The 71,400-nt window shown below is 47.3% G+C and overlaps 1 protein-coding gene across 2 annotated transcripts; it reads left to right on the top strand.

Annotated features, from left to right (window-relative positions):
- Window positions 1-12,997: 12,997 nt before the first annotated feature.
- STK35 (serine/threonine kinase 35) lies at window positions 12,998-36,428 on the top strand. 2 transcript variants are annotated; one of them, XR_014157966.1, is made up of 4 exons: window positions 12,998-13,472; window positions 19,378-20,127; window positions 30,650-31,917; window positions 31,979-36,428. XR_014157966.1 is itself a non-coding variant. In XM_081867991.1 (3 exons), exons 1-2 carry the CDS (start codon window positions 13,013-13,015, stop codon window positions 20,088-20,090), a joined length of 1,173 nt encoding a protein of 390 aa, XP_081724117.1. In that variant the 5' UTR covers window positions 12,998-13,012; the 3' UTR covers window positions 20,091-20,127; window positions 30,650-36,428. The 2 variants fall into 2 exon arrangements, 1 of the variants encoding a protein (XP_081724117.1); XM_081867991.1 differs by having other exon boundaries at window positions 30,650-36,428.
- The last annotated feature ends 34,972 nt before the right edge of the window (window positions 36,429-71,400 follow it).

Genomic DNA, 71,400 nt, shown 5'->3' on the forward strand with positions numbered 1-71,400 from the left:
CGGCGGCGGCGGCGGCGGGGCTGTGAGGAGGGGCTGCCTGGTGCGCCCTCCGCGGCCCTGACGCACGGGGACCGCGGCGAGCACTGAGAGCTGCTGCCTGCCAGACGCCTTCAGTCCGGACGTGCGCACAGCTTGTCGGTCCCGCGAGACATGGGGCTCTGCTACAGCCTGCGCCCGAGGCTCTTCGGCGACTCCAGAGGCGGCGAGCGCCCCCCCCCCAGATGTTGCACCCGGTGCGGCCGGCCCCCCCTGCACCCCCCACGCTACGCCACTGTTGTATAGTAAAGACTTTCTTCGGTGGTGATCACAAAATGTCTCAGTATATATCTTCTCAAAAATTAGTCATGCTAATGCCAAATCTGGTGGTTTCTGCAAACTGGCAAGCTATGCTGCAGTCTTCTCTCCCTGATGGTTCCCAGGTGTCAGCAACGTTGATTCTCCAAAATTGCCCCTTGATTTGCCTCTTATCACTCAGAGATTGGGGTGGCATGAAACCCTATATTCCAGAGTGAGTGGTACCAAGTGTCCGGTGTAATATTTGAATATGTTTTCAATTTGTGTTGCAATTACTATTCCTGCTGTCGAGATCATATACAAGACCAGTTCTTTTGACAAAACGTTCATATCATCAAAAAGATTTAGTAACATTGATTTTGGACAACAAGCAATAGTTTCTTTACTAATATTTACATTTTGGTCCAAATTTACATTTAAAAAATCTTGCACCAAATCACATTCCCACCACAAATGATGGTATGTTCAGTGGTACCTCGGGTTAAGAACTAAATTCGTTCTGGAGGTCTGTTCTTAACCTGAAACTGTTCTTAATCTGAAGTACCACTTTAGCTTATGGGGCCTCCTGCTGCCGCCATGCAATTTCTGTTCTCATCCTGAAGCAAAGTTCTTAACCTGAGGTACTATTTCTGGGTTAGAGGAGTCTGTAACCTGAAGCGTCTGTAACCTGAAGCGTCTGTAACCTGAGATACCACTGTACTAAGTTTATTACAACCCCTCCAGCAATTAGGTGATAAAAAAATAAAACATTTTTGACATTTTTGAAGGAGTGCAATGCCATCTGTATAGTGAGAACAGATTTTAAGCGTCACAATTCCAAAATTTTATTCTCATCCTTGGGAAAAATTTGTGTCCAGTTCCCATATCTTTTTTTTTATTAAGAGTTTTTTTTTTATTACAATAAAGAGAAAAAACAGCATAGCAAAAAACAAACAAAAAAGAAAAACAAACATAAAATTTAGCATCATATAATAACCAACTTTTCTTCATTTTTGGACTTCCTCACGTCTCTCGCTCCTACTTTCCAAATTTATAAAACTTTAACCAGCAATTTATCACCTTGTTTCCATTCTTATTGTACACTTTTCCAATATTTTGTCCCTAACTTTGAATATTTTTGTCTAGGTCTTAAATCTCTAATCTTACCATAATATTTATTCAAAATTTATTTCTCTCATAAAATTCACTCATTCTCACAATCTTTTCACCAAATTTTATGGTGCCCTGTTATTTTCAAATCCCTCATCCTTCTTAGCACTCATATAATTTACAGTGTTTTTGTAGGTAGTCCTTGAATTTCTTCCAGTCCTCTTCCACTGCTTCCTCTCCCAGGTCTCGGATTCTGCCAGTCATTTCTGCTAGCTCCATGTAGTCCATCAGTTGCATCTGCCATTCTTCCAGCGTGGGCAAATCTTGAGTTTTCCAATATTTAGCGACAAGTATCCTTGCTGCTGTTGTCGCATACATAAAAAATGTTCGATCATTCTTTGACACCCTCTGGCCAACAATGCCCAAAAGGAAGGCCTCTGGTTTCTTAGGGAAGGTATACTTAAATACCTTTTTCAGCTCGTTATATATCATTTCCCAGAAGGCCTTAACCCTGGGGCAAGTCCACCAGAGGTGAAAGAACGTTCCTTCAGTTTCCTTACATTTCCAACACTTATTATCTGACAGGTGATATATTTTTGCAAGTTTGACTGGGGTCATGTACCACCTATATATCATTTTCATAATGTTTTCTTTCAAGGCATTACATGCCGTAAACTTCATACTGGTGGTCCACCAGTTCCCATATCTTTTTAAGGGGTTCCATAGATCTGTAAGTTACACTTAGCAATACAAAGTACAATTTAGAAACTAATCCTTTGCCCCCTCTTTGTGCTTAAACAAAATAATTCAGATTGTGTTAAGGATCTCAGAGCTTGTGCTTTTACATGTTCCTCTTTGAATATGATTAAAATAATTCCAGTTCATGTTATGGTTTGACAAAGTTTATTTTATTTGATTAATAGGTTGATTTGGGGTACAGAAATATCATAATGTATAGAAGCCTTTAGAATCTCTGTGTTCAAATAAGCACCGCTTCTTGGTCATTTCCCAGAAGAACGTTTTTTATACAACCAAGCAGAACTATTTTAGGTTCCAAGGGCATATGATATCCTAACATATCAGAGATATCGGTCTGAATGGATTTCCAAAATATTGCCTTCATTAAACCAAACTAATCAAGTCAGTGCTGCAGAGAGGCTCCGGTTAAATCAACAGGCAACCTAGACAATTGTGTTCTGCGCCAGGGGTGTGTCGGGGCACTGCCAGCCCAATAGACTTCTGCACAACAAGATTAAGTGGCAAGGTGGAAGAGCAAATTGGCTTGACGGGTTTATTCAGCAGTATTGAGTGAGTAAAGCAAATTGACTCCTTAGCACATTTCGGAACACCTCCGGGGGAGGTTGAGTTATATATTAAAACAGAAGAAACCTCCAACAAGGCAGGGGCAATTGAGATTCAGTAACAAATGGAACGACAAATAGTATTGTGGCACCTTAATGACTCAGGCCTCATCTGCGCTATGCGTTTAAAGCATTGCCATACCATTTTAAAGGGTTACGGTTTCCCTCAAACAATCACAGGTACCGGTAAGGGTGCTGAGAGTGATTTAACAATCAATCCCTCTTCCCAGAGAACTTTGGGAACTGTAGCTCTGTGAGGGGAACGGGTGCTTTCTCGTGCGGCGGCCCAACATTGTGAGACGGCCGCAGCTCCACACCTGGGTCAGGCCTGACCCAGGGGCAGAAGCATCAGAGAAAAATGAACTGCCAAACCGCACCTCTGACAAAAGAGATATTTCTGCTTGGGTCTCTCCAAACTGATTTTCCAGCTCTGAAAATGTGTAAACTGTGGGGTGGAAATATAGATATAGATCACCTGTGTGGAGTAAATAATAGCAGAACTGGCTGGATCCCTATATCCAATAAGTGGGGCTAAGCACACTCTCCAGGAGAGAGCCCCTAGCAGAGTTTAAAATCACCGAAACATCCAGCACAGTGAAGTGTGGGAATAGCAGACCTTTTACATATCCTGTTCTAGTCCACTTACCGCACTTCCCCTCTCGCAATGAAAAGACCACAGTTTGGTAAGCTTTACTTACAAGCTCCAAAAGTCAGATTCATGCTTTATTCCATGCAGCAGCAAGCAAACACAAGCAGAAATCTGGGGATACAATATGTAGTGAAATGTCCTATCTCAGTGATAGAGAGAATGAACGAAGGAGGAAACATAACTTCCTTCCAGGTGAGGGGCATGACCTACCTGAGTCTAGGAATACATTTCTATGAACTTAACCCCTTTATGTACAGTGGTACCTCGCAAGATGAACGCCTCGGAAGACGAAAAACTCGCAAAACGAAAGGGTTTTTCGTTTTTTTAGATGCTTCGCAAGATGGATTTCCCTATGGGCTTGCTTCGCAAGACGAAAACATCTTGCAAGTTTGTTTCCTTTGTCTTGCGAGTTTGTTTCCTTTTTCTTAAAATCGTGCATTCACTTCGAGGAGCAACTCATAGCACGCAGTGTGGTAGCCTTTTTTGAGGTTTTTGAAGACTTTGGTGCTTTTTGAAGCTTTTCCAAAGTCCGTGCTTCGCAAGACGAAAAAATCGCAAGACGAAAAAACTCGCGGAACGAATTAATTTCGTCTTGCGAGGCACCACTGTATTACCAAGCCTCAAGCTTTCTAGAGTATAATTTCCCACAAAAGCAACTCCAAACACTGACGATTCTTTAATTAAAATGGTAACTATCAGGCGCAAACACAAAGTACTCAGTTGCCATCCGGAAACTTACTTGGGTGTGCAATGGAGCACTAGAGGCAAAAGGAATGCCATTTAGCCAGCACCCCAAATTTGTGTGTGCATCAGTAATATTATCCATCCCCACAGACAGAGATCACTTATATAAATGAATAAATCCTTACACACCAAAACGGCAAGTTCTAGTTGTGCCTTGCAGGAGAAGCCCTTTAGATACCGCTGTGCTTTAAAGATAAATGGGAACCCTTTACAAAGTATTTGAAGACACAGGAAAGTGAACTGGACTCCTAGGCATATTTTGAATAAACATTCACAAACTTTTCATTGATAATAATCAGCTAAATAGTTTGAGGATCTATACAACTTTGTAACATGCAGAAAACAGCAGTCTCAAAGAAACCAAAGACTGGAACTGAGGGAAGTTGGGGAGTGGGGGTGGGTGGGTTCTGTGTGGAAGGGTGGGGGGAGGGAGGAAAAATGGGGGGGAATTATATGTTTTTGGATAATATGTCTTGTTTTAATTTTGAATAAAAAAATATATACCGCTGTGTATCTCCTGCAGATATGGCTTCCCGCTGCAGACTTCCATGGATCTTACTTAGTGTGCAAGTTCCGGTGTTATTCAGAAAGGTGTGAGCAGATGGTCGCATTACATTTCCAGTTCTAGATTCATGTTTCTATTCATCCGCATGTGACCATAATAATAATATAATAATTTATCATTTATACCCCGCCCATTTGGCTGAGTTTCCCCAGCCACTCTGGGCAGCTCCCAATCAAGTGTTAAAAACAGTACAGCGTTAAATATTAAAAACTTCCCTGAACAGGGCTGCCTTCAGATGTCTTTTAAAGATAGGATAGCTGCTTATTTACTTCACATCTGAAGGGAGGACGCCACTACCAAGAAGGCCCTCTGTCTGGTTCCCTGTAACCTCACTTCTCGCAATGAGGGAACCGCCAGAAGGCCCTTGGCGCTGGATCTCAGTGTCCGAGCTGAACGATGGGGGTGGAGATGCTCCTTCAGGTATACAGGACTGAGGCCGTTTAGGGCTTTAAATGTCAGCACCAACACTTTGAACTGTGCTTGGAAACATACTGGGAGCCAATGCAGATCTCTCAGGACTGGTGTTATGTGATCCCGGCGGCCACTCCCAGTCACCAGTCTAGCTGCCGCATTCTGGATTAATTGCAGTTTCCGGGTCACCTTCAAAGGTAGCCCCACGTAGAGCGCATTGCAGTACTCCAAGTGGGAGATAACTAGAGCATGCACCACTCTGGCAAGACAGTCCGCGGGCAGGTAGGGTCTCAGCCTGCGTACCTGGTGGAGGTGGTAGACAGCCGCCCTGGACACAGAATTAACCTGCGCCTCCATGGACAGCTGTGAGACCATGCTAGCCGGTTGTTGCTTTTTGCCCCAACGGATCTGCTTCCTGACAAATACGAAGATGACTGTGGTGGGCCAACAAGGCTCACCATTTTTGGTGGTGTGTGTGTGTGTGTGAGAGAGAGAGAGAGAGAGAGAGAGAGAGACCCCCCGAGACCATCTGGCCCTTTAAGAGGGCAACAGCTCCCACATGAGTCCACATGCAGGTACTGCCTTGAGGTCCCACCTGTGAGCAGCAAGGTGGGGCATTCTCAACCTTCTGCCTGATAGGAAGGAAGAAGCCAAGCTGCGCTGCCTCAGGCAGAAGGAAGGGCAGGGACACAGAGAAGATATAAAAAGCCTGGAGGCCTTGCAGAGAAGTGGAAGCCCAGTGGAGAAAAAGGTGAGAATAGTGAGGCTCCACCATGGGGAGTTTTGGCCCTCACTCCCTTACCAGAAGCCACCTTTAGGCTGCCCCCCACCCACTTAAGTCCCATCACATGGGGCCAGAGGGGGAATGCAAGCATCCCAGGTTCACCATAACTTCTCCTCCATGAATTTCTGGACCTGTTGAGGCCAAAAGCACTGAAGCAAGACACCCCATTCTCTCTTTGGCAACAGCCTTCTCCAGAACCCTGAAGCCACTCTGGGAGGAGTGCACTCTCTCTGGGGATTTACTCTTGAGGAGGCCAGAGTGGGCAAAATGGAGAACTGGAAGGCCTGGAGAAGGGGTTGACACTGATGCAGTCAACCCTGGAGAGAAGGCCTGCTGGTAGACTTACCTGTGACAGTAACCCAAGACATGGGAGGGAAGAAGGTGAGTGAAACGAAGCGATGCACTTGAAATGAAACCTGAATTGCAGGGTGCTACAGGGGAGCTGGTGCTGCCTTTGACCCTTTGGTCAGGCATGGTCCATGAGATGAACACACCTTCTTTGATGTGTCCATTCCCCTAAGATAGCGGCCTGAGCTTCTATTGTGTTGAATGCGTCTTTTTAGTTATTGCATTTGAATCTCCTACAAGGAGTGCCTCTTTATCCTTCCAGCAACACTGTTATGAGGCTAGAGGCTGTGACTTGCAAGAAGCAATCCGGTGAGCTTCATGGCTGATGGACAAGGGAAACCTTGGGTCGAATCTCCAAGTCCAACACTTTAACTTTGAAAAGTCAGAGAGGGCTTAAATTGCAACATCTTGAAATGGGCCCAGAAGGAAATTGGTCATGGCTAGACTTGCAGAAAAATATGGTGCATTCTGTTCCTGTTCCCTAACCTGACCTCTGCCAAGAGGTGGGTGTTAATCTGAGCCCTACAAGGCCTGGGCAACCATCAGTTTCAGCAAACCGTAGAGCAGCCACGATGGATTAAAATGGATGTGACCAAGATCGAAAAGCTCTGTGTTAAGTTTGTGCAGGTTGCTTGGGACAACTTGCTGACCGTAGGCATCTTGAAAAGCATCATGGCCTCAGGATAATAATACATTGAAGAACATTAAGAAAATGACAGTGGTGTCTCAGCAAATGTGGAATGCTAATGTCAGGGAACTGCCATCGGAGAGACAGGTGGTGGACAGGCTCCAGGAGAATAGGAGAGAATCTGCAGCAGAAGAGGGAACCAGCAGGGGGAGTGCAGGAGTCACAGCGGAGGGGAGGCTCTGGGATGCTTCCAGTGAGAGTAGTGGAGAGGTAACGGGACCCCCGTTGGGAACTCCCACCCTTCGCCGGAAACTGTCACACAGAGAGTCACGAAGGCGCATGTCCGTCAAACAGCTTTTATGTTGGCGTAAATTCCGTAGACGCCCACTGTCAGATTCTACCAGCGACTGACGGAGTCATGCTTTGGGGGCTCCGTTAGTGCATCGGTTTGGATGACCAGCCAAACCCCAGAGGGATCAAGCTTTTACGCACAAGCAGCTCATTATCCCATCACAGCTAACGTTATGGAAAATGGAATGTGTCAAAGTGAGCGCTTCCCTCGGACCGATTATGGTGGCAGGTGAATTTGAAAGGCATGATACGTAGATGAGCTTGATCACTCTAATCTGGAGCAGTTGCCTTGTGCAGAGTCGGGTCCATTTCTGTCTAAGCCAGGAGCAAGGCTACTTTTTCAGCCAAAAAGCCACATTCGCTCCTGCCCAACCTTCCAGAGACCATATGCAGAGCTATGGACGTGGGCAGAGCTATGAACTTGGTTCTTAAAGGGACCCCTGACCATTAGGTCCAGTCGTGGTCGACTCTGGGGTTGTGACGCTCATCTCACTTTATTGGCCGAGGGAGCCGGCATAAAGCTTCCAAGTCATGTGGCCAGCATGACTCTGGCGAACCAGAGCAGCGCACAGAAACGCATTTACCTTCCCACCAGAGTGGTACCTATTTATCTACTTGCACTTTGACGTGCTTTCGAACTGCTAGGTTGGCAGGAGCAGGGACTAAGCAACGGGAGCTCACCCCATCGCGGGGATTCGAACCGCCGACCTACTGATCGGCAAGCCCTAGGCTCTGTGGTTTAACCCACAGCGCCACCCGCGTCCCACAACTTGTTTCTTGCCATTGTACAGTAAGCTACGTTCCATCTAAGCAAGTGTCAGGGGGTTCTACATGTCACACATACATCCTTCCCTCATCTGGCCAAGCAGAGTCCAAGGACCTGTTCCAACCAGGCAAAAGCCTTTGAGCAAAGCAGGGCTAGTAATGCGTGTGGCATAAGGAGTGGCTTGGGGAATCCCAAGCGCAAAGAGAGAGGCCTCCAGGGCTACATTCAGCCTCCAGGACCTGAGGGTTCCCCCGCTACTGGTCTAAGCCCGTGTCAGGCTATCCTGCTTGAAGGTCACCTCTGCTACCTGAGACTAGGCTTTTAGCAGTGCTTTGTTGTGTTGAATTGATGAGACTCCGGCAGGTTCACGCCAACTTGATATGTGGCTTCCTTATACCAAGACTCACCATCTGGTATTGTCTAGCTGCCTTGGCGGATTGCAGCTCAAATCCAGAGGCATTTCCTGTTTTTTTATTGATAGCATTAATATTCTCTGTTTTTGTAGATTGCTTAGCGGGTTGGTGAGTTGTTGTTTTCACAAACAAGCTGTGTGCCAATTTTGTTAAATAAAAAGAAAGCTATGTCAGTTTGACATTGACTGGGAGATCCTGGGGACTGAACTGTGGGTCCCGCTCTATATGCAAAGCCCATGCACTGCCTCACTGCCACATATTAGCCCTCCCTTTATGATGAGGATTAAGGGTCTGCCAAGCAGCTGCCGTTCCTCAGGTGACACCTCACCAAGTTGTGAGGACAAACTCAGCAAACTGCAAGAGAGTTGAGAGTTCCAGCACTTCTGTTGTGTTCTGCTTCTGGTTTTTATTTGGAAATGCAATCTTAAAAAATACATTAAAAAGGCATTTGCACTTAGGAGCACCTGCCGATAAGCCACTTTGCAAGGTTGTCATTCCAAAACAGAAGTAACATCCCAAGGAAATCATGGTTAGGGTCAGATTGGCTAAAGTTCATGTAACCAATACATTCCAGAAGACTAGCATGTGCTTGGTTTTAAAAGCATCAGAAAAGCTTCTGTGTTAGATGTGTCATCATAGTAACGTAGACAGCTGCTTTATCACTGATCCTTCTAGCTTGGTACTGTCTACACTGAATGACAGCAGTATTTCAGACAAGGGTCTCTTCCAGGGCTACCTGGATTTATACAGCTCTGTTCCATTTGGGCTGTGTAATGGGATAAGGGGTTGCTTGTGCGTAAGCGCCGAACTGCTCCAAGCTGAGTAGTTGGGTTAAAACTTTCCCTGACCGGACAGCCCTTACTTCGTGGCTGTCTTAATCACTGGCAGAATCCGTCAGTGGGCGTTTCCTGAATTTCTTCCAACATAAAAGCTCCTTGACACTGAGTCTCCGCCTAGATTCCCTGCGCGAAAGCTTTCTGCGCAGAGTGGGCGTCCCAAGGGGAGGTCCTGAGCTCTCTCCACTGGTCTCGCTGGAAGCGTCCCTGAGCCTTCCCTCCGACGCCCCCTCCTCCTCTCCTTCCTCAGCGGGAGCTCTCCCTCTCTCCCTGCTGGTTCCCTCTCCAGCGTCTGGGAGCCTTGCCACCACCCTAGGCTCCGATGGCAGTTCCCTGACAGGCTGTTGTTGTATTTTTGTCATTTTATGATTGAAGTGGTTTCATCTGTTCCCCCCCCCCTTTAATATTTTATTAATTTTCAAAAGAAAGAACATAGGCATGAACGTAAACATTATCAAAGTACTAGATTCAGGTAGGTAGCCGTGTTGGTCTGACGCAGTCGAAATACATATAATTTTTTTTTTAAAAATGTCCAGTAGCACCTTAGAGACCAACTAAGTTTGTTCTTTGTACAGTGGTACCTCTGGTTGCGAATGGGATCCATTCCAGAGCCCCGTTCACAACCTGAAAGGAATGCAGCACGCGCACGTTGCAATTCGCCGCTTCTGTGCATGATGTCATTTTGCGCACATGCGCGAGCGGCGAAACCCGAAAGTAACCCTTTCCGGTACTTCCGGGTCACCAAGGGACATAACCTGAAAAGATGTAACCTGAAGCTAATGTAACAAGAGGTATGACTGTATAAGCTTTCATGTGCATGCACAATTCTGAATAAGTGTGCATGCACACGAAAGCTTACACCAAGAACAAACTTAAGGTAAAGGGACCCCTGACCATTAGGTCCAGTCGTGGCCGACTCTGGGGTTGCAGCGCTCATTATTGGCCGAGGGAGCCGGCAAACAACTTCCGGGTTATGTGGCCAGCATGACTAAGCCGCTTCTGGCGTACCAGAGCAGCACACGGAAACGCCATTCACCTTCCTGCCACACTTCATGCTTTCGAACTGCTGGGTTGGCAGGAGCAGGGACCGAGCAACGGGAGCTCACCCCACCGCGGGGATTTGAACCGCCGACCTTCTGATCGGCAAGCCCTAGGCTCTGTGGCTTAACCCACAGCGCCACCCGCGTCCCTAAGAGCAAACTTAGTTGGTCTCTAAGGTGCTACTGAACATTTATTATTATTTTTTAAATATTATCAAAGTAGTTGGGTTTCCCCCAGAACAGATGATTAGTGCATCAAGTGTTCCCATAAACCTACATGTGCTGTTGGTGGGTGCCAGCGATCAGGGTGTTCATGTTTTATGGCAGCGAAGAAATCCTGCGAATCAGTAACAGCAGGAGGTTGAAATCTGGGATCTTTTGCGTGCAATGTTACGCTCCACCATTGAGCTATGGCCTTCCTAAACTTAAGGGAAGTCTGCATTCAGATTAAATAATTCCTCACCACCACCACCCTCTTCCAATTTGAAAAACCCACCAAGGGAAAGAGAAAAAACAAAATAAAAAAATTCCTTCCAGTAGCACCTTAAAGACCAACTAAGTTAGTTCTTGGTATGAGCTTTCGTGTGCATGCACACTTCTTCAGATACACTGAAACAGAAGTCACCAGACCCTTATATATAGTGAGAAGGTGGGGAGGGGTATTACTCAGAAGGGTGGTGGGATGGGTGATTGGCAGATAGCTGTGATGAGCCTGTTGACGACTCTTAACGACTGCAATAGGTCTTACAGGAAAAAGCAAGGGGTGAGAAGGTGAAAAATGGCTTTGTCATGTATAATGAGATAAGAATCCAATGTCTTTGTTCAGACCAGGTCTCTCCATGGTTTTAAGTTTGGTAATAAGTTGCAATTCAGCAGCTTCTCTTTCCAGTCTATTTCTGAAATTCCTTTGTAATAGAACAGGTACTTTGAGATCTTGTATAGAATGTCCTGGGAGATTGAAGTGTTCTCCTACTGGTTTCTCTGTCTTGTGATTCCTGATGTCAGATTTATGTCCGTTTATCCTTTGGCGTAAGGTTTGGCCTGTTTGTCCAATATAGAGAGCTGAAGGACACTGTTGGCATTTGATGGCATACACAATGTTAGACGATGAGCAATTAAATAGTCCTGAGATGGTATGTGTGATGTTGTTGGGGCCAGTAATGGTATTGTCCGGGTGTATGTGGCAGCAAAGTTGGCATCTGGGTTTATTGCAGGCTCTGGTGCCAGTGTCCGTGTTAAGTCTGGTTGTAGTATTATTGTGGGTTAGGAGTTGTTTAAGATTGGGAGGCTGTCTGTAGGCAATGAAAGGTCTTCCTCCCAGAGCTTGAGAAAGAGAACTGTCATTGTCCAGGAGAGGTTGTAGATCTCTGATGATGCGTTGTACTGTTTTAACTTGGGAGCTGTATGTGATGACTAGAGGTGTTCTGTTATTTTCTTTTTTGGGTCTGTCTTGCAGCAAGTTCTCTCTGGGTATCAGTCTGGCTCTGTTGATCTGTTGTCTAACTTCATCTGCTGGGTCTTCCCTCCCAGATTCATACCCCCATTCCCAGGCAGTAGCGCACGCACCGCTTTTGGTGCCTCTTCGTGAGGATAAGCAGATGTTGGTTGCCTGCCTGGCTGCATGTCCCTCTCTCTCCTCACCGGGGATGGCCAGTTGCTATTACATAAGGGGGCTTATGCAATGATCCCCTCCCCCTCCCCCTATTCCCCGCCGTCCACCTCTTTCGCTCCTCTCCTAGCGACAGCATCAGCTAAGCTCCCAGCTTCTCTGCATCCATTCAGAGGTTCAGAGCATCTCCCTCGCCTCGCTTTCTTCCTTCTCAGCTTGGGAACCGACACCTCCAACCGCGCAAGCTGGGGAGGGGGCGCTCAGAGGAGGGAGAGGGTCGTCTCCTCGTTCCAGGTAAGTCGAGATTTCTTTGCAGTCCAGCAGTTCACCCCCTCCCCCCCCCCAAAAAAAATCCAGGGTTGCAAAAGTTGTCAAGGAAGGGAGTAGGGAAAGCAATACAATGGAGCATTTGAATGGGCTGATCTCCCGTTCCCCATCCCAAGCTGCAGAATGGACTCGTCCGCCTCCCTGAAGCTATGAATGAAATGTTGACAGTCCAAGAAGGGAGGAGCTATTCCGAAGGGGGGAGGGGGGGTCAACGACGGGTGCTCTCGGCTCACCTCGCGCTACGGCGAGGGAAAGGGTTTATTACGCGCGTTATTATTTAACGTTCCTCGCGTGAAAACCATCCGCGCTGGGGAGAACGGCGGCTCTCGTTCGGATTTTGAGAAGGGGTTGCTCTGTGCCCCTCCCCCTTTGGATGAGGAAGATGGTACGGCCCGCTTCTCCCCCCCCCCGCCCCGACTTCCACCTGGCTGCCGCGAGCGGCGATTGGCTGCGCGCTTTTTAAAGGGGCAGGCAGGGCGCGCTTTCTCCCCTCCGACCTTTCGCTTTCCTCCTCACTGACCAGCCGCCCTCCTGTGTGTTTCTCTCTCTCTCTTTCTCGCCCCCCCCCCTTCGCCTCGCACCCGACGCCGCCCTCCCCTCCCCCTCCTCTCCCTTCCGCAGTTCCTGAGGCGGCCCGGAGGAAGCGCGTCCGAGGCGGCGGCGGCGGCGAGCCCGAGGACCGTCCGAGCCCCGTCCCGGAGCAGCCGGGCGGGCGGGATGAAGAAGGGGCTCCCCCGGCCGCGGCCACCACGACGACGGCGGCGGCCCCACCAGCTAGGCCCCGCCGCGGCGCTGCCATGGAAACGGGCGGCGACGGCGGCCGCCGAGGGACACAAAGGCTGCCGGAGCGGCGCTTGAGGCGCGAGCGGGCCGCGCCGCTGCTGAAGGAGGGAGCCGCCGCCGCTGCCGCCGCCGCCGCCATGGAGGTGGGAGGCGGCCCGAGCCAGGCGGCGGCTTCCCCTCCGCGCTACCGCCTGGTGGCCGAGATCGGGCGCGGCGCCTACGGCGTGGTGTACGAGGCCGTGTCGGGCCGCAGCGGAGCCCGCCTGGCCGTCAAGCGCATCCGCTGCGACGCGCCCGAGAACGTGGAGCTGGCGCTGGCCGAGTTCTGGGCCCTGACCAGCCTCCGCCGCCGGCACCCCAACGTGGTGCGCTTCGAGGAGTGCGTCCTGCAGAGAGACGGCCTCGGGCAGCGCATGAGCCACGGCAACAAGCAGAGCGCCCTCTACCTCCGCCTCGTCGAGACCTCCCTCAAAGGTAGGCCGCGCTGGGGGGGGGAGGGGGCGTCATATACCACCCGGGGGGGGAGGGGAGCCACCCATGGAGGGTCCCCCCCCCCAAAGAAAAACCTCAGCCCTCGCCCTGCATACCTCGGGAGTAAATGCCCCACCTCGGGAGTAAGGGGCCCACCCCGAAAGAGTCCCCCCCCCGCGCCTTTGCTGGCGCTCCTCGGGAGTCGGAGGGAGGGGGGGGTGCTGGGCGAGGATCCTGTGCAAAGGTAAGGAGGCTGCTGCTACTCTGTACAGGCCCAGCACACGCGCGTGCACGCTACAGCAGGTCCGCGCGTGCCCTTCCCTCCACTTTCAGTTTGTTTTGCTTGTTCGATCTGCACGCTGCTCTGGGGAAATGATCCCCGGAGTAGTTTGCAAGTCGCTTGTGCCTTAAAATGGGGTGCTTGATGCACGGGGCCTAATGCTGCCCATGTGTCGGGTGTCTGGGAATGCCTACTTCCTGCTTGTGAGTTTTCTTCGGGGGGGGGGTGAGGGCAGAGGACAGGTGTCCCTTCTGCCTTGAAAGGCCTGATCCCAATAGCCAGCCTATGTTAAGTGGTATCTGGTGAAAGGAGGGGTACTGGAGCTTTGGTTCAGGGCAAGACTCCATGGGGGGGGTAGTTTTTTCTCCCCAGGTTGGTCTGCTAAACTTCCTCTCGCTAAACTGAGGTGTGTATGTGAGGGGAATCCTTCCTAGGGTGCCTTATGTGGAATAATCTTGTGTGGCTACATTCAAGGGATGGGTCCTGCAAACTGCCTTTTGTATTCGTGGCAGAAGCAAAAAGGTGCGTAAATAGCGGTTGCGTGGCACATGAAACTTTTGTACAGTGGTATCTCTGGATGCGAACGGGATCCGTTCCGGAGCCCTGTTCGCATCCTGAAGCGAACGCAACTCGCATGCGCGGATCGCGATTTGCCGCTTCCGCACATGCACGTGATGTCATTTTGAGCGTCTGCGTGAGTGGCGAAACCCGGAAGCAACGCGCTCCATTCCTTCCAGGTCGCCACGGAGCGCAACCCGAAAAGGCTTTACCTGAAGCGACTTCAACCTGAGGTATGGCTGTATATGCATGCACTTCAAGGTACTGGACCTTGTGGAGGTGTTGAGGAAGGGACAGAGAAAAATCCCTATGCAATGTTCCCTATACAGTCATACCTCAGGTTACAGCCACTCCAGGTTGCGTTTTTTGGGGTTACGGATCGCCGAAACCTGGAAGTACAGGACCAGGTTACTTCCAGGTTTTGGCGGTTGCACATGCGCATAAGCACTAAATCACGCTATGCGCAGAAGCGCCGAATCGCAACCCGTGCGTGCGCAGATGCGGGTTGCAAACGCTGCAGGTTGCGAACGTGCATCCTGCACGGATCATGTTCGCAACCCGAGCGTCCGCTGTAGATGCCTGGTGTGTGCATACACCAAAGTATTGGGGTCCATGAATGGATCTTTATATGTAATAGGCACACAATTTTAAAACGAGTATGAGAAGGGGGTGCTTACACATCCTACAATATACTGGACCCCAGGGCCAGACCATCTGTGAGATGACTGCCTCGGGTGGCAGGATCCACCGGGGTACCAGGTCTCAATGTAATACACACACACACACACACACACACACATACACTTCCTGGTGTAGATCTTGCTTCACCCCTTTTATTGGACCAGCCCTGCTGGACTCCTTTGGTTGTGGAAGTATAGCGCAAAGAGTCATGGGGAAAGATGGGCACATCCTCAGTGGGACACAGACAGTGTGGCTAAGTTCTACCTCCAGTAGTGCGCTGGCTGCTGTGAGAACAGTATGCTAGACTAAATTGACCACTGGCTTTCCTTATGTTCTTACCACTGAGCTGTGCCTATTCCCTGAGTACAGTGGTACCTCAGGTTACATACACTTCAGGTTACAGACTCCGCTAACCCAGAAATAGTGCTTCAGGTTAAGAACTTTGCTTCAGGATGAGAACAGAAATCGTGCTCCTGCGGCGCAGCAGCAGCAGGAGGCCCCATTGGCTAAAGTGGTGCTTCAGGTTAAGAACAGTTTCAGGTTAAGTACGGACCTCCGAAACGAATTAAATACTTAACCTGAGGTACCACTGTATAGGAAATTTGCATGTGGTCCTCCTAGGTCCCTTCTCCAAATCTAAGCTGACTGAATCATGTACAGAGACCTTCCTCAGAGAGAGCACTGAGTATGTAGGCCCTGCAAAGATGAGTGAATGCTTACAAAATACCAGCCCCTGAAGTGCTTTTTTATAAAAATCCTCAGAAAGTTTGCTTAACAGTTGTGTGTGTGTGTGTGTGTGTCTTTGATGGTTCTTTGTAGTTGTTGTCTTTTCTGTTCCCCCTTTTTGCCTTCCTGACTTCATAAGTTGAAGCCGCATCTCATGGTGGCTTCAGTCAGTGCAATAAAGAGCTCCTAAAGATCTCAACATGATCTCTGGAACAAGCAATTAGCTTGCAGCCCATCTGTAAATATTTTCCAACTTTGTTCAGGCCAGTCTAGTGTGTGAAAGAGTCATTTTAATGCATATATCTAACCTCTACACATGCGCACCTATCTCCTTGTCCCTCATCTCTCCTCTGATAGTAGTTCATTTCCTTTGGGATGAGCAGAGACCTCCTGGAAATAGCTTTATTTCTTTCCTCATACCCAACTCCCACCACAACCACCACCTCGGTCTGTATTCCTGTCCCTAGTGGTCCACCTCCACACTAGTCAACCTCGTATGCCGTCAGGAGTCACTGTCGCCATGCCCTTTGGAATAGCAGGCACCACAATTACGCCAAAGGCTCAGGTGGTGAGGATGATCCTCTTGGGGGGGTGAGGTGCCTAATAAAGAGGGAAAGAGAGCAAACAGCAACTGAGCTTTCTGTGGGACAATTCTTTAGCAGAAGGTTGCCACAGATTTTCTTTTATTATTTCTCTGCATTTAGCGTAAGCCCTCTTTTAATAAAGGGCATTCCTTAGACCCAAGTAAATCTACCGCGTGTGGAGAGGGGTGGGGGTGGGGGATGGGGAGAAGAGAGAGCATGTGTGTAGGCAATGTGCAGCCTTGGACCCAGCAGCATCACCCAGTCTGAGCTTGTGCTGGACTGTGTGCTCTTTGCAAGGCATACTGTCAGTGTACAGAGCTGGCTTATTATAGCTAAGCCAAGCCCCTTCACGTGTCGGCTGGCGTGCCACAGAGCCTGCTCAGCTGCGTGCCATGCGGGAGCTCACAAAATGCCCAGTTGGGCACCACAGAAAAACGTGCAGCATCCATTTGCTGTGCGTTGGCAACCTTTTGAGTTTCTTGCTTTATTGCCTCGAACTCACGGCTAGTCACTCACTGTTGCCTCGTCAACACAACATGGGGGGGGGGTCACTCAACATTGGAAAGAGAAGGTGATCACTAACTTTCCAGTGTGTCTAATTAATATGGGAGAGGGGTGCTTTTCCTATAGCCCTTTAGCTAGTTTTGATGAATTGACTTTCTGCTAATGTGCATTAGGCATCTTAGCATTAATGATGATGATGATGATGATGATAATTTTTATTTATACCCCGCCCTCCCCAGCCAAGTCTGGGCTCAGGGCGGCTAACACCAGGTATAAAAACAATTGATCAAAATACAGCTTAAAAACAAGATTAAAGTATTAAAATGCAGGCTCATTTCAGTAGAAACTCAAATCAAAAACTTTTTGGGGATGAAAACTTCAAATGAGGAATTTCACAGTCCAATCCTACACACATTGACTTGAAAGTAATTCTAATTGTTTTCAGCTAGGCTTTCTTTCAGGTAAGTGTGCATAGGGGTTACAGTTTCTGTGTGTGGCTGTTTATACCGTGTGGCTGTTAATTGCAAAGGACGCTCTAAACGGATGCGTATTCCTCATGGCCCATTACTGGCTATGAAATTGCTTACCGTGTTTAATACTTGAGACGGAACAACTGAAACATTAAATTGTTTCGTCTTGGTTATGTTACAAACTTTTTCATGTTTTTCTTTAGACGGAAAAAAACTTAGGTTTGAGGCATTAATGGAACAGGCGGAGCACCTGCGTGGCTTGTAATTTAGTGAATGGAGTGACGCCCATAAGAGCTTCTGATTTTTATTTTCTGAGTGCAGCAACGGTCTCTTCAGTTTCCATTTTCTCACTGCCTTCCCTCTCATCCTCTTGTTCACCTCCAGCTTATAACAGGAAAGAATACTCTCTTTTTCCGCCCGCTCCCCCTGTATACAATCAAATCCTTCTAGAGGCCTGTAGCCCACACCCTTTTTCATGTATTTTTTTTTCTTTCTAAAGTTTTTCCTACTTGCTGTTGACAGGGCAGGATAGCCAAGTGGTGATATAGCCTTCAATTACCATAGCAGTAGTCATGGGAACAGACTTGTTTATGCAAATAGCCTGTGCTCCTCACTATTATGGAGGCTGTTATCAAAGACCTGGGAGCAACTTATCTCTGGTTCTGTTTGGTCATACTTGGCGTCTTCTCTTTGGAAGGTCTGTTTTGCTATCTTGCCCACTTCCCAAGGCCCTTGGCTTGCTGCAAGGTGTTGCAACCAGAAGCGCGAGAGCCCAAAAGACATTTCAGTAGGAAAAGGAAAAGCAATTCAAAGCTTACATGCAGGAGTGTTATTATTTCATATATTTTTATATCGCTTAGTACTGTCTTAAGTGGTTTCCCAACATATAAACATATATGTAATAGTCATACCTCATGTTACGTCCGCTCCAGGTTGCGTGTTTTCGTCTTGCATCCCACGGCAACCCAGAAGTACTGGAATGGGTTACTTCCAGGTTTTGCCACATGCGCAGAAGCGCTAAATCGCGCCTGCGCAGACACAGCGCTTCAAGTTGTGGGCTTTTCATGTTATGGACGGGCCTCTGGAACAGATCCTGTCCGTAACACAAGGTACCACTGTAATGGAACTAAGAGGCTGTAATACCAGATGAAAGAATAGCATCTCAGAATAACAAAAACATAGTGGCATACTTAGACTTTTAATATGTTTCCAGGGAAATGAGTCAGTAGCCTGGCAACAAAGTACCTGTACAGTGGATGGAGGATTGAAAAAAGGTATGGTCCACAAACATTTGGACCCTTCCCCTCCAACCATAACCACAGAAACAGGATCACCATCCCTCTCTCCCTCTGGCTAAGGTACATCCACCCTCGCAGTGTGCAGCACTCACCCCACAAAAACATACACACACCACAGGAAAATGCACACAGGGCATAGCCTTTGTAATATGGTATCAAATGCTTTTCGTTTCAAAAGCGAAACCAGATTAGCTTGATTGAGCAATAACTTGTCTCCTGGATTTAATAAATTCCATCTGCTGATGGGCTGCGTGCTGGTGAGGACTAACTGCCTTCCCATTCAAGCAGCCAGTTCAGTCAGATGGCTCCAAGTCATTGTTTGCAATGAAACACACCCCGGCAGCCATTTTTGTGATGCTTTTGTGACTAGAGGCCTTGGAAGAGGGTGCCTAGGAGATAGCTGCCAGTCAGCATGGGAGAAAGTGTATTAAAATATTGCCCGCGGGATCTCAGAATATTGCTGGAGGTCTGTTCCTGTGAGATCTGAAATGTTGCACAGAAGTCAAAAGTGTGTTGATCTTTAATAGAGAGATTTCTGAAAGCATTTCTGTTCATCCGTGTTCATCAAAGAGCCAGGCCATGTCCTGACCGGTTGACATGGCCTCCAGTGATGGATTCACTACGGCACATCCAGTTTTCACAAAACAAATCGGTGCAGTTTTGCGTATAATAGACCTCTGGGACAGTGCTAGGAAGATGTGCTGTCCAATTGCACACTCCCTTCCCAGGTTCCGATTTATCTTTGTAGTCTCCCCGTCTTGCTCATGCAGTAACCCTTCTCCTTCTCCTTTCTCTTCCCCCGGCAAGGTGAGAGGATCCTGGGCTATGCTGAAGAACCTTGTTATCTCTGGTTCGTCATGGAGTACTGCGAAGGGGGAGACCTGAACCAGTACATCCTTTCCCGCAGGCCTGACCCGGCCACCAACAAGAGTTTCATGTTGCAGCTGACGAGCGCCATTGCCTTCCTTCACAAGAACCACATTGTGCACAGAGACCTGAAGCCGGACAACATCCTCATCACGGAGCAGTCGGGCGCTCCTGTCCTCAAGGTGGCAGACTTTGGGCTCAGCAAGGTGTGCGCCGGCTTGACTGCTCGAGGCAAGGACGGGGGGAACGATAACAAAAATGTGAATGTGAACAAATACTGGCTGTCTTCGGCTTGCGGCTCAGACTTCTACATGGCTCCTGAGGTCTGGGAGGGGCACTACACTGCCAAGGCGGACATCTTTGCCCTGGGCATCATCATCTGGGCAATGATCGAGAGGATAACGTTCATCGATGCTGAGACCAAGAAGGAGCTGCTGGGGACCTACATCAAGCAGGGGACTGAGATTGTGCCCGTCGGGGAGGCGCTGCTAGAAAACCCAAAGATGGAGTTGCACATCCCCCAGAAACGCAGGACTTCCATGTCCGAGGGGATCAAGCAGCTCTTGAAAGACATGTTGGCTGCTAACCCGCAGGACCGACCCGATGCCTTTGAGCTTGAATCCAGGATGGACCAGGTTACTTGTGCTGCTTAAACTCAGGTCAAAGTGTTGGTGTGCTTTGAAAACTGGGGTAAGTGCTCTGCAGTTTCTCTCTTCTCTGCACAACTTAGTAGGGCAATGAAGCCATTTTCTGTCTGTTAAGCTGCTTGGGGCTATATAGACATTCAGTTGCCTAAGAATTTCTTCCTTTGATAGCATTTCCACCTGGTTTAGCTTGGTTTTTCCCTTTAACGACCATTGAAAAAATTGTTCTGAGAACTCCGGATATAGGGCGGTATATAAATTCAATACATAACAAATGATGATAAAACATAACCTACAGCTCTGCTCTCTGTTCAACTGTTCAAATGGTGCAATGTCTGCTGTTTGTGCATGTCTGCTCCCTTCCTTTCCACCTGAATAAGATGAGGTTCTGCGCAGTGAATGAGATTAAGGAGCAAGATGCTGAACCACTAAAAATCAGATCCTTGTTGTTACAAGGATACCATGAACCCTGTATACAAAGGCAAGTATTTGTATGAATTTGCATACAGGTAAAAAGCATTGTTTTTGAAATAACAGCAGACATCACCTTGAAAGAAGCATTCATCCTGTGTTCAAGAAAAGAGAGAAAGCCTCTTCCAAGATGTTGCTTGCCACCTGCAGTTTTTATAGTCATGTCAAAACCTTTTTTTAAATGCTCAATTAATCAGGAGTGTGTTTAATAGATAAACACATTTAACCAGTGCTCTAATTGGTTAAACATTGCAGCCCTAAAGGCAGCATACTTGATTGCTTGTATGAGAGCAGTGAGCTGCTGTTTATAAGAAAGGTTGGTGCACTCCCTTCCTCGCAGATACCTTTCACCCTAAAATTGTGAATGCAGTGTCACTCCTGGGTCAATAACTTCAGTGGGTCCTTCCTCCTCCTTTGAGGCAGTGGGCCTGCTCTCCGCTTTTTTCATATTGGTGATGTGAAGCAGCAGAGGAACCCCTTTGTGTTCTGAAACAAGTACAGTGGTGCCCCGCAAGACGAATGCCTCGCAAGACAGAAAACTTGCTAGACGAAAGGGATTTCCGTTTTTCGAGGCGCTTCGCAAGACGAATTTCCTATGGGCTTGCTTTGCAAGACGAAAATGTCTTGCGAGTTCCTGCGGTTTTTTCCCATTCCCTCCCCCCTTTTTCTAAGCCGCTTATCTGCTTATCCGATAAGCCGCTAAAAGCCGCTAATAGCGCTAATCCGCTAAGCCGTCAATGGGCTTGCTTCGCAAGACGAGAAAACCGCTAGACGAAGAGACTCACGGAACGGATTCTTTTCGTCTTGCAAGGCACCACTGTATGTGTTGGACCCTCAAGACACTGGTTGCCTTCGGTAGCCAGCAAAGATTTGTGCTTGCAACAAGCAGCAGAGGAAAGGTCAGAGTCTGGTTTGACATCACCCAGTGCTTTAGGCTCAGGGAAAGTGGGGTAAGGGAAGTTGCTCCTTCCGACTTCAGCTCTGAGCTGAGGCAATGAAGGATGGAGGGGAAGGGTCACCCCTGTTTTGCAGAGTCACAACAACACACCAAGAGCTGTGAGAAAGCCTCAGTGCTTTCCAAGCATCTCTGCAGACTATTAGGCAGAGGACCCCATTCTTCTGCAGACTCGGGGCAAGTATGCTGCAATTGCCAGGTTAAAAGATGCCCTTTCCACCTGCCAATGGCAATCTGGTGACTGCAGCTGTGAGCCCTTGCTTGTTGGGGTAGTGGTCCTGTGATGCTCTGGGTCCTTAAGTAATGGCTTGGGGAATTTTGCCAAACTTTGTTTTTTATCTCCGCTTCGGAATGATGGCTAAGTTTCAGAACTGACATGTTCAGAGGCAGTGTATCCCTCTGAATAGTGTGTGCTGGGGGCAGCTACAGAAGGCATCTAAGTTAGCTGCTGCGGGAAATTTGATTCTGGACTAGATGGACCTTTGGTCTGATCCTGTAGGTCTCTTGTGACATGCAGCTGTTCCCAACAGGGGCGAGTGTTAATGGCCATTATTAGCTCTGTGATTTACACCTTCTATCCCATGTTCAGGTTCACTGCAGAAAAGGGGCAGTAGCTTCTGAATATGAACATTCGGGCATGAAATAAAAACAGCAGAAAGCTTGTCTAGTTCAGGCATTCATTCATTAGCCAAACTTTTGAATTACCCAATTGGGCATTTTTAAGAGCAGAACTATGTGCTCCCCAACACCTGAGAAGTAATATAATAATAATTTATTATTTATATCCTGCCCATCTGGCTGAATTTCCCCAGCCTGTCTGGGCAGCTTCCAACGGAATATTAAAATACAATAGTCTATTAAACATTAAAAGCTTCCCTAAAAGTCTTCCATTCTCCTTAGTTTCTTCACCCAGAACCAATGTTCCCACCCTTCCCTCAGTACAAATTACCCATGATGCAACTGCTTCTGGAGAGTCCCTCATTAGCTTCCTTATAGAGGCTTCCTTCTCTTTTGGCTTCACCAGTAAGGAATGCAGTTGTCCTTGTTTCGCTTCACCTTCGCAGGGCTGAGCGAGGGCCGTCCTGCTCTTTTTGCACAGTGCACGCACAGTACTTATAGCTGCGTCCCTCTCACGTACTTGCAGCAGGAAGGCGGAAGCCTCCTCCAGAGTAGGTGCCCAGCAACCAGTCAGCAGGGCTCGGTGACCATGCTTTTGAGTCTCCGAATCCTGCCACGTGCTCCTGGATTGAAAACACAGCAGAAACAGGAATCTTGTTTCCCTTCCAAGCACTGCTTGCAAAACACTTTCACATTTCAGGAATGGGAGGACCCTTGAACCATTTGCAAAGCCATATACAAACAATCTGTTACCAAGGATGTGCAGAGTACTTGGCTGAAATAATGGAAAATGGTTGTTAATTTCAGTAGGCGATCAGAATGCTGCAACAGTAGTTGAATGCTGCAGCAAGTGAAGTGATAAATTTGTCTTGGCAGGCCATTTCTTCTCCATTTTATTACAGTAGATTGGCAGAAGCCAGTATTTAACTGGACTGCAAAATGCAAGTCAATATGATCTTTAGAGCAAGTATAGCATGAAAAGATGACTACTTAGTAAGTAGCAGTGAGACTTTAGATAACCTGAAGGACAGAGAAAGGTGAGGCATGGTGGGAGCTTTCTCTGCCCAGGGCAGGCTTCCACAGCTCGCGGTTCATCACCCTAAATTCAGCCCACCAGCCGTAAAGGGTCCAAACAACCTTCTGTTTGGCGATCCCCAAAACAAGGGATTTTTAGGGACCTAACAGACCACCATAAGTGACTCACAGGCTGCGTTTGGCTTGCTGCATCGCAAGTTGTGCAGGCCTCCCTCACTCAAGCCCAAACCATTGAATTGGCTTCCTAAGAATGAATCTGTCTTCAGGTGTATCCTCTCTCTGCGCTGAAAGCGACCTCATTCATTCCTACCCAGGAAGATTATGTGAAAGGTGCTCTTGGCAGGCTTTGCCTCCCAATTTCCTTCAGCTGTCGGGACTGTCTTGCCCTCCAGCGTACATTCCAGAAGTTACATAAAAAGTGGTGTGCTGTTCTTTCCGCTCACCAGTCCGGAATGAGCTTAGATAAGAATGTTGTGTGGGGTGTTGCCTAGTGGTGCCTGTTTAGCTTCTTAAAAATTCTTGTTGAACGGTTACTGTTCTAAAATAAAACTTGTGCACAACTTTTCCATGGGTTGGCCAGGTTTGGTGTCAGGGCTGTGGCCTATAATTTGGCCCAGTTCTGTCTGTGCTGAACTGTCAGCAATGTTTAGGCAACACGATGACCATAGACATACGTAATAGACAATCTTTATAGAATTCCTTCAAACAATAACAAGTTCAAAATGAAATCTTAGTCTCAAAGTCTCTGGAAATCTTTAAATGAAGCGAGGTACCAGACTTTGTACGATGAAAGACAAGCTGTGGAGCTTAGTGTACTCAGCAAATATAATGTCCAACACTGAACAGATTCCAGATATTGACTGCTGTTTCGTAAATCTTCGTCAGCGTGGTGGGAGAATATAAAATTGTTTCATAAACCCATCTTATTTCGAATGGCTTCATATTGCTGTTTATTTTGAATGACAATTCCACCCCCTTTGTTCACAGGTGAAATTGATGAAATAAAAAAATGGACAGATTCGTATTAGCTGGAGTAAATAATGATTTACTTTATTTCACCAACTGGTATTATGAGATTTGGAAAAATTAGAAAAGAAGAGTCCCAAAATTAAGGACAATTTGTCCAAGTCACAACGTGATTGTTTGAAAGCTCTTTCACACGATCCTAACATCATTACAAAACCTGCGGACAAAGTGGGTGGAATTGTCATTCAAAGTAAACAGCGATATGTAGCCCGGCATGCTTCTGCACACCTTCCTTTATCCAGTCCTATATTTGATGCAGACTTTAAATTCCAGGAAGAAAGTACTCTCCAGATGGTGGATGTAGCCAAAATGCGTCCTGTGCCCCAATCTTTTGCCACATCTCCTTAGGAGACATTGCATACATCTGAGATTATGCCCAATGGGGAAGGAGGGCCCTCAGTACCACTGTGAGACCATGCTTGATGTGGGAACTATATCTTTTAAGAGTTCCTAACATCCTCTTCTTAAGCAACCTTCTCCAAGTTTTCTAAGAAATGAACATAAAAGAATTTCACTCCTTCAACCTCCATGGATAAGCACATGTTAAAATTTGTCTCAAGTTTGGATCCATAAGCTAGTCTCTGATGCAATTGCAGCCATATCTGAAACTGGTAAAATAATAGGGGCATAAGTGAATCCAAAGGACAGGGATCAAGGAACTTGCAGGCCAGTTAATGTCTGTTCTGCCTAAATTGGTAGAAAGCATTCTTAAGGATAAAAATATTTCATATAGAAGAATAGGTTTTGGCAAGGAATAGCTAACAGGACTATATGGGCTTTTCCATAGCCCAATGATAGAGTGCACTGTTTGCATGCAAAAGGTCCCAGATGAAATCTGCAACATTTCCAGATAAGACACCTCTCTGCTACCCGGCAGATCCACTGCCAATCAGTGTAGACACCGTTGATTCCCAAACTGTGGTCCTGCCCCCTGGGGAGGGGCAGCATTACTTAGCAGGATAATGGAGGTGTAAATGACTATCAGGCTTTGAAAAGCAGGAATCACTGGTTATCAGTTTTGTTCAATTAACCAACCTAAATAGTTTTAATTGGATTTTGAGCAAATGTGCAATTAATTGTTACTGTTTTCAATTTTAATGTACTAGTATCTTCTTTGGTGGGTTGTACAAACTGCTATTCTTAATCTTTTTACAGGGTAGAGGGCATGGGTTGAGTTTATGGAAGGAGGGGGTTGGCCCCCAAATGTTTGGGAACCACAGAGCTACATAAACCCATGATCTTGATTCAGTATAAGGCAGTTTCCTCTGCTTGCAAAGAGAAAGATCTGTCTCACTAACCTTTTTGCAGTTTTTTGGAAAACGGGCAAAAGGAAGTACTTCTCCACAGCATGATATTAAACTATATCACAAGATAAAACCAAAGGGTTAGGTGGCTTCTAAGGGCAATTGTGCTGATTCCTGCAGGATAAGGCTGTCAATAGCTGCCAGCCATGATGGTTGTATACCACCTCCAAAATGTTGAGTACCAGGCATTGGGAACAGTAGGAAAAACTATTGCCCCCATGTCCTATTTTGTGGGCATCTAAAGACATAAGGTTGGCATAAGGTCTGGAACCTGGGCTGGGTAGGTATTTGATCTGATGTGGATGACTTCTTCTTTTTTCTGGCTCATGGGGGTTTGAGAGGGGTGAGGGTACTGGCATCCAAGATCCTTTCTGCTTTCCCTCCTCTCCTCTCCACACCCCCCCTTTTGGGCAGCCTGTGTTTTTGCCATCTGCAGTCACTCGTGCTCTGCTAACATGATGCTGCTGCTGCTGAGTTGCGTAACCAGGCTGTGCCCTCGGGGGAAATCCCTCCTGCACATCGCTTCAGAATGGTAAAATGCAAACGTAATAAGCACTGCGAGGGCACAGACCTGCCCTGTGGCTGTTTATTCTAAGGCCCAGCTGCCTCTTCCACCCACCCTGGGCCAGAGCTGGTAGCGTCTCCATCCAAAGCGCAGCTGCAGTGAAGAAGAGGCTGCCCTGTTATGTAAGGGGCAGGGACGTGCCACTCTGCATATCCCCTTGCTTGCTTCTGAGCAAAGTGCCAGCCATGTGCTCTTAGAAATGGGTGTCGTGTTCTTTGATGGGCACTGATTTCCCGCTGCTTTCATTGGTGCTGTTGGCTTCTCATCCTGACTTGAATACCTTGGAGAACAGAAGCGCAGGCAGCTGACTAATAGCAAGTCAGACCATTGGTGCATCTAGCTCAGTTTTTGTCTACACTGACTGTCAGGATTTCAGGCAGCAGTTTCTCCCAATCCTTCCTGGAGAGGCAGGAGATCGAACCAGCAACCTTCTGCTTGCAAGGCCGATGCTCTCCCACTGAGCTATGGCAGCTGAGGCCAGATTTCTGCAGACGCAGGAGTTTGCTTGTTGCAGTGCTCTTAACATAATCATTTAGCCTGGGCCACAAGCCTATGGAGCTGCCTTATACCAGACTATTCAGTCCATTAGCCCATTCATTCTTCCTCATGTGTGAGAGGTTTGACGGCGGGTACATGTCCAATACCTGCCCTACTTCCTGAAATGTTTTTCATGGAAGATGCCTGGATTTGAACCTGGAACTTTAATTGCGTATTGGTCTTGTCCTTAATTATGGAGTCATAGGCCACTCTTCTCGCATGATTCATTTGCGTTCAAGGGTTGATGTGAGCTGGAAGTCACCAACCTTTGGCTCAGTCAGGGCATGCTTGTCTCTCATGCTTGTCCTGGGATAAGTAAATAATGTAAACACTCCCCACCCCCGCACCGGTATTATCCCTGCAGCACAATTCCTCAGAGATTCACAGTGAACTGGAACAGGCAGTGAGGAGGAGTGGTTGGAACACACCCTACAATTCCTTGTTAATGTAAGACGGGGAGGCTGTCCTAACTATGACAGAAACGGAGGCTTGCTTGTTCACATGAGCTCTTGCTAAATCGCAAGTGAATGATTTCAGAACTGAAGGCAAGAACTGTTGTGCCCAACCAGCAGAAGATGGGGATCTCTGGACTAAAACGCCTCTCTGTACAGTCATAGCTCGGGTTGAAGTCGCTTCAGCTTAAGCCTTTTCGGGTTGCGCTCTGCAGCGACCCGGAAGTAACAGAGCACGTTACTTCCGGGTTTCGCCACTCGCACATGCGCAGATGCTCAAAATGACGTCATGCGCAGAAGCGGTGAATCGCGACACGTGCAGACGCGCAGTCGTGGGTTGCGTTGGCTTCAGGATGTGAATGGGGCTCCGGAACGGATCCCGTTCGCATCCTGAGGTACCACTGTATCTGCAGTAGGGTTCTTTCCCCCAGCTCAAGCTGAAGTGGGAAACACAAAGATCTCAAAGCTTTGCATTCGCCAGAGCTACTGCTCTGTAATGCTGGTGGTGTTTGAATTCACCTAGACTGCTGCCCTCTGTTTGCTCTGCAAAAAGTGTTTTTGGACACACAGGAGTGTCTGCCTGTCACCTGTACCCACTTTGTATATTAGGCAGGACTGATCCTTGGTGTGGCCTGCCTTCTCACAGGGTCAGGGCTAGTGACTAAGCCTTTTCCTTCCACTGGCAAGATCAGAACCATTAATCTTGCAAAGGCTTACATAAGACTTATTGCCATGATCTAACTTGATGGTTGTCATGTTCAGTCCTGCGAATTGCAAGAGTTCGGGTAGACCATTCAGGGGCTGTGAGTGCACGCACAAACATATTGATGGAATTTAGGTAATGGAGTGTTTTTCTCCCCACCCCACTGATTTATAAGCATAGTCTGTGTGTTTGTGGAATACAGCAAACATACCAGTTTGGATTATTTCAGTATTTGGAGTTCCGTAAAATTCGGAATTTCTGGCAAGGATCTGAGGTGACGAAAGAGATGAATAGGATTAGGAAGAGTCAAAACTTTAGTTTTCGTAAGGGGGCCTATGATGTTTGCAGGAGTGAGATATATTTGCAGTGACACCAAGTGCACAGCCATGTACGTAGAAACCTTCAAACGATACGTCAGAATCAGAGCTTTCGAAATGACAGCGCATTCCACAGGGTCTGATAGGTCAGGCAGCATCTTAAGCCGAAATTTACCCGCCTTTCTGCTTCAGCTGATTTTGTCAAATAGGTTGCCCTGTCTGTTTAAACGTTGCTCTAATTGCAGCAGCCTCACCTGAACCCTCCTCTCTTAAGGGGCCAATTTTAACTGTATCTAAGCACCGTTTATGAAGCACCTTTGCCAAATCCAACAAGAAAATTAGAGCCTGGGAAAATGCATTGCCAATTATCGCATACCCTTTAACCATTATTTTCTGCTTGAAGCTTCCTCCAACTAATTGGGCTTTCCACTGGAGGGTTTGTCACAAGAAACTTGGTTCCTGAGTTTGGATGCTGAAGCGAAAACTAGCCTAAACCTTACTCCCAGGTGCATTTTGTCAGTGAGGTATGAGGCAGGTTGCCTGAGTTATGAGCCCAATAATTGGCTTAATGCCTCTTTACGCTCCCAGCCAGGCTAACTTGAGGTCTGTACAGCGGTGGCAAAGCTTGTCTTGTTCTGCTAATTCAGTACAGAAAGCAACACCTGGAAGCTCTGTGCCTTTTAGAACTATTAAGCTGCAGGGCTGTGAAACAGAAAATCTGACCATGCTCATCAGTTAATTCTCACCATTGGGAGCTAAGGGCTAAGTGACTTAGATGTGATGTCATTCATGTTATATTTAGCATTTATAAAGGGCTTTGTGTACAGAAGACTGAAAATACATTCTAGCAACCCCTACAATAGCCCTGTAAAGGGACTGATGAAATCATGATGTTACTTTAAGAGTGAGCTAGGATGAGATTTGCATTGGAAAAAACTCTCCTTCACTTTTACAACACACCAGCTCTGGCTGGGGATATTTTGCTGGGCATAGACTTGTGCTGTCTAGATGGAAATAGGTGCTTTAACCCTTCCTGCCCCCGCTGCAGTCCTGATCCTGGTGAACTTTGGGACATGTCTGCTTACTTTCAAAAACCTACAAATCGCATGAATGTTGCGTGGTCCAGTTTGACATTATGACTCCTCTGCTGGTCCCAGCCTCTTTCAGAGCCTCTATTTAGAAGTGACTGTGTAATAAGATTCTTACCCAAAAGATGGTGACACAAAATGGGGAAGAAAATGCAGTTCACAGGGAAGAAGAGATCAAGGCCGAGGTAGTGCAGCTGCCCGTAAGCCCAGGCCACAAGATGCTTGAGCAGATGAAACCAGAACTGAAACACTGTGTGTGCACTGGAAGAGGCCAAAATTAGCAGTTAGTTGGGGGACTGTAGCGCTTGAACTGAGCATGTAAAGCATCGTGCAATAGCCAAGTGACAGCTTGCGTCTCCTGCCATTTAAGGTGGAGGTGAACTGGAACGGTGCAGACGGTTTCATTGTGTGGAGGACAGGAGATATAGCAACTATATAGAGATTCTTGATTTAGCCTTTGGATGAAGCGAGTGCTCTGAACTTCTTCAGTGCATTGCAGCAGTCAGCCAGCTTCCCCTCCACTGTCTGCAGTGTAGAGGAGTTGGTGTTTGGCCAGGAAATCTACAAATGCTTGCTTTCGGCACTCAGGGGAGAGAGATGCTGCCGCCTCCACCATTACAACTTCGATGAAACACTATAATTAAGCACAGACCTCGGAGAGCCGCAGCGGAGAAGTTACAGGATAAACTGCAGAGCAAAACACTCAGCCAGCTTTGCAAATGAGTCTGGTGACACTGGTAGAATGCTGATACACTCGGCCAGAAGCTTGTCCCTCTAATCTCCAAGGTCCTGGGGGGATCTCTTTGCTGTTTCACTGGGACCATTGCCCAGCCCAGGTGCAGCAGTCCACACTAGGGAGGTCCAATCTTAATCTGGTTCATTGTTTAAATTTGGTTTTAGTGTTTTGTGCACTCCCTTTGGGGCCCTTGTTTTAGGGCTAAAAGGTGGTTTGCGTATATTTTAATTTGAAAAGATCTTCTTAAGGGGCAGGTGGAATCTCTGAACAAAAGTCAAGGACATCCCTGCCTTGTTAGAGGTCAAAGTGCCTCATTGGTTTCTTCTGAACATCCACAGTTGCTGCTGGCATCTAACTGGGAGACTGTATTCCTTGAAAAAGAAGATAAGACCCCCAAAAATTGTTTAAACAAGCCTACCCAGATGTTTAGGAAGTTGATGCGTGTTTAAATCTGTTTTTAATCTATTGTTATTTTAACTTTTGGATAGGCTTAAATTATTGTTGCTAACTTTTCTCATTGGTAATTTCCATGTTTTATCTTTTTTGTAAACTGCTTTGAGGATATGTTTTTACAGTGAGGCAGTGTGTACATATTATGAAATGAATCATAAAATTGATGGACTTGGTATGCCCATTCTTCTCTGCCAAGGCTGGTTGTTTGTGGCCAAAGGAATGCAAAGGGTTTGGAGGGCCAGCAAATGTAACCAGGATTTGTTCCACCAGAGTTGTCATAATTCATGTTCTTTTCTCTTTCTTACCAGGGACCTACAATCTCCACGACTTACATGCATAGAGGAAAACTGAGGAGGCTCCAGGCTGATCTCTGGCGACGTTAAGCTTCGAGATTCTTCTTAAAAGTCACATGAGACACCTAAGAGGAGCAGGAGCTGTTGTAACCCATTTCATTATTGAGACTCTTAAAAGTTTATCAAATTTATGTTCCCCCCTTCCTCTCCCCTTGTTCCCTTTCCCCTTCCCCTCCCTTCTGCTCACTCAGCTTTGCTGACCAACTAAATCTGTGCACATACTTCTGGAGAATTCCTTTTTTACCTAAACAAAATACGGGGTTGTGATATGCAAAACATTTTTTTCCCTACTGCTGCTAAACACCAGAACTCTGGGTCCAAGATCTGTTTTTCTTAGTGTTTGTTTTTAGCTGGAAGAGATTCAGAAGACATGTTGGGAGACCTAGAGCTGAACACAAGTTGTCAACTCTAGAGGTTGCTGCTGATTTGGGGAACAAAAAGCAAGCTGGGATAAACCCTTCTCCTCCCTTTCCTAAAAGTGTTCTTCACCAGTGGAACTTGGCAATAAGAAGTCATGATTACAAGAATAAACTCTCTTTCCTTTTTTTTATGTGGCTACAGGACTACAGGCAGTGTGGTGCCTGAGAAACACCTGCAGTTTTGCATGCCAAATTTCACAGGTCAAGAACATAGTAGTATTTGGGGGGGATGAAGAGAGCCCACACATGGGCAGGTGTTTTTTCTGCCCTTGAAAAGTCCACCAATGGGTTTGGTGGCTTGCTTGGCTACTTAAATGACCGTGAGAGCCTGGACACATCAAACTGATCCCTTAACTTTGGGCTCATTTTGGCTACTTTGGCTTGGTAGATCTTGCCCAGAACTGCTTTGGTGTTAAAGAGAGTGTGTATTAAGCCTAGCCCAGCTTCCCCTTGGGGCTTGTTTGTGCTAGCAAATACTTATACATAAACCCACTCAAACTCACACTTAATACCCTCCCTCTCCTGCAGTCTTCTAGTTTGAAACACTCTTAACTCTTCCAAATATCCCATTTCCTAGCTGGCATTCCAGCAATTGTTTTTTAGCTGATCTCTTCCAGCGATGAGCGGGTCTTTACACTAAACTTACCAGCTGCCGCAGAGGGAGTTTCTAATCCTGTCCATCTCTTCTTCCATTGGTCTTGATTGGCAATGGTGCTACTACTTTGGGGGTGAGGCTGTTGGTTCCAGGCACTGTCCAGACCCATGGAAGTGAAGGGAGCGGCTTTGCCAAGCCAGCGCAATTCGGTTAACACTTGTTGGCAGTCCACTTGCTGAGTTGCCCGCATACCTCCACACTACTACTGAGGCTGATGGCTGTGACCGTGGCCAGGATTGGTGAGACTCTGGAGGAGATGCTGTGCTGTTTATTCTGCGGCTCTTGGAAGGCCATGAAAGAAGTCTCTGCTTTGCCTACTGTCTTGCTCTTTGCATCCCCTTCTTTCTGGGATGTGGGCAGCCACAACCAGGGCACGAATCAACCAGATTCTTCCCTGGATGGTTATTTGTGGCTGAGAAGGCTTGCCTGCTTATTTCAAGGCCTACCATTTGCAAGTCCTGGTCTCAACTGGATTTCCTAACGCTGGGGATCAATTTGTGTTGAACTTCCTTTGCACACTACCCAGAAAAACCCTCATTTAATTAGCTGTCAAGAAATCTTGGTGTAGGCTATAGACTTTTTGCTCTTGATCTAAGCCACGACCTCTGTGTCTGTCTGTCTCTCTCTGTCTCTGTCTCTTGACCCTTCAGTGATTCCCTTAAAGTGAAAATGATTCACCTTGACTGGCCTAGAACAGGGTTGAGGAACCTTTGGCCCTCCAGAGATTGTTGCAGTTCCTATAATCCCTGACCACTGACCATGCCACTTGGGGCTAATCTACCAGTTTCCTTGCTGCTGAACTAGAAGGCTCCAGGTGATGCACAGGTCTTGCTCCTCTTAACCAGGAATATATTTCAGCCAGTTAGAACAAAGCAGCTTGAAGTAGGTGAGTTAACCATAGAACAGCCAGAGTCTCATAATGGCATTCTTTTGCTCAGCAATTTGTCCTCTGTTGCTGTTCCAAACAACCGTGCTCATGGCCAGAACAGCAAGATGTGTTGATGAGGAGAAACAGTCTGTCGAGAAGGTTCACCAAGGGTTGCTTTGAGTTTGCAACTCGGTTAGCTGGCAAGTTTTGAAACCAAGAGATCAGTGAGATCCTTAGGCTTAACCCTCTCATATTTCTGAATGCTAGCAAGATAGGCGGTTTCCCTTCCTCTTCTCCAGAGCATCTGTGTGTAGCAGTCTTTGTCAGAGTAGATTAGTCCTTGCTTCTCACTCCTGTGCCTTTGAGGCGAGGGGCAGGGAGGAACCCACAGGAGCGAATGCATAACCCAGACCCCGGGATAAGCTCTGCAAGCAAATGCCAACCCATAGCCCAGTTCATCCTCGCTGCTTCTGGGACTTCAGGCACACATGCCCCTCTCGTGCTCACGCTGCAGTAAATGCTTGTGGTTTTGTGGTGGTAGCTTGACCATAGTGCCTTTATTTGGAGGGGTGTGGGGCTTGAAGGAGGCAGCACTGGGCCAAGGAAGGAGTTTTCCCCTCTCACTTATATTTCATTGTTGCCCCCAAAATGTCGTCTCTTCCCTCTTATTCTCTGGGGCAGCTTTGTTCGGTTGCCCACGGAATACAGCTAAATCTCTTTGGAAAGACCTTAAATGTTTTTGCATCGTCCTTGTGAATCTGCAGCAAACTTTTATGGGCCAGGTGGGAGATCTGAATGAGAGCAGCGTTCCTTCTTTGAAAGAGCAGGCACACACACAAGTTTCTCTTGAGGAGACCTTCTGCCCAATGAGCTGCCCCCATTTCTGGATGCCATCCCATTTACGGTTGTTTGTGTGAATGCAGTGATCCTTGGAGTCCCATACTGTAGCCTGGTGTTTCGTCTCCCAACTTCACTCCTATAGGGATGGGTGGCAAGAATCCTTCATCCTTGGATGAATTTGGCATGGGGATTGCCAGCTTATTCCTGAGGAATGTGAAATATCACTGAAGGTCCACGTCACGGTTGTTTGACTGACACCACTTTCATGCGCCATGTGTATGACTTTACATTAAAACTGTTTACATCCATGTCATTCGAAGCTGGCAGTGTGGGCTCAGACCTGCCAGACATTGTCTTGTATGTGTGCGGCAAGCGACAGCAGACGGCCTGAGGGGGGAATTTCACAACTGGCTTCCAAAGTCCCTGACCACTACAACCACCACCTCCCTTTCCTTTGACTCCTCCTTGTGTCTTGCAGGCATAGCAGACCCAGCCACAAAATTAGCAACATTGCTTGTTTTAGTAATCTCTTTTGCAAGCACACAGTGGGTGCTGTCACCTTCTGTACCAGAGTGGGCCACTGTGAAGTTGGGATGGAGGATGAGGACAGGGTGACTCCTAACCTCACCACAGGGTACAACTGTCCCAGGGGCTACTGCTGAGCAGTTTGTTGCAGCACTCCTGAGACTTAGGACTGCCACCTCCTTGCAGGCTATTTTGGACGTCCTTTTCAGGGACAGCACCGTTGGTAGAACCAGGGCATGAAATTTTGGGCCATAATGGCACTGTCCCATCAAAAAGTCTCTTCCTGTGCTGCTCATGTCATGCTCCTGCGTGAAGCCTCTGGGCAAGCAGGCCGTGATGGTCCTCACCAGCCTTTCGTGGTTTGGTTGGATTACAATCCTTAGGGAAGATTGGCCAATGATATTTGATGCCCCGGGCACTTCCATGCTTCCAGTGCTGCTCCTTGAGAATTAAATGCCGCAGGAAACCCACCAGTTTCTCTTAAGCTAACGTGGCTGTTCTCCTGCCAACGTTGATCCCTTTGCTACTCCTCCAGTATCTCCCTGAACCTTGTTTTTCTTCCGTGGCAGAGGTCAAGGGGAATCGGTATACTTAAGGGGCCCCTCTTTCTCTTTCTCCTCCTCCTCCTCCTCCTCCTGCTGCTGCTGTTTTCAGGATTGAGGTGCTAATAATGGGTGGCAATTGTCTTCCTTTTCCCCTGGCGCTTTGGTTCCCTCAGGATCCCACTCAGACATCTCCAAACACTGTCAGAGTAGAGCAATAAACATCCCCCACTCCTGGTGGGAGAGAGAACGCAGTCTCTGTGAATTCCTTGTCTTTCTCCCCCTCTCTCCCTATATGCATTTGTCTAGTCTGGATTTAACCTTGCTGGGTTTCACTCTAGCACAGCTTACAGTTTAAGCCAAGGGGTATTTTTTACCTGGGCTGCACCTGGCTTCTCCTTTCAACAAAAACACATCTCTGAAGCAAACGCACCTAAGAGACTGGATTGCTCTTCCATTTAAACAGACTTGCGCCCCTTCTATCAGAGGTTGTATGTGGAAGGGCAGAGGCACAATGAGGGACTTAAATCCCCTCTCTCCGAAATAGACCTCTCCCATCCACCATTGGCTTGGGGAAGAGGCTGTTGGACCTCCCTCTTGTGACATATGTCACCGTCTGTTGTTTCCCCAATCTCAGTGTTTCTCAAACTTTGGGTCTCCGGCTGTTGTTGGACTACAAATCCCATCATCCCTGACCACTGGTCCTGCTAACTAGGGGTGATGAGAGTTGTAGTCCCAACAACAGCCAGAGACCAAAGTTTGAGAAACGCTTTCCTATTTACTTGAGTCCAAGGTACCTAACTGAGGGTGGGTTTCCAACCTTGGAAGCTGCGTTCTGGGTGCCCAGTGCCATGTGTCCACTCAGCTTGCACCACTTCCTCGGCATGAGTCTCTATCCGGATGTCCCAACACAAGCAGCAGCTTTCCGCTGACCAGAATGAAGTGTCTGTTGCGGAAAGCTGCCCAGAGCTACTATCTGGGTTGCTTTTCTGCCAGAGTCATGGGACGCCAGTGCTTGATCGGCAAGATGGAAAAGCCACCTCACCCCTCCTTGCTTGGGTGTGTTTCTCTGCTGTAAAGCTTTCCTAGTTGCAAGGAAGTCAAGTCGAAGGAGAAAGCGGGATGCATGCATCAAAGTCACAGCTTCTCGCTCAGGTGGTCACTCTTGTGTTTAGCTGTACCATTTAAGAGTGTAGGTGAGGTCTCGTATATGGAAGTCACTTGATTTCTTTAAAAAAAACCACCACATAGGAAACTGGCATGTCGTGGACAAGAAGATCTATCCCCCTCTCTGCCCTACACCAAGTTTTCTGAGCAGAGGGCTGGAGGAGCACTCCATTGTGCACCACCACCACCCAAAACACATCCACACACACTTGCAGTCTGAAATGACACAGCAAAGGTAGCCCACCTTGGTCTGAACTGGCCATAGTCCAGCCTTCCCTCCCCCTGCCTCCAACCTCATCCCTTTCTCTCTCCCATTTTTTTCCGTTTGGTCCAGTTGCGAGTTTGGCCCACCTTAAGCTTGACTGGACATGGTGTCTTCTTAAACCTGGAAAACCTGCACACACAAGGGAAAGGCTTAAACCCAGACTCCAAAATACAGTTTCCAATTTTGCAATTTCTCATTTTTCTTTGCACAGAAGCTGGTAACCTAGGACCTGTGTGTGTGCGCGCGTGTGTGTGTGAACAACTTTATATGTTGTTGGTTGTTGTTTTTTTAAGCTATTTGGTTTACTTGGGTTGGTGTGTGACCTTGTATTTAAGTTTCTTGAACACTGTGGAAACCCTGATTGTGTATGAATGGCAGCAGTTTTGTAAATTAAAGAAACGTTTGTGTGAATAAACGTAGAGGATGGGGTTGAAAAGCCATACCCAGTTTTGAGATGAAGCGTCTTTGTCTTTGTGTTCATTATTCCTTTTACAGCTATGTTTGGTAGGTGGGGATCCAGCCATGAGCACTGGGTCATGGGGTGCCACAACCCTCCCCCCCCTTTTTTTTTTAATCTTGACCACCAGCAGCTGTGGAAGGGCTTGGATTAACTTCTCCTGGTGAAAAGCTTCCAGAAGATGAAAAGCTGCACATGTGATGCAGCAGCAAAAAAAGCCGATGCTATTCTAGACTTCATCAACAGAAGATTAGTATCCAGGTCATTAGGTCCATTCGTGGCCGACTCTGGGGTTGCGGGACTCATCTTGCTTTACTGGCCAAGGGAGCCGGCGTACAGCTTCCGGGTCATGTGGCCAGCATGATTAAGCCGCTTCTGGCGAACCAGAGCCGTTTTCCTTCCCGCCAGAGTGGTACCTATTTATCTACTTGCACTTTGACGTGCTTTCGAACTGCTAGGTGGGCAGGAGCAGGGACTGAGCAACAGGAGCTCACTCCGTCGCAGGGATTTGAACCGCCAACCTTCTGATCGGCAAGTCCTAGTCTCTGTGGTTTAACCCACAGCGTTTCCCACTGCTCTATTGTGTCATGATCAGATCACACCTGGAATGCCCCGTTCTAGGCACCACCATTTAAGAAGGATGTTGACAAGCTGGAACATGGGCAGAGGAGGGCGACCAAGATGTTATAAAGCTTCTGGAAACCAAGCCTGATGATGAGCGGTTGAAGGAGTTGGGTATGTTTAGCCTGGAAAAGATATCTCAAGGGCTGTCAATGGGAGATGGAGCAAGCTTGTTTCTGAGTGCTCTGGGTGGGGGGGGGGGTAGGACTCAAGTTACAAGAAAGGAGATTTCGACTAAACATCGGGAAGAATTTTCCTGACTGTAAGCTGTTTGACAGTGGAACAGTCTCCCTTGAAAGACGGTGGACTCTCCTCCATTGGAGGTCTTAAAGCAGAGGTTGCATTCCCTTCAGAGATGGATGCTTTAGTTGAGATTCTTGCATTGCAAGAGGTTGAACAAGATGACCCAAGTCTACAATTCTATGATTCTAGGCAGGGTGTAAAGGTAAAGGGGACCCCTGACCATTAGGTCCAGTTGTGGCCGACTCTGGGGTTGCAGCGCTCATCTCGCTTTATTGGCCGAGGGAGCCGGCGTACAGCTTCCGGGTCATGTGGCCAGCATGACTAAGCCGCTTCTGGCAAACCAGAGCAGCGCACGGAAACACCATTTACCTTCCCGCCGGAGCGGTACCTATTTATCTACTTGCACTTTGACGTGCTTTCAAACTGCTAGGTTGGCAGGAGCAGGGACCGAGCAACGGGAGCTCACCCCGTCGCAGGGATTCGAACCGCTGACCTTCTGATCATCAAGTCCTAGGCTCTGTGGTTTAACCCACAGCGCCACCCGCGTCCCTTACCTAGGCAGGGAGATACACACAAATTGTGTTGCTCTGCATATCTCTACAAAGGGTTGGGGTGGAATTTGGTTAATGGGAGGAAGAAAGGGTGGGCATAGGGATTTGGAGAACGGAGAGATCTCAAAAGGCAAGTAAGAGCCAGGAAAAGAGGTGTGGCGAGGGTTTAAGAACAGACTGTCTGATGCAGCAAATGGAACTACAGAACCCACCACAATTAGCGAGCTAAAAATGCTTTCATGCACTGTAGGAAATGAACCAAGTGAAAGGAGTTACACAGTGTTGCCTTCAGGCCCTCCCTTGTCTAGTCTCCATTGGAAACAGGATGCTGGGTTCTTATGGCTGATCCAATAATTACATTCTTGTTACGCTAACTTTTAAATAGCAGTGGCAGGTTGCAGCAAGGCTTTGGGGATTGTCTAGGTTTTCCTTTGCGGAAAGAATCAATTAGGCCAGGACTATAACAGGCTGAGTAGCATCTGATCCGAATCGGGGGCATGAACCTCTTGAGGGAAAGGTATAGGGTTGGGGCTCTCCTGAGCTGTTTCAGCAAGTTGCTGCCTAATTCGTTTTGCCCCGGTACGATGCAGCTTTCACTTGCTGCATGCCACTGTAAAAGCAAAAACCTCCATCCATCTGAATCTATTTCAATACGAACCCCTCCCGCTGGCATTTCGCAGAATTAGAGAGTTGGAGGGGACTGCCTAGGGACATCTAGTCCACCCCCCTGCAATGCAGGAATCCCAACTGAAGCATTCCTGACAGATGGCCCTCCAACCTCGGCTTAAACATATCCAAGGAAGGAGAGTTCACCATTGTAGGGGAGCATTGATGCAGACACTCCCAGTTTGCCTTGGTTTGCTCTATCCTGGCCTCTGTTAAAAGAGACTTTGACACATTTTACATCTTTTGGGGTGTTGTGAAGTATAACCCCACAAACTTGCAATTGGAACACCTCTGTTTGCATACCACATTTCAGCTTTCTGTTCTCTTAGCCGTGGCAATAATCTAGAGTGACTTGAAGAGATGCAAGGTACTGTACAAAGGTTTAAAAATATCATGTGTTTCTCTGCTGAACTCTTCTCTGTCCCCAACCACCGCTGACATTTGGCCCTCAGGAGGCTAGGCAGAAGCGAATATGGCCCTCCAGCTACAGAAGTCCCTCCCCCCCCCACACATTGCCCTACACAGACAAGTACTTTCTGATAAGCTGGGGGCAAAAGCGTCCCTACCTGGGGTCCTCTCCTAAGGTCCTTGGTCTTCTGCATTTTTGACGTCAAAGTGGTTGGTTGCACAAATACACCCTCCAAGTATACAGTGAAACCAAATGGCTCTTATCAACTGCCTTGGGTATAGTCAAAAGCCACATTAGAAAAAAAAGATAATTGTCCTTTTATGCCTTTAGTAGGGGGAAAAATCAGATACTCCCAGTTTGGCCAGACAGTACCATAGTTCCTCCAGCTGCTTGGCTTCCAGCACTCCACCCTGTCTCAAGTTGACAAGAGGTTAGTATAAACTCCTGCCATAACAACCACTCAATTTTTTTCTCTCTCTCTCTTGTATAATTTGGATGTAGTTTTCCTAGTTGCTCACAGCTTAGTTGGCAGAGCAGAACACGCCGGGATGGTGTGTGTGTAAAACAAGGTTCCTCGAATCAGCCAGTTGTTTTTTTAAGGGTGGAAAGCTGTTTTATTTGTTACGGACACTTGTATACCACCATTCTTTCTCCACGGAGCTCAAGGTGGTATACCTGCTTGTCCTCCGCGCAACAGCCCTGTGAGGTAGGTTAGGCTAAGAGATGGTGACTGGCCCAAGGACACCCAGGGAGCTTCATGACTAAGTGGGGGTTCAAACCCTGGTCTCCGAGGTCACAGGCCAACACTCTAACCACTGCAACACACTGGCTCTCTTTCAAGGTGTACCTCAGAGCATCCATCAATTCTTGGCACACTTATTGTTCACTCAAGGGGCAGTTGGATGCCAACAAGAATTTAAAGACCACCCAGAAATTAAAGCTTCCCTCCTGCTTCCTGGATGGTGCCAACCAACCCTGGTGACTTCAGGTCAGACCTGCAGGTCTGGCAACTCAGGAAAGTAACACGAATCACAACACTTTCATGCGTCGGTAATCTTCACCGATACGCAAGCGCATCACAGCAATACACATGCTGCACAGGGGACTCGTCCAGGCCGCAGCTCCCATTGCGTGGCAGAGCTGCGCTTGCTTCCACATCACGTGTGAACCAGCCCTGCATGATGAGGGTCTCAAGATGTGCAGAGGGGCAGGCCATGGTGCTTCCCGGAGGGGCCCGCGCTGCGCAAATCGGCGTTCGGAGTGGCGAACAGCAGCAGCTCAGGAGAGCGCTGCGTGACGCAGACTTCCAGGGAGTTACATAACTGGCAGCGCAGCTGGCAGCTCAAGCCGCCTTACGTAATCGGCCCGAGCCGCACATCCTTGGGAACGTGGCCGGTTTGTTTTGGCCGTGCTTTGTGGGCGGGCCTTTGTCTCCCATCCCACCCCAGCCGGGCGCTGGAATCTACCAAATACGCCGAAGGCAGCAGCCTCCAGCTCCCACGGACAGACCTCGTCAGCATTGTGTCCCTTAATGGTTTCCGACAATGACCTGAAATGGATTGATTCGGCCCGACTCGGTTTGAATGCCGCCTGTCAATCCCAGCTAGCTGCCCAGCGAGACAAGGCCCTGGCGTGGCTCCAAGCCTGGGCCACAGGAGACTTCGCTCGCCTCCCCAGGGCCTCTGATTTCCACCAAGTCCAGCTGGCCGGGGGCTGGGATCATTCAGTGCCTTGGAAAACTGCTGTTTATCTGCTCCACTCACAAGGGGAGTCTGCTGAATCCAGCCAATGGCCCGTCTAGTCCAGCATCCTGTTCTCACAGGGTCCAACCATATAAGATACGATACTCTTTATTGTCATTGTCCCATACAGAACAACAAAATTGAAAAAAATCTACATAAGACATTAAAAAACCAACAAGCCTATCCCAGCCTGGTTAGCCGCCTAAAAACTCTTGATACCCCATTTTTAAATACAATATCCTTCCATAGAGACTCCTTAAAGGTAAAAGGAACCCTGACCATTAGGTCGTGGCCGACTCTGGGGCTGCGGCGCTCATCTTGCTTGATTGGCCGAGAGAGCCGGCGTACAGGTTCCGGGTCATGTGGCCAGCATGACTAAGCAGCTTCTGGCGAACCAGAGCAGCGCACGGAAACACCATTTACCTTCCCACCGGAGCAGTACCTATTTATCTACTTGCACTTCGTGCTTTCGAACTGCTAGTTTGGCAGGAACAGGGACCGAGCAACGGGAGCTCACCTGTCGCAGGGATTCGAACCACTGACCTTCTGATTGGCAAGTCCTAGGCTCTGTGGCTTAACCCACAGCGCACCCGGGTCCCTAGAGACTCCTTACACTGCATTTAAAATCAAAATCGCATTTGGATAGAAAGTGTTTCTCAGGCGGCTAGTCCTAGTTTTTATAACCCTGTACCTTCTTCCAGAAGGCAGAAGCTGAAAGAGATCATTTCCGGGGTGCATATTGTCCTGTGCTATCTCTGCAGCTTTCTTATGGCACCTGGAAGCATAGATTTGATCCAAGGTGGGAAGAGCGCACCCAATTATTCTCTCCGCAGTCTTTGCAACCTTGTTTTTTCCCTGACCGTGCAGCTCCCAAACCACACACAGACCATAATACACTCTCCACAGTACAGTGGTGAAATGCCATCAACAGGTCCTTTGAGAGATTGTTTTTCCAGAGGATTCTCAGAAAATATAATCTCTGCTGTGCTCTCCTCCTCCATCAGGTCTTTGCTGTTTTCTCCCCAGGTTAGGTCATCTCTCAACTCCATTCCCAGAAATCGAAACACCGAGACCTGTTCCACACACTTCCCCTCAATAATAAGTGACTGAATGTTCAATTCACATTTCCTAAAGTCCACAATAATCTCTTTTGTTTTCTTTAAGTTAAGGAGTAAGTTGTTTTTCCTGCACCACTCTCCCAACTGCTCAACCTCCTTCCTTTGGGCTGCCTCCCCCTCTCCAGCCGTGATTAAACCATCCACCGTTGTATCATTGGCAAACCTTCTTGAGGTTCCTCCCTTATCTTCTGCCATAATTTCTAAGATGAGGTGCCCCTGCTCTGTGTCACCCTCTATGATAAGGCCTCACCTCCACAAGAGCATCTTCCAGGCCAGCTTTGCTCCTTTTCTTCTTGAACAACAGGTGATCAAGGGGCTGAAGCGACAGGGTGCCTATGGGCTACAGGCTGCGCATGAGTCCTCCTTTTGCGGCTCATAGCAACATCCCAGAAAAAAAGATGCCTTGTTAACGGAAGCGCTTACATCTGTTTGTGTATTAAATTTGATAATTAAATCTATTGTGCATTTAATTAGATATATTTAGTTAAATAGATTGCGCATATTAAATAATATCAGATATATTGGAAACACTTCAATTTACAAGATGGAAATTTAATTCAGGGTGCGACCTGCAGGTTCTGTATTTTAGCAGCCCATTTGGTGTGAAAAAATTCGACAGCCCTGGTTTAGGACTTTTTAAGTTTAGAGAAAAGTCAAGCAGGAGGCGACGCGATGGGAGTTTATGAAATCACGCATAGCATGCAGAAAGAGGATAGAGGGACGTTTTTCTCCCTCTCTCCTACTTCTGGAGCTCGTGGGCATGCAATGAAGCTGCGTATGTTGGAAGATTCAGGACACATAAAAGAAAGGACATATTCGTGTACCAAGTAGTTGAACTGTGGAACTCGCTTCCACAGCAGGCAGGAATGGGCACCAAGCTAGATGGCTTTGAAAGAGGATTCAACAAACTCATGAAGGATCACAGAATTGCAGTTGGAAGGGAACCCCAAGGGCCATTTAGTCCACCCCCCTGCAGTGCAGAAGGAGGCTATTAATGGCTACTAGACAAGGTGGCTGCGCTCTGTTTCCACGGAGACAGGGGAATGGGAGGCTGATTTTCATTTCAAATCCTGCTTGCGGGTTTCCCACAGGCAACCCACAACTTACTCCTTAACTCAAAGAAAACAAAAGAGATTATTGTGGACTTTAGGAAATGTAAATTGAATATTCAGCCACTGATTATTGAAGGGAAGTGCATGGAACAGGTCTCGGTTTTTTTCGATTTCTGGGAATGGATTTGAGAGATGACCTAACCTGGGGAGAAAACAGCAAAGACCTGATGGAGGAGGAGAGCAAAGCAGAGGTTATATTTTCTGAGAATCCTCTGGAAAAACAATCTCTCAAAGGACCTGTTGATGGCATTTTACCATTGTACTGTGGAGAGTGTTTTAATTTATGGTCTGTGTGTGTGGTTTGGGAGCTGCACGGTCAGGGAAAAAACAATGCTGTCCAGGGTTGTAAAGACTGTGGAGAGAATAATTGGGTGCACTCTTCCCACCTTGGATCAAATATTTAACCCAGTGATTTCTGCAGAGATCATAGAATCATAGAATCATAGAGTTGGAAGAGACCACAAGGGCCATCGAGTCCAACCCCCTGCCAAGCAGGAAACACCATCAGAGCACTCCTGACATATGGTTGTCAAGCCTCTGCTTAAAGACCTCCAAAGAAGGAGACTCCACCACACTCCTTGGCAGCAAATTCCACTGTCGAACAGCTCTCACTGTCAGGAAGTTCCTCCTAATGTTTAGGTGGAATCTTTTTTCTTGTAGTTTGGAACCATTGCTCCGTGTCCGCTTCTCTGGAGCAGCAGAAAACAACCTTTCTCCCTCCTCTATGTGACATCCTTTTATATATTTGAACATGGCTATCATATCACCCCTTAACCTCCTCTTCTCCTGGCTAAACATGCCCAGCTCCCTTAGCCGTTCCTCATAAGGCATCGTTTCCAGGCCTTTGACCATTTTGGTTGCCCTCCTCTGGACACGTTCCAGTTTGTCCGTGTCCTTCTTGAACTGTGGTGCCCAGAACTGGACACAATACTCCAGGTGAGGTCTGACCAGAGCAGAATACAGTGGCACTATTACTTCCCTTGATCTAGATGCTATACTCCTATTGATGCAGCCCAGAATTGCATTGGCTTTTTTAGCTGCCGCGTCACACTGTTGGCTCATGTCAAGTTTGTGGTCAACCAAGACTCCTAGATCCTTTTCACATGTACTGCTCTCACGCCAGGTGTCACCCATCTTGTATTTGTGCCTCTCATTTTTTTTGCCCAAGTGCAATACTTTACATTTCTCCCTGTTAAAATTCATCTTGTTTGTTTTGGCCCCGTTCTCTAATCTGTCAAGGTCGTTTTGAAGTGTGATCCTGTCCTCTGGGGTGTTAGCCACCCCTCCCAGTTTGGTGTCATCTGCAAATTTGATCAGGATGCCCTTGAGTCCATCATCCAAGTCGTTGATAAAGATGTTGAATAAGACCGGGCTCAAGACAGAACCCTGTGGCACCCCACTAGTCACTCTTCTCCAGGATGAAGAGGAACCATTTATGAGCACCCTTTGGGTTCAGTCAGTCAGCCAGTTACAAATCCAGAGATAGCGCAGGACAATGTGCACCCCGGAAACGATCTCTTTCAGCTTCTGCCTTCTGGAAGAAGGTACAGGGTTATAAAGACCAGGACTAGCCGCCTGAGAAACAGTTTCTACACAAATGCAATTTTGGTTTTAAACGCCTAGTAAGGAGCCTGTATGGGGGTATATTGTATTTAAAAATGGGGTATCAGAGTTTTTAGGGGGCTAACCAGGTTGGGATAGCTGGGATAGCAGGCTTGTTGGTTTTTGAATGTCTGATGTAGATTTTTCAATCTCGTTGTTCTGTATGGGACAATGACAATAAAGATTATTGTATCGTATCGTAAAAAGGAGGTAAAGCGCAAGACTGAAACACCCACCTAGTTGTTGCACACACAGCTTCTTTGAAACATGGCCTCCCTCCGTCCCTCTTCCCCCTTTCAGTGAAGAACAGACGGCCTCCTTCTGCTCTTGTCTCAGGAGAGTCCACCCAACTCTTGTTCTTCCCTTCTTCCTCCAGGTGCTGGAAGACCGTAATGGGAACTGCCATTAGCACCGTCCCCCTAATGGCTTTTCCCCCCAGGTGCCTGCATGAGCATGAAGTTTATTCCCTCCAAACCCCTTACAGATCATTAAGCACAATTGCTCAAAGAACAGGAGCACTGCAAGGAACTCTGGCTGGTGTTTTAGGAGTTCTTTTCCAGCACCAAAACAAGCCCAAAGAAAAAGTTGTGAAGAATAATGTCTCTCTCCTTAAGGTCATTGGGTCTGTCCAGCATCGTAACAATGTGAGAATGTGAGAATGGGTCGTCTAAGTCCGGCATCTTGTGCAAGAACAACTCTCCTGTCTTGTGGCTTCCAGCACTGGGATTCAGAAGCGTTGCTGCCTCTGATTGTGGAGGCAGGACATAGCCATCATGGCTAGAAGCCCTAGGCCATCTCATGGTATACCTGGTCTGCAGCAGGGGCCACTGAGGTCCTGAGACCAGTGTCTTCTTCATCAGTCCCTCCAAGCACTATAGAAACAGAGGAGATTGTGGAGCCCAGACTTCCACCGCTGGCAAATATAATAATAATAAATTTATTATTTAGACCCCGCCCATCTGGTTGAGTCTCCCCAGCCACTCTGGGTGGCTTCCAGTCGAGTGTTAAAAACAATACAGCATTAAATATTAAAAACTTCCCTAAACAGGGCTGCCTTCAGATGTCTTTTAAAGATAGGATAGCTGCTTATTCCCTTCACATCTAAAAGGAGGGCGTTCCACAGGGTGGGCGCCACCACCAAGAAGGCCCTCTGCCTGGTTCCCTGTAGCTTTGCTTCTCGCTGTGAGGGAACTGCCAGAAGGCCTTGGCGCTGGATCTCAGTGCCCAGGCTGAACGATGGGGGTGGAGATGCTTCTTCAGGTATACAGGACCGAAGCCGTTTAGGGCTTTAAAGGTCAGCACCAACACTTTGAATTTTGCTCGGAAGTATACTAGAGGCCAACGCAGATCTCTCAGGACCGGTGTTATGTGGTCCTGGCAGCCACTCCCAGTCACCAGTCTAGCTGTCACATTCTGGATTAATTGCAGTTTCCTGGTCACCTTCAAAGGTAGCCCCACATAGAGCGCATTGCAGTAGTCCAAGCAGGAGATAACCAGAGCACGCACCACTCTGGCGAGACAGTCTGCGGGCAGGTAGGGTCTCAGCCTGCGTACCAGATGGAGCTGGTAGACAGCTGCCCTGGACACGGATTTGATCTGTGCCTCCATGGACAGCTGTGAGTCCAAAATGACTCCCAGGCTGTGCACCTGGTCCTTCAGGGGCACAGTTGCCCCATTCAAGACCAGGGAGACTCCCACACCCCAAACATTTTGCTTGCTCCCTTCAGTTCGCTGAAAACACCTGTGGTCAGGCTGCTTCCCGGTTCCTGGCTAGAACTTGGAAAGTTTTGGAGCCAATCAGAATGAAAGGAGGTGGGTCAGCCACTGAGGATTGGCTCCTGGGGTCACTCTGAAGTAAGTGTACAGGAATAACACAGGGGAGGAATTTGTTCTCCATGCTCCAATGCTAGGGAACGGAAGTGCTTCTGCTTCCAGACTACAGTGCACATGTTCCGTGGCAACTTCAAGGGAAACACAACTTAATTCACTCCAAAAGTAAGACACTGGAGAGCTCCGAAACAATTGCCCATGAATGTGCAAAGACAATGGCATATCCAGCTGGAAGGCTGCAAATGGAGATCTGCATTGATCGTTGAAATGCATCCATTATTAATATATATATATATATATATATTGCTTTCGTAGATTTTCACGGGTACAGGAATGCAGGTTTTGGTGTCCTCGGGTGTCTTCCCGTGTAAAAGTTGGGGTGTCTAGGCGACGTTTCGACGAGGTCTCACTCGTCATCTTCAGGCTGGTGCTTTCGGCTTCTTGTTACTGGAACAGAGCAGGATCTCAGTGTTTGAGTTCCTATAAATACTGTAGAGGGGGTGTGGTGTATAGCCTCCAATGTTCTGGGCAGAGAGGAAGTTCCCAGGCTAGTGTGCCTTTTCTTCTTTTGTTCCTTAATTACTTGAGAGATATCTTGAGTGATTTCTTGAGTGATATCCTGAGTACCACTTAGGTGGGTCATTAGGTGTGGATTAGTTGTTAAAGTCTTTGTGTCTTGACCTCTTGAACTTTGTGAAGAGTTTTCCTGAGAAGATGGCTGTACTGTACTTAGTTGTGCTCTGGCTTGGCTTCGTGTATAGGGGCGAGCTGTGGTTTTGTGGCTTGTGTCAGCCAGATCTGTGTAGGGATTGCAGGGGGGTGCAGCATCCGGAGGTGCCACCATGGATTGGCTACTGGATGGTGTCTGTAATTCATCTGTGGAGAGGGTCTGGGTTTGGGTCTGGTGTGGTTGATTGGTGTTGGCGTTCTGTGTGCCTCTGGATCTGGTGTCAGTTTTTGTGGGGAGGGCTAATTTCCAGATGTCTGGCAAGCGGGATGTGTCGTCACGCTTGTTCATGTTGTGAGGGTGTTTCTCTATCTCGATGGCTTCCATGATTATTCTCTTGTGGTGATGTTCCGTGTTAAAGAGCAATTTGGAATCTGCAAAATTAATTTCGTGTCCTGTTTCTTTCATGTGTTGGAAAAGAGAGGAAGTTTTTTCTTCTTTTTTGACGGCATTCTTGTGTTCTGCGATACGTGCATTTATTCGTCTGTTTGTTTGTCCAATGTACGTGGCTGGGCAGACTTTGCAGGGTATTTCATAGATCCCTTGGTTTTCCAACTGGATTTTATCCTTGGGGTTTCTGAGGATATTGGCTATTTTTTGGTTGGTGCAAAAGGCTGTTTTGATATTGTGTTTATGGAGGATTTTGCTAATTTTATCTGTAGTGCCCTTGATATAATTAAGTAATTAAGGATATAATTAAGTAATATAATAAGTAATTAAGTAAGTAATTAAGTAAGTAAGTAATTAAGTAAGTAAGTAATTAAGTAAGTAAGTAAATAAGTAAGTAATTAAGTAATATAATTAAGTAATTAAGGAACAAAAGAAGAAAAGGCACACTAGCCTGGGAACTTCCTCTCTGCCCAGAACATTGGAGGCTATACACCACACCCCCTCTACAGTATTTATAGGAACTCAAACACTGAGATCCCGCTCTGTTCCAGTAACAAGAAGCCGAAAGCACCAGCCTGAAGATGACGAGTGAGACCTCGTCGAAACGTCGCCTAGACACCCCAACTTTTACACGGGAAGACACCCGAGGACACCAAAACCTGCATATATATATATATATATATATAATTTTATTACTTTTTTAACATATCATTTTCAACAGTAATTAAACATACTTTTACATTATTCAGTTTTTTTGACTTCCATCAATCCTGTCTGAAAATTTTCCAATCTAGTCTCTTAGTATGCATTTCTTATTTTCCCTATTACATTTCAAACCCATAACCAATATCTCTATCTTTTTCTACTTTGTAACACTGCGTATATTTCCCCTCACAAAACTTCTTGTAGTCCTACTAGCGTAATTTGTTGATTACAGTTGCTCTTCAAATAATTCATATACTTCTTCCAGTCTTCTGTAAATCTCTGGTCCCGCAGGCTTTGAATCCTTCCTGTCACATCTATTATTATTATTATTATTATTATTATTATTATTATTACATGAGATTATGTATAAGAAGGGGGCGTGGCTGTGACTATCATGGAGGGAACCTGCACTTCTGAATGAGCCACTACGCAATTGCTCTCTGCGCTGGATCAGACAGATGCATTCAGCTACAGGCAAAGGCGCCACAATGCCCATTCCCAGCATCAACTGCCCTGCTGATAACAGAATAAACGCCCACTGCAACAGAGGTGGCAGCAGCAAACCTGTGCGCTTCCAAGCCAGTCCTCCCCTCCCTTGCCGTGTTTCTTGTATCTCTGCATTTTTCATTGTTTAACCCTCAAGTCGAGATTGACAGAGACATAACTTTAAACGCCACCTCCCAGTTGAGGACCAGCAGGGTTGCCATGCCAACAGGAGCACGTTGGGCTGGCAATTTGCTAGCTCCATCCTCACAAACCTCGCAGGTCACCTCCATCTCCGCACAACCTCGAAGAGATTCCTTCATCTGTCGTGCTTTGGAAAAGTCCAGATGATTTTTATTGTTAATTGTTTTCCTTCCTTAGCAGCTGCTTTCTTGGTTCAGTTCTGATTCTTTAATGAACTCTGAAGCAGGTAAAGAGTAAACTGTGTGGGACTCACCCCAGCCCCACACCCTCCTACTGGAAAGAAGCTTCACCTATTGAATTTCTGCCTGCAAAGAGATGTTAAAGGAACAGGAGGACAGTCAGGGTTGGGGAGAGAAGCAACCCTACTATTGGCCTTGAGCTAGGAGTCTCCACTGTTATTGCCCTAAATAGATGCATAACCTCCATCTCTGGTTTCCATGTTGGAATACATAGATGTTCTGGAAACTGTTCATAGATTTTACATTTAAGGGCCATGCGACGAGATCGCACTGGCCTATCTATTCTGAATGTTCTTATGTGATGCCGATAAATGTTACTTGACTCGACTAGACTAAATGGATGCAAAAGGCGTTCAGTAAGGCCTTCCAGAACGATCCTTGTTAAATATAAATCATTTTGATCTCTTGCGCTTTCACGGTCTACACTCCGAGCTGACTTCTTGCAAAGCTGCCTTCTGCTCTTGAGCCTTGGCAGTCTTTATTTTGCAGCTCAGCACTTGCAAAGTGTCTCTCTTATTGGCCAGTGTCTCCAGAGAAACAATTCGCAGTTTTAGAGGAGAGGGGCAAAAGCAAAAATTAAATGTAGAGATGAATCACAGAATTGTAGAGTTGGGAGACCCCCGAGGGCCATCTAGTCCAACCCTCTGCAATGCAGAAATCTCAACTAAAACATCCAGGACAGATGGTCATCCAGGCTCTGCTTAGAAACCTCCAAGGAAGGAGAGTCCACTACTTCCCGAAGGAGACTGATCCACTGCCAAACAGCGCTCACTATCATAATGGTTTTTTTAAAATATTATTATTATTATTTTTATTATTATTATTATTATTATTATTATTATTATTATAACTTTTAAAAAGCAGCAAAGATAAAGTCCATTCACTGATAGCATCCTTGGGTTTCTGAATCCAGTCTCATTCATCCAGCTGCTGCATAATGACATAATGCTTACCTGAGTAAGGAAACTTTCCCACAGCAAAATGACTCACAATTGTTCCAATCTTTAACCAAGGCTCATGCTCCCCCTTGCGGACATGTGAGTGCCTACAACCCAAAGCCAAAGCGAGAGATCGGAGGCTTTTTTATTAATTTATCGTTGTTGTTGTTTGTTGTTGTAATAATCATAAATAAATAAGAATAAAAATGTGCACCCCACCACCGAGACCTTTCCACTGTAACTATCCAACCTCCCAAAATTTCAACACCTCTTGTGATGGTTTGACCCCTTTCCGTTTTAACAGTAAAAATTCTACAAACGCCCTTCATATCTCCCCAAAATCATTTCTCCTGCGTATTCCCCTGTCTTGCCTTCACAGCACATGTTAATTTGTCACTAATAGCTATATCCCACACCTCTTTATACCATTCTTCCATTTTATATTCTGCTTGCCCCTTCCACCTCCTAGCAATAATAATTCGTGCAGCTGTCAATAAATTTGTGAGCAAGCCCTTCATAGCCTGCGAACCTCCCAACCCATCATAAATTGATAATAATGCTACCTCTGGGCTTTCGGTCAGCTTTAACCCAGTGATTTCTGTTATCACCTTAAACACTCTTTGCCCCCCCAAAATTGTACATATTTACACCTCCACCACATGTGAATATAATTCCCTGTTTCCTGGCATCCCCTCCAACATAACACCAAATATTCCTTGTTTATTTTTTAATTGTCGCACTTCCAAAATTATGTTACATGCAAGGGTTTGAAGAGCAGTGTCGAAAGCCCTGGAGTGAAGACAGACTACAACGTGACTGACTGTGCTGGTACCGGGGGTAACCCGAGCGACGCAGTCCAGGTCCGGTCCCAAATCCAAGAGTACCGCTAGGAGTCAGTCCGACAGGACCAAGGCAGGATACGAGGCGGGAAACCAGGCTAGGTCAGGCACAGGGTCTCAGGCAGGTTCTAGCAAACAGCAATGTTGCTCCCACAACCTGGGGCGAGGTCTGACAGCCTTTTATCTTTCTTTGTTGGGGTAACGGCCGGTCCTGATCCCCTGGCAACTCACCTCCCTGTCTCGCCCAAAGGCAAGTACTCCTCCTGCGAGTACTCAGGTCTCTCCTTCTCTCAGACCTCAGTCTCTGCAGCTCGGGAGACGTCAGTGGGTTACTAGACCCAGAGGCCGCCTCAGCCTCCCCTGACCCAACTGAAGGCAACAAGGTAATCCCCGCATCTGGAGCCAGGGCAGGCTCAGGCCCCTGACTCGGCCCAGCTGGTGTTTGTTGCAGGGGAACCTGTGCAGACTGGAACTCTTCAGAATCAGGCCCCAGACTTGGTTCAGATGCCACCTTAGGCAGAGGATCTGGTGCAGACTGAGACTCCTCTGGTTCCGAGTCCGAGCCCGAGTCCCAGGCCACCACACTGTCACCCGTCACCACTGCCTTGATGTGTCTTAATATTCTCTTACTGCCAGCGGCTGTCCCAGGTCTTAAGAAGGGTCATTTCTGAGCCATGCTACCTGTGGGATTATATGGGCCATTGGCCTGATCCAGAAGGCTCATCTGAGTTTGGTCCTTTTAGCTGGTGTTGGGTGGGACTCAGCCTGGATGACAGCTCTGCCTATGCACACATTAGCTGGCTTGACCCCCTTTTAGCTACACCATTGCAGGGGAAGTTGTGGCATTCTTCCTTGGCATGTCTCTTCTTCTGTCTCAGTCCAGGTTCCAACCATCATCCCAGGTTGTCTTACGAGTAGGCAGAAAACCTTTCAGTACTCCAGCTAGGGTTTTCTGCCTTCTCCTCCCACCGCTGCTACTTATTGATCCCGAATCATTCCCACCTTTTCCCCTGTTAGTTTATTCCTATCAATTATTTGTGCTCCACCTTTCAGAATGCAAATAAGAAAGATACATTAAGCAAAGCATTACAGGATTATTACAGGATTGGGGGTCAGTCTGGATGATATCTATGGATCCCTTCCAGACCTGTGACCCTGTGTCTGTGAGGTTTAGAATCTACTAGAAGTAAGACAATGAACTGGTCAGATGATGGCCTTAGCCGGCCAGTTAAGCACCGCCATTTACATGTCCAAAGAAGTCGCTATGTTGCCGTAGAGACAAACAGGAGGGCTTTTCGTCACCTTGCCCAGCTGGACCCCACATCATCCTAGAGTGGAGAACAATAGGCCAAAGAGAGGTTGAGTTTTGGCTGATGCCAGAAGTTTGCTGCATGCTAGACCCATAACAATGGTTTAAAGATGTCCCTGGGAACCTAACAGTGAGTCAAGATCGTGTGGGGTGTTAATATTGTGAGCCCTCCTCCATCCTATGCTCAGGATATATATGAGTGTAAACAAAACCATGTGAAGCCACCACAGTCCCACTGATCTTTACTCCAAATAAACCCCAAACCCTGGGCAAGCACTGGAAACCCTGCAGTCTCTTGCTGCTTGGAGACGGGGGTGCAGACAACAGTATTAACGTAATGTGTTCATTGGGATCCTTCCCTGTAGCAATGGGTAAGGTAAGGGTAAAGGGACCCCTGATCATTAGGTCCAGTCGTGGCCGACTCTGGGGTTGCGGTGCTCATCTCGCTTTATTGGCTGAGGGAGCCAGCGTACAGCTGCCGGGTCGTGTGGCCAGCATGACAAAGCCACTTCTGGCGAACCAGCACAGCGCACGGAAACGCCGTTTACCTTCCCACCGGAGGGGTACCTATTTATCTACTTGCACTTTGACGTGCTTTTGAACTGCTAGGTGGGCAGGAGCAGGGACCGAGCAATGGGAGCTCACCCTGTCACGGGGATTCGAACCGCCGACCTTCTGATCGTCAACCCCTAGGCTCTGTGCTTTAACCCACAGCGCCACCCGCGTCCCTGTAGCAATGGGTACTTGTATTTAAATAATAAAATAAATGTAAGTTTGAACAAAGTGTGAGACGGTAAGGCTAATTATTTCTGCAAGGTTCTGTAGCAAGCAGACTTCTTGGAAATTGAAGCAGTTTGTGTAAGGTGTTGTTGGCCCAGGACTAGACACAAGACAAAGTTGTTTCTGCTTGGTCTGAAGCCCCTGAGGCTGCGATGCACGTACAATCCACTTGACACAACAGGTACCAGACGCCTTGACATCCACTTCTGTAGTTCTGTAAGCTGATTCTGACTCAGTGGGGAAGCAGGCTGATAAAACTGTTCTCCAGCAGAGCTCTTTTTGCCACGCAGGATTAATAGCCCGGCTCTTTGCTCTGCCCAGAGTGCTGAGAATTAAGCACCTGTGAAGAGAAGTTCTAAAGCCCAGAGCAAATGAGACAATTAAAAGCTCATTCCCTTGGCAGAGGAGCAGAAGCCCCAAACGAGCTCTGGGGTTCTCTTCCCCCTCCTCCCCTCCAGCCTCAAACTTTGGTCCCTGGAAGTTCATCTGCCTTTGGAGTATTTTGATGCTACCGATGCTTGCTGGATTTGGGGCAGGGGCGGAGGAAGGGGGGCGGCGGGGGCAGCTCACCCCAGGTGTCACCACTGGGGGGGGTGACAAAATGCCAGGCGGCACTCACGGCGAGGCCTGCAGCGTGTCCGAGCCATGTGTCTCTCCTGGGAGAGACACTGTGGCTTGGGCGCCCGCAGGCTCCATGCTGCCGAAATGGTCCGCCCGCTGCCTCTCCCCCCCCCCAACTGTTCTCCCCACTTTTGGAATGCTGGGGGGGGGCATATCCAGCATCATTGCTGGCCACATTCACACCCTACATTTAAATTTACTTACAGTCATACCTTGGGATGAAGTAGCTACAGAATAAGTATTTTCAGGTCGCGTGCTACGGCAACCCGGAAGTAACGGAGCGTGTTACTTCCGGTTTTCGCCGCTCATGCATGCGCAGATGGTCAAAATGACGTCATGCGCATGCGCGGAAGCGGCGAATCGTGACCCATGGACGCGGGTTTTTTCGCTTCTGGATGCGAACAGCACTCCGGAACGGCTCCCGTTCGCATCCCGAGGTACCACTGTACTGTTTTTCTTTCACTCTTTTTCCCCCTTGGGCGCAGAACTTCAGCGTCGATTTATGCTGCTTATACAAAGGTGCATTCAGGGTAGTAAATTAAAGTCTTGGCTCGTGTGACGAGTGCAAAAAAATACAGCATTGCGGAGAGGGCTGCAAATCAAGAAACGGGCACTTGAATGTGGGAAGCTTGGAGGTGGGAAGCAGAGCGTTTCATCCTCAGCGGGTTTTGAGTTTTGCAAACAGGTGCCTACCAGTTACCAGCCCCTAGACCCATGGTTCCCAGACCTTTGGGGGCCACTGCCTCCTTGGTTCCATAAACCCATCCCCAGTGCCCCCTACCCTATAAAAAGCATTGTTCAGAATAGCAGTTTGCACGACCCACTAAAGAAGCAGCACCATGGAATTCAAAGCAGTAGCAATTCATTGCACATTTATTCAAAACCCAATTAAAACTATTGAATTAATTCAATAAAATGGATGGACTTGATCCAGTGGTACAAGCTTTCCAGTAAAAGTCTGAGAGTCATTTGTACCTGTCCAAAGGCAGTCCAGCACACACACAAACCCCAGCTGCCCCATTGCCTCTTATTCCCCCATAAAACATTTGCCAAATTGCAAGATGTAAAAATCCAGACGCAAAAAGTTGTGCTTCTTTTTATATATCACCCAAAGAAAGTTGTCGAGCTTTCTTGGGGAAGTTGTTTTTCTGTTTTGTTTTTAAGGTGGATGGGGAACTTTCAAAAACCCAGACATTTTTACAATTTCCAGAAATTTCCCACTGACACTGATTCCATCACTGGGATCACATATGTCTGGGACATTTGGCAACCCTGCCAGAAATAGGGTTTGCAACTCCCAGCAAGCCCAGAAATTGGGAGTTGTAGCAAAATGAGAGGTGAGCGGTCTTTCGGCTTGGGGAATTTACCCTCAAAAAAACTAGAACCCTGAGATGCAGGAAGAGGAGCCTGTCGCAAACGGTACCTGCTTGGAATTTTAAAATCCTGAGCCCAGGCATTTGGGTAGCAGGCCGAGACAGGACAGAATTGCCACTCAGAAATCCACTTCTGTCTGGGTGGAAACTCAACCACTTCCTTCCTTCCAGTAATATAATATAATATATCAGTGGGATAGGTGGGAGTTATTTTGTTGGGAGTCCTTGCTAATGTACTTCAAAACACCCAGAGATCTAAAAATGAATATATATAAAGGTAAAGGTAAAGGTATCCCTGCCCGTATGGGCCAGTCTTGCCAGACTCTAGGGTTGTGCGCTCATCTCACTCTATAGGCCGGGAGCCAGCGCTGTCCGCAGACACCTCCGGGTCACGTGACCAGCGTGACAAGCTGCATCTGACGAGCCAGCGCAGCACACAGAACGCCGTTTACCTTCCCGCTAGTAAGCGGTCCCTATTTATCTACTTGCACCCGGGGGTGCTTTCGAACTGCTAGGTTGGCAGGCGCTGGGACCGAACGACGGGAGCGCACCCCGCCGCGGGGATTCGAACCGCCGACCTTTCAATCGGCAAGTCCTAGGCGCTGAGGCTTTAACCCACAGCGCCACCCGCGTCCCCTATGAATATATATATATAATTGGTTTTTGCGCATGTTTTCCAAACATAACATCCCGTCTTATACAATATAACAAACCTTTGGCTATCACAACCTAGGACTTCCATCAGCCTTGACTAATAGCTTTCTAACTTTCTTTCTGATTTTGCATTTTATTTTAATAGTTATTGCTATAAAATCCAGATCTTAAATAAACTCCTCCTTAGTCCTTTTTCTCTTTTTTTTTTCCTCTTGCTTTGTATATATTTATTGACAATTTTTTTTTTTTTATAATTACAATACAGAAAAACAGTGTAACACATATCTTAACATATTTTCTTAACTTCTTTGGACTCCCTCACATCTCCCGCTCCTGCGTTCCTAAATATAAAATTTTAACCAGCAATTTATCACCTTATTTCCATTCTTATTTTCTAATTTTCCAATTGTATCTCTAGTTTTAGATATCATTTATTCAAACCTTAAAGATTTAAATTTAGCCTGATAGTTATCCAAAATTTGTCTTTTCTTAAATTTAACTTATCTTCATATTTCATTTCATCTAGCTTGATGGTGCCATGTTATTTATAATCTAGCATCCTTCTTAACATTCATACAATTTACAATGTTTCTGTAGGTAGGTCTTGGATTTCTTCCAGTCTTCTTCTACCGTCTCCTCTCCCAGGTCTCGGATTCTGCCGGTCATCTCAGCCAGTTCCATGTAGTCTATCAGTTGCATCTGCCATTCTTCCAGTGTGGGTAAATCTTGGGTTTTCCAATGCTTGGCGACGAGTATCCTTGCTGCCGTTGTTGCATACATAAAAAATGTTCGGTCCTTCTTTAACACCCTCTGGCCGACAATACCCAGAAGGAAGGCCTCTGGTTTCTTAGGAAAGGTATACTTAAATACCTTTTTCAGCTCATTATATATCATTTCCCAGAAAGCCTTCCTTAGTCCTTTTTCTCAATAATTCATATAGTTCTCCTTACAAAACTTCTTGCAACCCTACAAGCAATGTCTTTCAAATATATCATAAATTTCTCCCAACCTTTCAGGAAAGTCTGGTCTTGCTGGTTCCGAATTTTCCCAGTTAATTTTGCCAACTTGGCATAGTCCATCAGTTTCATCTGCCACTCTTCTTTTTTTTTTTTTTTTTTTTTTTGGTAGTTCTTCTTGCTTCCATCGCTGGGCTAATAGTATTCTTGCTGCAGTTGTCGCATATAAAAACAATTTTTTTATCATGCTTATAAATCTCTGTATCTACTATACCAAGTAAAAGGGCTTCTGGGGTTTTTTTTGCAACTATATATTTCAACATTTTTAAAATCTCATTATAAATCATTTCCCAGAAGCCCTTTACTTTCTTACATTCCCACCACATATGGTAAAAAGTACCTTCTTTTTCCTTACATTTCCAGCATTTGTTATTTGTTTTGTACATTTTAGCTAATTTCACGGGTGTTATATACTATCTGTATATCATTTTCATTATGTTTTCCTTTAAAGCTCTCCTGCCCATCTTTCAGACCAAGACATCTGTAGGGCAACAGGTTTGGGGACAGCCGCCCCAGATTATTAATTCTCCCCCCCCCCAATTCCTGCCCATATGGATCTCCCAAATCATTTGTCTCTGAGATGTAGGCCCAAAGGTGTGTTATGTTCATCATGCCAATAATAAAACAGTCATACCTCGAGTTGAAGTAGCTTTGGGATGAATATTTCCGGGTTGCGAAACAACAGAGCACGTTACTTCCGGGTTTTGCTGCTCACGCATGCACAGACACTCAAAATGACGTCACGCGCATGCACAAAAGTGGCGAATCGCGACCCGCAGACGCAGGTTGCGTTCACTTCAGGGTGTGAACGGGGCTCCGGAACGGATCCTGTTCGCATCCAGTGGTAACACTGTAATAATAATAATAATAATAATAATAATAATAATAATAATATAAAAGCTTGATACAGCTACTTTTAGTCTGAAGGCAAGACAGCTGAGGACGTCTCCTCACAAACTTCTTTTCTGTCGAACGTTCCCTCCCAGCTGTCGCTTGCACCTTCAGGGTCAAATATCAGCCAAGGAAAAACTGGCACACATATGGGCATCCGTCCCTTGGTTCATCTATGCCAGGGCTAGGCAACCTAAGGCCCATGGGCCACAAGCAGCCCACGGGGGTCATTTAACCAGCCCACGAGCCGCCCCTGAACCAAGCTGTCAACTCGGCGAGTTCCCGTGCGCTGTGCCAAACTCCTGTAGTGCTGGAAATCGCGTCTGCGCATGCTCAGACACCGAAAATCTCATCTGTGGAGACACAGACCCCGGAAATCGCGGCTGCGCACGCTTATGCGTGCGCACGATCTGACCCACGGAGGGATCTCCAGTGGAGTGAACCGGCCCAGGCAACGTAAACTTTGCCGACCCCTGATCCATGCCAAGGATGGAAATTTTAGGCCTGAGGGCCGAATGTGGCCCTCCAAGCTTCTCTATCTGGCCCTTCAAACTCCCCCCAGCCACACACCCCTACTAGCCCAGCTTTGCATGCTCCTTGAATGCTTTTGCCAGGCTGGGATTTGCCCTTGAACTCGGACAATGCCTCTTGCTTCGCATTGAGTGCTCTGCCCACTAGTGACTCTGTCCCCATCCCCAAAGAAAGGTTGCCTGGAAGAGAATGCAGCCCTTAGGCTGGAAAAAAGTCTCCTTCACCCATGATCTATGCTCTTGACCAGGGGCCAGCAAACATTTTCAGCAGGGGGCCGGTCCACTGTCCCTCAGACCTTGTGGGGGGCCGGACTATATTTGGGGGGGGGGAATGAACGAATTCCTATGCCCCACAAATAACCCAGAGATGCATTTTCAATAAAAGGACACATTCTACTCATGTCAAAACACGCTGATTCCTGGACCGTCCACGGGCCGGATTGAGAAGGTGATTGGGCTGGATCCGCCCCCCGGGCCTTAGTTTGCCTACGCATGCTCTTGACAGCTGGCGCAAACTGGCCCAGTAAAATTGTATTTTAGGCAACATAGAGGTTCTATTTGTGGTGTGACATATCTGGCACAGTCTGCTTGCACATGAAAATCTTCCCTTGATGTCGCAGTCATCCAGTGATGGGAAGCCAACAGCTTTCCTCTCCTAAGCACTAGGAGGGAGCACCGTCCACCCACATAGAATCACAGAATTGTAGAGCTGAAGGGCTCCTGTGGGTCATCTAGTCTAACCCCCTGCAAAGCAGGAATCATAACTACTCACCTGCTTCTCTTCCTCTCTGACATCACGACGCCAAGGACCCCCCGGCACTGCATGCCCCCAAAATGGAGACAGAATGAAGCTACTCTGTCCATTATTTTCCTCTCTCTGTTTTCCCAAGCGCCCTGCATCGCTGTCCCATAAACTCAACTGACATGAACTACGAGGGCAGAGATTGCAAGAGACTTTTAATTTGGGTTCAGCTAGTTCTTCCGCCCCGAGAGATCGATTTCCTACGAAGATGGATCGCGGGTGTCGGGGCCCGGCAGACAGGTGGCATACAAGCGTTTTTGCTTACTCCTGGCACGAGGAAATATAATGTTTTATTAAGTGTCAGATCAGAGAACAAGCAAGAAAGGAGGGGGCACAGAATCAATCCGGCTCCTTTATATTTTGATCCCGAAGGCAGGAACGATGACACACACTTAATTTTGATTGCAAAAAGGTCGGGCTGATTAATGCCTCGGACAACGGCAAGCAGCTCGTTGACAGGGAGATTTTGCTGATAAAGGGGAGCGTGGGACGAGACGCCTTCATATAAATTTATATTTGCATTAGTTCCCAGAGACTCATAGCCTTGTAAAATTTACTGGGCCAAGTGGAGGTCTGGTGTAATGTCTCTGAAGTTCATTTGTGTGCTGGCACAGGCCCTTTCACATAAATTTATGCATTCCCCCCAGAACTGACACCTCTGCGAACCCGCACACCAGCTGCTCAGCTTGAATCTCCATGTTCGCTTCCTACAGAGATTTCCAATTACAAGGCCGATATCTGCCTTGCAAGCAGAAGGTCTCAGGTTCAATCCATTGGTATCTCCAGATGGGGTTGGGAGATACGGTCTACCAGGATGAGGCCCTACCTGCCTGCGCACTGTCTTGCCAGAGTGGTGCATGCTCTGGTTATCTCCTGCTTGGACTACTGCAACGCACTCTATGTCGGGCTACCTTTGAAAGTGACCCAGGAACTACAATTAATCCAGAATGCAGCAGCTAGACTGGTAACTGGGAGTGGGCGCTGGGACCATATAACACCTGTCCTGAGAGATCTGCTTTGGCTCCCAGTACGTTGTTGTATAGTTGTTTAGTCGTGTCCGACTCTTTGTGACCCCATGGACCAGAGCACGCCAGGCACTCCTGTCTTCCACTGCCTCCCACAGTTTGGTCAAACTCATGCTGGTAGCTTTGAGAACACTGTCCCACCATCTTGTCCTCTGTCGTCCCCTTCTCCTTGTGCCCTCCATCTTTCCCAACATCAGGGTCTTTTCCAGGAAGTCTTCTCTTCTCATGAGGTGGCCAAAGTATTGAAGGTTCAGCTTCAGGATCTGTCCTTCCAGTGAGCACTCAGGGCTGATTTCCTTCAGAATGGAGAGGTTTGATCTTCTTGCAGTCCATGGGACTCTCAACAGTCTCCTCCAGCACCAGAATTCAAAAGCATCAATTCTTCGGCGATCAGCCTCCTTTATGGTCCAGCTCTCACTTCCATACATTACTACTGGGAAAACCATAGCTTTTACAGACCTTTGTCGGCAAAGTATTTGAGCACAATTCAAAGTGTTGGTGCTGACCCTTAAAGCCCTAAACAAGGCTTCCTCAACCTCGGCCCCCCAGATGCTTTGAGACTACAATTCCCATCATCCCTGACCACTGGTCCTGCTAGCTAGGGATCATGGGAGTTGTAGGCCAAAAACATCTGGAGGGCTGAGGTTGAGGAAGCCTGCCCTAAACGGCCTTGGCCAAGTATATCTGAAGGAGCGTCTCCACCCCCATCGCTCATCCTGGACACTGAGGTCCACCACCTAATGACAGTTACTTCCTTGCGAGAAGTGAGGTTACAGGGAACCAGGCAGAGGGCCTTCTCGGCAGTGGCACCCGCCCTGTGGAATGCCCTCCAATCAGATGTCAAGGAAATAAACAACTCTCTGACTTTTAGAAGACATCTGAAGGCAGCTCTGTTTAGGGAAGTTTTTAATGTCTGATGTTTTATTGCATGATGATGATGATGATAAAACAAAATAAAAAAATTCCTTCCAGTAGCACCTTAAAGACCAACTAAGTTAGTTCTTGGTATGAGCTTTCGTGTGCATGCACATTTCTTCAGATACAATCAGTGTATCTGAAGAAGTGTGCATGCACACGAAAGCTCATACCAAGAACTAACTTAGTTGGTCTTTAAGGTGCTACTGGAAGGAATTTTTTTATTTTGTTTTGACTATGGCAGACCAACACGGCTACCTATCTGTAACTGGATGATGATGATGATGATGATGATGATGATGATGATGTTGGGAGCACCCAGCCAGATGGGTGGGGTATAAATAAATAAATTACTACTACTACTACTACTATTACTACAGTCATACCTCGGGTTACAGCCGCTTCAGGTTGCGTTTTTTCAGGTTATGGAAGCGCCAAAACCCGGAAGTACCGGAACGTGTTACTTCCAGGTTTTGGCGGTCGCGCTTTGCACATGCGCAGAAGCACCAAATCACAACACCCGCATGTGCAGATGTGGCGCTGCGTGTTGCGAAAGTGCCTCCCGCACGGATCACGTTCGCAACTCGAGCATCCACTGTACTACTATACTCCCTGCCTGAAATCCTGGCAAGCTGCTTTCAGACAGTGTAGACAATACTGAGGTGGATGAGCCACTGTTCTTACTCAGAAGAAGGCAGCTTCCTATGTTCCTACGTCTTGTTCTTATGATCTTCGGTTATGGAAGAAGGCAAACTGCAGCTCGAAACAGAACTAAAAGATTGTCTCACCCCTTATATATTCAATCGATCTCTGTGCTCTGCAGGAGGGGGCCTCCTGCGGGTGCCATCTCCCCAGGAGGTCTGTTTCATGCGATGTGGGAACTGGTAGCATCAACCCTTTGGCAATCTCTCACATTGTGCATCAGACAGGCTCCATCTTTACTGTCATTTGGCTGCCTGCTGAAGACCTTCCTTTTCCGGCGAGCCTTTTAACTGCAATTCTTATCCCTGCCTGCATCTGTCTTAGACGACTTCATTACATGCCACCCCAATCTCCAAGAGGCAAGAGAATCCCGGGGTTCCCAGAGCTTGCTCGGGGTTTGGTTTCTTTGGAATGAAGATCAGCAGAGACTGCAGTGTCTCTAGGATAGAAGGTTTCATTTACACATAAATACAAATTGAGCATAAGAAGGGAGTGGGGCTCAACGCATAACCCCCTCCCCAAGAGATCACAGTATGTTTCCGAGCACAATTCAAAGTGTTGGTGTTGACCTTTAAAGCCCTCAATGGCCTCGGCCCAGTATACCTGAAGGAGCGTCTCCACCCCCATCGTTCTGCCCGGACGCTGAGGTCCAGCTCCGAGGGCCTTCTGGCGGTTCCCTCCCTGAGAGAAGTGAGGTTACAGGAAACCAGGCAGAGGGCCTTCTCGGTGGTGGCGCCCGCCCTGTGGAAAGCCCTCTCATCAGATGTCAAGGAAATAAAGAACTATCTGACTTTTAGAAGACATCTGAAGGCAGCCCTGTTTAGGGAAGTTTTTAATGTCTGATATTTTATTGTTTTTAATATTCTGTTGGGAGCTGCCCAGAGTGGCTGGGGAAACCCAGCCAGATGGGCAGGGTATAAATTTATTATTATTATTATTATTATTATTATTATTATTATTATTATTATTATATCAGGTAGCAGTAGATGCTGGGACAGTCCTCTGCCAGAGACCTTGGAGGGCGGCTGTCTATCAGAACAGGCAATACTGCGCCAACTGGGTCAATTGGACTGGCTCAGAATAAGGCAGACTCTTTTACCTCCCACATTTTTGGGAAAGGAAATTCTGCCTGAAGGCTTACAAGCCTGAACCTTCCCATGTCTGACTGTAGCACCTCCTGCCACCCCCTCTCCTTTCACACAAGCCAACTCAGGCAGCTGCCTCTGCTCTCCAGAAATAAAGATTAACTTGGCAAGCTACAAGTTCTCGCAGCTCAGCTAAAGGAAAAACCTCCCATAAACCAAAAACCTAGTCCGGCAGCGATCCTTCTCTCTGGGCTTTGCAAGGCAAAGGAAGAGGCAATGAGATGAAAGACTTTCTATTTTGGAGACACTGTCAGATCTTCTCAGGGTTGAAGTTAAGCAGGTTAAAAAAGAGGATTTTAGCATCGAAGTTGCTTGTAGCTGTTCTAACTTGAATCTGATTCATGGTGGGATGTGTGTCTTCATTGAATACCACCCATTCTCACCATCGTGGGCAGAGTGTCTATTCCACAAAGGCGAGAAGAATAATTCCTGGACAGAGGAAGATTGCATTTTAGTCTTTGCAACTCACACAGACTTAGCAGCGGTCTGTTCCTGGGCCACGGGAAGCCTTTCGCTTTTGATGAATGCTCTCACACGCTGTCAACATCCAGATACATGCTTCAAGCTGTCAGTTCAAAGATAATGACGATGTCCGAGTGGCGCAAAAGCTGTATTTGCAGTATCTCTGATAGGTGTTTACTCTCCGCAAGTGACTTGTGAAACAGCTGACCGAGCTCATTCATCGCCACTCTGAGTGATGACTGGGTCAATGCCCCAGTATGTCGCAGGCTCAATCTACCCAAATGCAGGACCCGTCAGGATAAAGCATAGACTGCAGTATGGGGGGGGGGGATGTATTTTATTTGTTTAGTGAGTCTATCTCCTGCCCAGGGCAGAAAGATCACAGAGATGCAAATTAAAAACCAATAAACAACAGCAATTGTACAACAACCATAGCAGCATCTGGGGTTTTGTTTTTTGATTAATTATGTTTCTACACCACCCATCCTCCTGAAGGAGCTAAGAAAAAGATATTTAAAATATAAAACCTTTTTTTTAAAAAAAAAGTACAACCGAGCTAAGTTCTGTAACTTGTTGTAAAAACCAAATCGTCTCTCATTTTTATTCCCCTACATCAGGGATGGGAAGCTAATCAACAACCCTCCAGATGTTGCAGAAATCCAACCCCTGGCACCTCTGACCTTTGGCCACTCTGGCTGCAAGGCATGATGGGAGTCTGATAGTAGCTGCTCAGGAGAACATAAGTGTCTTGGGTCGATGCCAGAATGTTGGCAGCTGGGGGGACAAGTGCCAGCTCGCTGGGTATCCTTGGGTCAGTCTCTCTGCCTCTCAACCTAACCTACCTTGCAAGGTTGTTGTTGTGGGGATTAAATGGGGAGGAAGAGAACCACATATGCCACCTTGAATTCCTTGGTGGGGGGAGTTGGGTTATAAATGCAACAAAAAAATAAATCCATGTGGGAATGTTCAAGGATGCAGGAGAGGATATATTGTTTGATTATAGCCTTTCCAACTTGTGTTAACAAGTTCACAATTTAGCAGAGTAACGTCCCCCTTTTTAAACTCACAGCGAATACATTTGCTGAGGCTCGCTAAAGCCTCTATAATAACTGTTCTGGTATTTTCCCCTTATTCCCTCATAAAAGATAAGACATGACACAGTCTTCTATAAAAGTATAAAAAGAGTTTACTCACATTCTGTTCACAATCAGATCCCATAAGGCAGACTTAGCTTGGAAAAGTAACATATACCTGGAAACTGTCTCATAAAGAGACAGTCCCTGTTCTCTCTTGGCTGGAAGCCAAAAGAGCATCTTTGGCTAAGCAGATGTTGCTTCTTTGATGCATGTAGTCAAAGAGAGAGATATGGCTGTCCTGTCCTTTTGTTGTTACCTGCACAGGTGAGGCCACGCCCACCTCTAGTCACATGCAGAGGAAGTCTGGCCCAGCCCAGAAGGAAACAGGAAGTTTACCTGTTGGCTGGACAAACATTCCTCCCCATGTGTAAACATGTTCACTCTAGGAATGTTGTACTTGACTGCTCCTGTGTTTCACATCCCACAATCCGGGGGGGGGGGAGGCGTGTTCCAGGGTGCCAAACAGGCTACGCCTGTCAATGTGACTGTTGATGGGCTTCCCTGCCGATCTCCAGGCTCAGGTCAGCAGATATTGGAGGAGGTCCCTTCTTTAAGCACGTGAGCCCTAAGCCAACATCAATCATCGCTTTTGACTGTGTCATTCCCCTCCCCGCTGGGAAATAAAAAGATAAAAATATGACCAGCCTAAGAAACAAATATTCCTCTCCTTCTCCTTGCTCTGTACTTTCTAGTTTTTCTTGTGCTGTTTCTGCTTCACCACATCAGGCACCTGCAGCCCTCATCCCAACACCTGTGCTAAAAGTGTTCTGGAGTCTCCTCCACTAGAAGCAGGTTTGGGACATCAGAATGGAGGCTGGTCGATTTGGCACTCCGCTTGCTTGTTTTGCAATATTTGTACATTCTGGCTTCTACTCAAAGAACTCAGAAATAGGACTCAGCTGCCTATATATGTTTTCTGGGGAAGGAACTGTTGTGGCCAAACACAGCGCTTCCGTCCATTGAAACATCGTTTTATTGCATTGCAACTATCGCTGTTTTGATTATATAGCAGTGAGCCATATGCTGATGATGTGTTAAACTGAACATCTGGTAGGTAAGCAAACCCCTGCTTTTAACACATGCTTTTAACAAGAATGCAAAGGGAGCTTTTCCTTTTCTGTTTTGTTTCACACATAGTCAGCCTTCCTAGACTGCCAGCTGCAAAGAGCTGTATTGTAGCCACTGCCACTGCCGGTCCCTTGCACCTGTGGCATGGAGATGTATGTGCATCTCCAAAGCCAGAAAGAGAGCATGGGCAGGTGAGATCTCCTAGCCACTCCGAGGCAGAGTGGAGAGGTGCAATTTTTGCACCCACCTGGGCCCTGCACCCTTGCCAGTGGCCAATCTATCCAACCCCTAGGTGCACCCCTGGCTGCAAGACTAGCTCCCACACTTACGCTTGTCATGTGATTTCAAGTCACAGGTTTTCTGCCAATTGATGTTTGCTCTGATTCAGCAGTAGGCAGGTTTCCCCAGGGGAAGTAGCAGGAGGAAAAGACAAGAAGTCCCCTTGGATCCTCAACTTGAAATCAGGAGGGAAAACAGAAATATGGATGGACCCTAAGTCTACCTGTTGAGTACATGGCAGAGGTGAGGTTTGATAGATCAGTTTCGTATGCAATGACACTAGGGTCCTTCCAGGCAGGTAGGTTTCGTGTGTCCGTGTCTATGTATTCTGCAACATGTCACTGAAGCAATAATAGGGAATTAGTGGTGGATTTGTACTGGACCATATCCACACATCATTCCACTTTCTTAGCTGTTCTGTGGTCCTTCCCCAACTTTACAGCATTATTGCTTTCTGGAGGGGCTGTCAGGCTTCAGAGAATCCTATTCTTCCCACAGTGGGATGCCAAGAAGCAGAAAAACAAGAAGCGTTCTTACCAAGTAGTAGTTTATTCAATATTCACAGAGAAAGATGAAGGAATATGGTCTTTCTTAGATAATGGCGTTGCTTCAAGTAAAGTCCCACCCCCTCAGTCCCTCCTATTCTACGTCACCCCTATGCCAGCTGATCTGTGCTTTCTGCCTCTTAGCTTTCTGTTCTACTATTCTCTAGGCACACCTGGTCCGGGGGGGGGGTCAAGAATGCTTTCTAGAAACTCCGAGTCTGTCAGCTGTCTCTCCCCTGGTACTTCTTCTTCCCGCTGCTCTCCCAATATTTCCCAGCTTCTCCCCACTGCAGCCTCTGAACTGTGACCTTCTGCAAACCGCTGTTCTAAATCTATACTGTCCTCCTCTTCTTGGCAAGGTGCCAGGGAGGGAGGGCGGTCCCCACCATTCCTTCTCAGTCCGGTCCCTGACAGGGGTTCTCCCGAGCTATAGCAACAAATAATAGGACAAAATGTTAACTGGAACCTTTGTGGTGTAAGTTATGGGACATGCACTAATTGGAAATGAAGCTGTCTGTCCACCCTGAAGCTTTCATAGGCATGAACGCTGAAATTGGGATGGCCTAAAACCACCTTGTGGGCTTGGTGGCGCTGTGGGTTAAACCACAGAGCCTAGGACTTGCTGATCAGAAGGTCAGCAGTTCGAATCCCCGTGACGGGGTGAGCTCCCGCTGCTCGGTCCCTACTCCTGCCAACCTAGCAGTTCGAAAGCAAGTCAAAGCGCAAGTAGATAAATAGGTACCGCTCCTGCGGGAAGGTAAATGGCGCTTCCGTGCGCTGCTCTGGCTGGCCACATGACCCAGAAGCTGTATCTCAGCTCCCTCAGCCAATAAAGCGAGATGAGCGCCGCAACCCCAGAGTCGGCCCTGACTGGACCTAATGGTCAGGGGTCTCTTTACCTTACCTTTAAAACCACCTTGATACCATCAGCACAATCTTAACCCTGCTTGCCTAGGAATAAGTCCCACAATATTCAGTGGAACTTACTTCTGAGTAAACGTGATTAGGACTGCCCTGTATGCCAGCTTTCTCCCCTCCCCTCAGGACATGCAGTTTGACTCGATCTCTTCATCTCCCACACAAGTTGTCATTGGAAATGGCTTCCGCCTTGGTGGGAGTTCAAAAGCACACGCACGCACAATCGGATGTGGTCTGTATTTCGCTCAGTAATGGAGATGGAGTTGGGGGGGGGGGTGTTGAAACAGCAATCCAAAATGTGTTGTGTCAAAGCTGTGGGTTGGAGGTGAGGGGCACTGAGCAAGAACTCTGAAACTGACGAGAGTGGGTTAAAAATAAAAGGAAAGCGGTGGGTGGGCGGGTGGCTCAGAAATGAAAGAAAGCATCACTCAGGTGCTTGGGGAATAGAAAGGTGAAGTGAGTGGGCTCTGGATAAGACATCCAGAGTGGCAGATGTACGATGGAAACCAATCAGTGGGGGTGGTAGCAGAGGGGAAAAGTTGGTAAGTCCCCCAGGGTGCCATTGGTGGGTAAATTCCATGGTACAGCTACTGCCATTTCAGCCCTGGGCATGTTGGAGGGCAGCTTTTTCTTACTATTTTTCCTTTGCCAATTCCTTTGCTCCCTTGCCCCCTGCAGTCAACGGGAAGGTGTTAATAATAATAATAATAATAATTTTTTATTTATACCCCGCCCTCCCCAGCCAAGGCCGGGCTCAGAGCGGTTTACAAGCAATAATAAAAACAAGATGAATGATTACAAACTTAAAAACAAAAATAAAATACAACATTAAAATAATGGAACATTAAGATATTAAAATGTAGCCTCATCGCAGGAGGAGAAGGAAAAGGAAAAAAAAGAGAGAGAGGGAGGGAGGGAGGGAATCAAAGACACCTGTTTGCACAGGGAACTCCTTGATTGCTTGAACCAAGTCTCCTGCTCTGGTTGCTGTGTGTTTTGATTGTGTTTTGTATTACAAGAAGAAGAGGAGGAGGAGGAGTTTGGACTTGATATCCTGCCTTCCACTTCCCTTTAAGGAGTCTCAAAGCGGCTAACAATCTCCTTTCCCTTCCTCCCCCACAACAAACACTCTGTGAGGCGAGTGAGGCTGAGAGACTTCAGAGAAGTGTGACTGGCCCGGGGTCACCCAGCAGCTGCATGTGGAGGAGCGGGGAAGCGAACCCGGTTCCCCAGATTATGAGACTACCGCTCTTAACCACTACACCACGCTGGTCTATCTTGCTACACGACATGCCCCAATCTCTGAGCGACGAGAGAACTCCAGGACTTGCTCAAGTTTGGCTTCTTTGGAATGAAGGTCAGTGGAGAACATGAATATATGGTTTTATTTATACACATATGCAACCTACATCATAAGGTGCAGGGGCTCACAGCACAGACACCCCAACACATCTTGCTTCTCCATTAGTCACAGCTTTGGATCCAGCACAGAACAAGCAGGTCTCTGTGTCTCCAGCTCCCAGCCTGTTTGCAGTTCTGCTCACTCACGCTACACTGGCTACTGTTCTCCTACCCAGTATAGCTAGGTGAGGGGGTGGAGGAAAGGCCCACCAATTTTGTTACAAGGCACTGAGCAACTTCTTTTGTTATGTTATCATGGTGCTTTTTAGTCAGCCAAAGCCATTGCCCCGACAAAGGGACTGGTTTGGCAACCTTTCTACTTCAGAATTCTATTTTGGCATTAAGGGGTGTCACCTTGCCAACAAAGGCCCGTATAGTCAAAGCGATAGTTTTCCCAGTAGTGATGTATGGAAGTGAGAGCAGGACCATAAAGAAGGCTGATCGCCAAAGAATTGATGCTTTTGAATTATGGTGCTGGAGGAGCCTCTTGAGAGTCCCATGGACTGCAAGAAGATCAAACCTCTCCATTCTGAAGGAAATCAGCCCTGAGTGCTCACTGGAATGACAGATCCTGAAGTTGAGGCTCCAATACTTTGCCCACCTCATGAGAAGAGAAGACCCCCTAGAAAAGACCCTGATGTTGGGAAAGATGGAGGGTACAAGGAGAAGGGGATGACAGAGGACGAGATGGTGGGACAGTGTTCTTGAAGCTACCAGCATGAGTTTGACCAAACTGCGGGAGGCAGTGGAAGACAGGAGTGCCTGGCGTACTCTGGTCCAGGGGGTCACAAAGAGTTGGACACGACTAAACGATTAAACAACAACAAATGAGTAAACGATGGTGATGGCACCACCTCTAGAGCTGGCATAACTGAGAGCTCACTTCTGACTGTGCCAAGGAAATGAGGGCACTCAAGAACCTACAAATCCATGGCTGCCCCTTCAGTCCTAAGACCATTGGAATGCCACCAGTGGAACGTCTATATGCACAGAGTTTTTCACAGACATGCCAGGAAGGGCAGAGGGGTGTCTGGCAGCCTGAGTGCAATTCTTTGCACTGGCAGAGTAGCACACATACACGGTGCCATCTGATTACCGGCTCTAGGGTGGTGCTCTACGACTCATTTTTGGTGCCCAGAAAGGCAGTGCAGGGTACAGCAATACTGGGATAAAGACAACCTCCTAGCTTTAAAACAGCCATAAGACACACACATACACCCCGCACACATACACAGAGAATTGCATCAATGCACAGGACCAGGAAACATACCCAAGTGTGAATTGCACCCATTCACTGACAGCAGCAATATAACTTAAAAAACACGAATGATGCCACCCACCACATCCGCAGCACGTAGACAAAAATAGTTCAACAAAAATATTGCATGCATGACATCTTGCACAAAGTCTCCCTCAGAAGCTTGTACTGCGTGCAGCCTTAGCTGTGTTTGATATACGCAAAGCAGTTGCATCTTAAGGAAAATCAAATCTGGCAGATGAGTAATTAATAAATTAATTTTTAGGATAATTTACTATCCTGCTCCCCAGGCACACTAAATTCTCAGTGGTGCAGGATCAGAGTACTGGAAGTTTTTTTTTTTCTGGTTTTTTCCAACCTCTGAAAATTGTTAACTAAAATGTTGCCCTTTTCCTTCTTCCCCCCTTTCTTTCTCTTACAGATATATTTGCACTTAGAGCCGAATCAAACACATCCCTGACACGCGGAAATGATTTAGAATCCACGTCATGAGACTGTGCTCCAGATGGGCACGGTTCACATTTTATGCAGCTTGGTACGTGCTTGGCCATAATTGCATGTAGGTGTCTCCATGCCAACAACAGCCTGGAAGATGTGGCGGTGACATGGAAGATTTTTGTGCGATTGGGCCAAAAGTGGTGAGCATCATTATGCAAAGGGGGGCGGGGGAGGGAGGCATCCACAAATCAAGGAACAGGTGTGCTCAGAGTATTCTGCAGTTCGTTGCAGCTTCCTGTCACCAACGGGTCTATACATCATGGGATAAAGACTCAGATGAGTGGGAAATAATGTTGCTGTAATAAATAATAATATTTTTTTATTTATGCCCCGCCCTTCCCGGTTCAGGACAGCTAACAACAAATTTAAAACACTTAATTGATGCTACCAAAAAAACCCCACACAGCATAAAATACAGTATAAAACGTGAATAACAATAAAATCAAAGATCAAATTTAGGGGGAAAACCATCCAATAAACATTAGATGATCACCAGGGCTAGCTGGCTAAATTAGTCCTATTTGGGCCAGCGAGGAGACCAGGGGAGAATTACCAGCTGTGGGATCCCAGAGCGGGTAATCTTCATAAAAAGGGGAGGGGGAGGGAAGGAAGGGGAATAAAAGATCAGGCTAAGTTCAAATGGAAAGCCAGGCGGAATAGCTCTTTCTTACAGGCCCTGCGGAAGGAAGTTAAATCCTGCAGGGCCCTGGTCTCATGGGACAGAGCATTCCACCAGGTCGGAGCCATCACTGAGAAGGCCCTGGCCCTGGTGGAGGATAACCTGACTTCCTTAGGGCCTGGGACCTCTAAACTATGATTATTCATGGACCTTAAGGTCCTCTGTGGGGCAGACCAGGAGAGGCGGTCCCGTACGTACGAGGGCCCTAAGCCCCAAAGGGCTTTAAAGGTCAAAACCAGCACCTTGAACCTGACCTGATACTCCACCAGGAGCCAGTGCAACTGGTAAAGCACTGGGTGAATATGCTCCCATGGCAGGGACCCCGTGAGGAGCCTCGCTGCAGCATTCTGTACCCGCTGGAGATTCTGGGACAGTTTCAAGGGTAGCCCCGCGTGGAGCGAATTACAGTAGTCAAGCCTAGAAGTGCCCGTCGCATGGATCACTGCGGCCAGATCGGGGCAGGAAAGGTAAGAACATCCGAGCCCTTTGGGATCATGCCAAAGGCCCATCTGGTCCAGCATTCTGTTTTCACAGATGCCCCA

This window comes from Podarcis erhardii (genome assembly GCF_964252035.2).
Source record: "Podarcis erhardii genome assembly, chromosome: 6".
Classification (NCBI taxonomy): Eukaryota; Metazoa; Chordata; class Lepidosauria; order Squamata; family Lacertidae; genus Podarcis; species Podarcis erhardii.

What these genes read in the sequence shown, in the direction of transcription:
- STK35 (XM_081867991.1), top strand. Translation starts at nt 13,013, where the DNA reads ATGGAAACGGGCGGCGACGGCGGCCGCCGAGGGACACAAAGGCTGCCG. An exon ending in CGTCGAGACCTCCCTCAAAG is followed by an intron (nt 13,473 to 19,377) that starts GTAGGCCGCGCT and finishes TCCCCCGGCAAG; the next exon opens with GTGAGAGGATCCTGGGCTAT.